This window comes from Melozone crissalis, unplaced genomic scaffold (assembly GCF_028551555.1).
Source record: "Melozone crissalis strain CALT ecotype California unplaced genomic scaffold, PUWL_Pcris_2 ptg000005l_1, whole genome shotgun sequence".
NCBI classification, from domain to species: Eukaryota; Metazoa; Chordata; class Aves; order Passeriformes; family Passerellidae; genus Melozone; species Melozone crissalis.
In genome coordinates, this window is record NW_026535783.1 from 6,037,665 (window position 1) to 6,109,753 (window position 72,089).

The window sequence follows — 72,089 nt, forward strand, 5'->3', positions numbered from 1 at the left end:
CATGGCATTCAGTGGGTGTACCATACCCCCTATCATGCACCAGCTGCAGGAAAGGTAGAGAGGTACAATGGACTACTAAAAACCCAGTTGAAAGCTTTGGGTGGGGGATCTTTCAAAAATTGGGAGCAGCATTTAGCAAAGGCCACTTGTTAGGTAACACCCAAGGTTCCACCAACTGAGCAGGTGCTGCCCAGTCTGAGTCCCTGAATATAATAGAAGGAGACAAAGTCCCAGTGGTACATATCAGAGGTTTGTTAGGGAAGACTGTGTGGACCAATTCTGCCTTGAGTACAGACAAACCGATTTGTGGGGTTGTCTTTGCTCAGGGACCAGGTTGCACATGGTGGATAATGCAAAGAGATGGAACGACACGATGTGTACCTCAGGGAGATCTGATTGTGGGATAGGAATGATATTCAATATCCCTGTTCATTGGATGTTACTGCCATTGTCTGTACATTAAACCACACAGACATGAGACAGAAGGAACTGTGTAAGTGTTGAAGGTCTGGGAAAGTGGAAGATGGAGCTTTAAGTGAGTTAAGTGAAAGGGAGGAATCCTGCAGCTCTGTAGTATAGGGCCAGGATTCAGTGGTCCAGTGTGGGGATGTGATGAGGGCATAATAGGTATCGCTGGTAAATTTTGGGGGAACAGATGGAAATTTTGTATGAATACGGCATGATGGGTGGTAGTATGTTGATGATATGGGGATAAAGGGTAGAATGCCCTGGGGTGACATTATGATGCTTGTGTCCCCATTCATATGTTCTATGCCTTTAAGACTGTCTCTGAAGAGTGAAAAGTTTTGTTTAGGTTTCTCTTATCAGGGACACAGTGACAGGCAGTACTTAGGGCTGTTTTCGCTTTTTGCTTTTGGCTTGCTCCTTTGCTTGCGCCCTCTCTGCTCTCGCTTCTGCTTGCTTTTGCTTCTGCTTATTAGCTGGTTCTACCTAAACAGTCCAAACTCCTTCCTGGACTGTTTCTCCTCTCTTTTTTCTTCGACCATCTCGAACCTGCTCAGGACTGGGACCTGGGAACAGCGAGGGTTTGCACCGTTTGGCCTGCAGCAGCTGCCCCAGCACTGGAGGGACTGAGAACAGAGCAACCACCCCCAAAAGAGACTTTCTGATTTTGTCATCTTTTTCAGAGTGGTGTCATCTGGTATTGTTCATTTTCTGTGCTGGGGGGGGTGCTGTGCCTGTTAAATAAACAGGTTCTTCCCACTTCTCCCTGAGGAATTCTTCCCGAACCGAATGGGGGAAGGGGCTGCGTGGGTTTGCATTCTGGAGGGGCCCTCCTTTGGCGATTCTCTACCAAATTTGCCCGAAACCAGGACACGCTGCATGCAGGAAACTCCTAGCTCCTTGCAGGACTCCAGCACTCAGCATCCTCAGCCAGCAACAGGAAGCGCTGGCTGCTCCAAAACTTGCACCTCTGCCTTGCTCTAAAGACAGCAGCACACAAAACTGGCACTTACGGGCTCACAATATCCAGGCTCTGGTGTGACCACTGATGGAGCCTGGTGCTCATACACCTCAATTTGTTCCTCTTGGGCTTCTTCTCCAGGAGCAGCGGGAGCTAGGGGAGAGATGGCTGTTGGTTCTGTCAGCTGTGGCAGGAGAGAAGCATGAGGGACAGGCTGTCATCTATCATTTAGAACCTCATTTCTTTTCAAATCTACCACCACATCTTCTTAGGAGAAATCAGACCATTTTGTAGCCACACAGGGATTCTAAGTTCCTCCGACCAAATTCATATGGGTCAACTCAACAGAATTCTAGATGGATATGAAGTTGATATTTCTCCCTAGCTGCTATCAGCAAGCAATGTTGTCTCTGTAAAATGCAGCTTTTAGTTCTTGAAAGCTCAGAATTGGAAGAGGAGGAAAGAGACAACAATCCATTGCCGTTGCTGCTGCAGACGTGGAAAACTCAAACTGGATCACAATCTCATTCAAGGCGTCAAAAGGGCAGCAAATGTTGTGCAGAAGCATCTTTGCTTGCTGCAAAAGGAGAAAACAAACAGGGCTTCCTCTTCTAGCAAACCAGCTGTTGCAGATTGAGCCATCTATCAGGGATGAGTCATTTGTCGGTTGCAGGGAAAACTTGGGACGCTCAATATGAGAATCAGCAAGCTTCCTTTATTGAAGAGAGCATCAGACATTTATACAGCAACTAGTAAGCTCTTGAATATTCTGTAATTTACACCGACCATTGGCCACACCACTACATCAGTTCTTCTCCATTCTTTAGATGTTACATCTCTCTTTTCTCATGTCTCTTCAACTCTTTGTTATCATACTACAGCTAGGCCCAAGGACACGCTATCTTGCAGGTGCAGGACTTGGAATTGGCCACGGCCTTGTACTTTTCCAATTCTTAGCTACTCTCCCAACAACCGACTAGCCCGAAAACACAACATGGAAGTATCACCCATTCCGGTGTCTAAAGCACTTGGATTTAGTGAGGGCATGTTTGGTAGGGAAACAGTGACTGTGCTGAGCACTGTCATATAGGGATTGATGGAAGTCTGCCTGAAGGTCCCTCATGAGCCTCCCATTTTCCAGGCTACAGCTCCCTTTAGCACCTCCTCACTGGCCTTGTGCTGCACTCCCTTGCCCAGCTCCCCTGTCCTTCTCTGCTCACACTGCAGCCCCTCCATGACTTTCTGCTTCCCAGGGACCCACAAGTGCACACAGCACTCCAGCTGTGGCCGCAGCGCTGCCCAGCACAGGGCCATGCTCACTGCCCTGCTCCTGCTGCCCCACTGCTGCTGGCACAGCCACCATGCCCTTGGCCTTCTTGGACACCTGGTCCCAGGCTGGCTCTTCTTCAGCTGATCTTCTATGGCACCCCTGGGCTCTTTTAACCCATGCAGTTCCCCAGCCACAGCATGGCCTGCTTGAGTTCAAGTACAGCATCCACCATTTCTACATGTTCCTCTTCTGAGCAAAACAAGACAGCAGTCAAGGACTCCCAGCTTCACCCCCACTCCAGGCTCCAAGGCTCTTGCCAAAGCAGCAGACTTTATCACTAAGTGCATTAACAGAAACATGCCCCTTCTGCTTTTTGCCTCACAAGAAGGCTTCCCAACTGCGTGCATTTCCTTTCTTTGGCCACACAGAACAAGAATGGCTCCCCACAGCTTCATGGACAACGTAATGTGAGTCTGTCCAAATTTTCCCTCATCTGCTTCATGATTTTCATTGAGAGACCACTGAAGAGAAGACCCTTCCCCCCCCGCCCCGTCAATAATCTCTGGTTCTGAAGAAGAAAGTCACACGCCAAAGGCTTGGAGACCTGAAAGCTCAGTGTTAAGCTATTTGTTTTCACAGGTGTAGTTTGCTCTCTGCCAAGAAGGGGGCACTGTGCCCCGTTTGCAACAATGGCTTTGGAAGCTGTCCCATCTCTTGGCCTGGTTGGACTTCTCCTGAGTTTCAGGTGGTCTCCCACAGAAGACCCTCACCTGCTTTAAAACCACCGTGACAGACAGACTGAGATGTAAGGACCCTCTCCATCAAGGACTGGGACTGAAACCCCCGGCCTGAGGGAAGTGTGTGGGGGGAGTCAAGCTGATCAAAGTGAGATGTTTGCCTGCAGGTGTGACCACTGGACCAGGAAAACAATGGCTCTCATTTACTGCTGAGAATATAGAGTACCTGTTACATCTATTCCCTATTGTATCTCTTTCCCACCCCCCCCCCAACTTTCAAAATTAAATACCTCTGAGCTAGCTACAGATTTTGAGATCTCCCGAGCATATCAGGCAGATCCTCGACTGGACTGGACCAAAAGACTTTGTCTCTATGTCGGTAGCTATATCTCCCCCTCTCTCTTCTCTCTCTTTATCTTTTTCTCTCCCTTAATCCCTCAATCGCATTTTGCAGTGGTCATTCAATAAAGGTGCATTTGTTTTGATAATTACTGCAAACCCCCTTGTACTGTGTTAGTTCTTTTGCACCCTGAGATCACCTCCTACGAATCATCACAACATCCATTCACTTGGATGGATTGTGACACATAACCATCTTCTGTAGCTTATCAAAAGACTAAAGACGACTGGTCCAAAAGAATTTGTAGAAACAAAGAATTCCTCAAGAAAACTGTAGACCAATTTCACAAGCAAAACACACCTTTCCAACAAGGGAAAACAAAGAAACAAAGGCCTGTGACATCCAGCACTACCACGTGTGCCCTCGGCCACAGCGCTGCAGAAGCCCAGAGACAGAGCTTCCCTGTGCCAAGGAGCCAGATGCTCTCCCACAGGCACCAGCCCTTTGGGGCCTCAACATCACAGGTCAAAGGCCAAGTTCTGCTGTCGCTGCCTGCAGGAAATCCCTAGCTCCTGGCAGCACTCCAGCACTCAGCATCCTCAGCCAGCAACAGGAAGCGCTGGCTGCTCCAAAACTTGCACCTCTGCCTTGCTCTCAAGACAGCACCACACAAAACTGGCACTTACGGGCTCACGATATCCAGGCTCTGGTGTGAGCACTGATGGAGCCTGGCACTCATACACCTCAATTTGCTCCTCTTGGGCTTCTTCTCCAGGAGCAGCGGGAGCCGGGGGAGAGACGGCTATTGGTTCTGTCAGCTTTGGCAAGAGATTAGCATGAGGGACAGGCTGTCATCTATCATTTAGGACCTCATTTCTTTTCACATTTACCACCACATCTTCTAAGGAGGAATGAGAAACTTTGATTGCAATGGGATTCTAAATCTATAGGAATAGAATTCTCAGTCAGTCTGACTAAATTGAAATGGGCTAATTCTACTCTTTAAGGAATTGGTCTTAGTTCAGTATTCCCCTCTAGCTGCTTGCAGGATGCGACATTCTCTCTGCCAAACTGAGTTTATAGTTCTTCAGGGCTCTGAGATGAAAATTTAAAAATATCCACTTATGCTTTTTTTGTTTTTGTCGAAGGCATGAAAATTGATTTCCTTTCGGCCTCCCTAGCTGGCCCTCTACACTCTACTGTACTGGCCAAGCTGACAGCTGGCTCTACAATTCCTTAACATAAGAAATGAACATGAAATCTCCCTTTCTCACTCACCTCATAATCCCCACCTCTGAATACATGCCTGAGGTGACCTGTAGTGGGCAAGGGAAAATGAACAAATGCTGTGAGAAAACTGCCTGGGCTGCTGAATCCCACAGAACAAGTCAACCCAAACAGATGATTTTCCATTTCACAAAATCCCTCCAGGAGACACATTTCATTCACACGGCCAGCAAGAGATCAGGACAATTTTCTTGCTTGTGCCTACACTTTGGCCGTTTTGCCAGTAAATGAATACAAACATGACCAAGAAAATGCAAATTCATCTGTAACACTCAATGCTCCTGTTTTACCAAACACATCAAGCAGCTTTTTTTATCCTCTCCCTCAGGTACTTTTTTTTAAAAAATCATTTGCATACCCTAATTCTCATTAACTTGCTGGAAACACGTTGCCCAGAAAAGCTTCCCCAAAATCCTCCTGAGCTGTGGCAGTTCTATTGAGAAACAGCGCAGCAGCAGCTTCAGGGTTCTGGAGCAGACATTTACTGTTTTGGAGTTTGCACTTCCTTGCAAAGGGAATCAATATTTTAGCACTCAGTAAAAGATCAAGTTAGACAGTAAAATCCCTTCATGACAAAATTTAGAAAGAAAGAAGCTTTCCCTGAATTCTGGGAACAACTGCAGAGTTTTTAGAAGGCCCTCCAAGAAAGTCTGCCAGTCTACATTTCCAAAGCTGTCTTGCTTGTCCTTCCAAGTTCCCTTGCAAATGCTGCCCCTGTGGAAACAGACACCCCCTTTTTAGCTGAATGACTTGACAGGAGCCTTACCCAACCAATGGCCTCCTAATGTTCCTTTCTTTCTAATTCAATGGAGTCACTAAGAAAGAGCAGGAAGGCATACAAAAGTTATCGGTTAGGTTACATCCAGGGAAAACCTCTACTTACGTGCCAGCTGAGTCAGGTAGTAAGCAGAATAAAAAATGGCAAAAGCAGCAAAAACTGCAGCAGTGAGTTCCTCCCTCATTGTGGCACTGCTCTACAAGTGTGCAGGCTGTGCTTACACAGTTGGTAAAACAAGGCTCTTGTCAGTGCACAGCTGTCCAATGACAAATGTCTTAACCAGGAGGATGCTCCTGCTCTCAGCAAGACCTACAGCTGCTCTGACACTCAGGCCTTCTGTGCACCAAGGCAACCTTCTGATGTCACTATCACGACGTGGAAACCATGCCCTGACATCGCAAAGTAAACCTTCTATGTTGGTCTGTGAATTTATGCCAAGCAATAACCAACCTTCCCTACAGCAAACACAAAATAGCCTGCAAAGTTCTCCTCTGTCAAAAAGCAGCATAAATTCCCCTCATGAGCCAAACCCTGTTGTTCAAGAGATCCAAGAGGAACTCCAAGAGTGCACAAAGCACCTACAGCCTGGACCCCAACTGAGCACTCAGATGGGACCCAAGCAAAGGAAACCAGGCCAAGAAAATGGCCCACAGCATTGCACAGAACCAGGAGAGAAGCCACTGCTGGCATAACAGCTGAAATCATTCCTAAAAAATCTCCCCACATATTTGAACATTTCTTGGACATGCCCAGGGCTCTGGTGCATGTACATCTCTGCCTTTATTCCCCTTTGGAAGCAGTCAAACTGGCAGCATCTGCCTGTATGCAGGAGCTGCTCCAGGCTGGGAATGTCACTGGTGGTGCTGATTTCCAGAGGCTTCTGTGTGCCAGGGGAAGCCAAGGCAGGAGCGGGTTGAACGGCGCTGCTGCTGCTGCTGCTGCTCTGTGCCAGAGAGCCCTGGCTGGGCAGGGCACAGTGCCCACTGCGCTGCGGGCTCTTTCTTCTGCCTGAGCTGGGCACACCTGCAACAAGGCATGACAACTGGTGGGCAAACCAAGGGGTTTCTGGGGCTGCTCTGCTCTGCACACACCCAGGACACCTTGGCTCCCAAAAAGGTCCACCAGAGGAAAACATAAGGTGAAAATGTTTCATTTTGACCTTTCTTTCCTGCTTACAGAAGTTGCCAAAATGAAAGTTTCTAAGCAGGGTCTGATCCCTGCTGCCAGCTCAGGGTTGGAAAGGAGGCATTACTGTATTTTAGTACTTGGTGCACAGGGAATCACTTCTCTTACATATGTACACGCAGAAATCTCACTTACTACTTTGTATCCATGGAATTAAGAAATATTCAATACTTTGCGGAAACTCACAGGCTAAACATTACTCCAATTTTATCCGACATATTTCAATCACTCTCAGAATTTATTGACATCAGAGTAGGAGTGGGTCCCTGGTGGTCACTGTCACAGGCTCAGGAGGAGACCCATGCACAAAAGAACCTAAGCCCCAACCGGGCCTGCAAAGCAAATAATACACAGAATCACTGAATTTCTAGGTTGGAAGAGACCTTTAAGATCATCGAGTCCCACCCATGTTCTAACACCTCAACTAGATCATGGCACCAAGTGCCACATCCAGTCTTTTTTTAAACACATCGAGGGATGGTGACTGCATGCACCACCTCCCTGGGTAGATGACTCCAGTGTTTGACCACTCTTTCTGTGAAAAACTTCCTCCTTAATTCTAGCCTGTATCTCCCTTGAGACAGCTTGAGACTGTGTCCTCTTGTTCTGTCTGTTGTTGCCCGGAGAAAGAGACCGACCCCCAGCTCACTACAGCCACCCTTCAGGAAGTTGAAGAGAGTGATAAGGTCACCTCTGAGTCTCCTTTTCTCCAGGCTGAACAACCCCAGCTCCCTCAGTCATTCTTCATATGGCTTGTGCTCCAAGCCCCTCACCAGTCTCGTTGCTCTCATTTGGACATGCTCAAGCATCTCAACGTCCCTCATAAACTGAGGGGCCCACAACTGGACGCAATACTCAAGGTGTGGCCTCACCAGTGCTGGGTACAGGGGAAGAATGACCTCCCTGCTCCTGCTGGCCACACCATTCCTGATACTAGCCAGGATGCCATTGGCCTTCTTGGCCACCTGGGCACATTGCTGGCTCATGTTCAGCTGACTGTCAACCAACACCCCCAGGTCCCTTTCCACCTGAGCACTGTCCAGCCACACTGTCTCCAGCCTATAACGTTGCAGGGGGTTATTGTGGCCAAAGTGCAGGACTCAGCACTTGGACTTATTGAACTTCATCCCATTAGATTCAGCCCATAAATCCAACCATTCCAAGTCCCTCTGCAAAGCCCTCCGTCCCTCTAACAGATCAACACATGCTCCCACCTTAGTGTCATCTGCAAATTTGCTAATGAAAGATTCTAAACTCTCATCCATGTCATCAATAAAAATATTAAACAGAACTGGCACTGACCCCTGAGGGACACCACTGGTGACTGGCCACCAGCTGGATGCAGCACCATTCACCACCACTCTCTGGGCCCGACCATGCAGCCAGTTCTGAACCCAGAAAAGAGTGCTCCTGTCCAAGCCACAGCCTGCCAGTTTGTCTAGGAGAATGCTGTGGGAGACAGTGTCAAAGGCCTTGCTGAAATCCAAATAAACAACATCTGCAGCCTTCCCTGCATCCACTAGGTGGGTTACCTGGTCATAAAAGGTGACCAGGTTGGTCAAACATGACCGACCCCTCCTAAACCCATGCTGGCTGGGTCTGATACCCTGGCCATCCTGTACATACTGTGTAATGGCACTTAATATAAACTCTTCCATTATTTTGCCAGGTACTGAGGTCAGGCTGACTGGTCTATAATTACCAGGATCCTCCTTTGCACCTTTTTTGTGAATGGGTACCACATTGGCCAGCTTCCAGTCATCCGGAACCTCACCAGTGAGCCGGGACTGTTGGTAAATGATGGAGAGTGGCTTTGCAAGCTCGTTTGCCAGCTCTCTCATTACCCTGGGGTGGATCTCGTCTGGTCCCATAGGTTTATGAACATCCAAGCATTTCAGTAGTTCTATGACTGCCTTCTCTTGGATAATGGGGGGAACCATTCTGCTCCCTGTCACCATCAACCAGCCCAGGCGGGCAGGTGTCTTGAGGGCAAGTCATCTTCCCACTCAAAACTGAGGCAAGGTAGGCATTAAGCGCTTCTGCCTTCTCCTCATCTACAGATATTAAGTTCCCTCCCTTGCCCAATAGAGAACAAAGGCTGGTCCCACCCTTCCTTCTAGCATTAATGTATTTGTAAAAACATTTTTTATTATCCTTTACAGAAGTTGCCATTCAGTGTTCAAAATGAGCTTTGGCCTCCCATATTTTTTTTCTGCATGCTCCAGCAGCCTTCTTGAATACTTCCTTAGAGACCTCCTTCCAATGCTGATACATCCTCTGTTTATTCCGAAGTTCCTCCAAACCATCCTTGCCCAGCCAGCCTGGACATTTACCCTGCTGACTGATCTTTCAGCACACAGGGACAGTCTGTTCCTGTGTCCTCAAGATCTCTATTTTGAGGTATGCCCACCCTTCCTGAACTCCTTTGTTTTTAAGGGCTGTTTCCCAAGGGATGCTCTGAATAAGTCTCCTAAACAGGCCAAAGTCTGCCTTCCGGAAGTCCAATGCAAGAGTCTTACTGGTGCTCCTCCTGACTTCAGCAAATATTGAGAAATCTATTAGTTTGTGATCACTCTGCCCCAAGCGACCTCCAACCACTGCATCTCCCACCAGCCCATCTCTATTTGCAAACAGCAGATCTAACACAGTGCCTCCCCTGGTGGGTTCCCCCAGCAGCTGCAACAAAAAGTTGTCCTCCATGCATTCTAAGAATTTCCTGGACTGCCTCTTTACTGCTGTATTAAGTTCCCAGCAGATTTCTGGTAGGTTGAAGTCACCCACAAGAACAAGGGCTGATGATCTTGAAACATTACCTAGCTGCTTATAAAATAAGTCATCTACCTCTTCTTCCTGGTTGAGTGGATGATAGCAGACTCCCAGTAGGGTGTCAGCCTTGTTGGCCTTCCCCTTAATTCTTACCCATAGACATTCAACTCCATCTGCCTTAGTTTCAATTTCTATGGCATCGAAAGTCTGCTTAATATAAAGGGCCACCCCTCCTCCTCTTCTTCCTTTCCTGTCTCTTCTGAGGTGCTTGTATCCATCCAGTGCAGTACTCCAGTTATGTGAGTCATCCCACCACGTTTCCGTGATGGCAACTACATCATAGCTCTGCAGCTGCACCATGGCCTCCAGCTTTTCTTGTTTGTTGCCCAAGCTGCGTGCATTGGTATACATGCACCTCAGCTGGGCTACTGACTTCACCCTTAACTTAGCCTTGCAACCCTTGGGCCTGTTTCCAGATAGCTCAGCTGGTTCCCCTTCCCCCTTCAAACATAGTTTAAAGCCCTCTCAATGAGGTCTGCCAGTTCATGAGCTAAAAACCTTTTGTCCTTAACAGAGACATGTACCACATCTGGCTCTAGCAGAGCAGATGCTGTAAAAGTTTCCCCATGATCAAAGAATCCAAAATTTTGCCGACGACACCAACACTTAAGCCACTTGTTGATGATGTGGATTCTCCTGTTTCTTTCATCATTTTCCTCCGCCACCTGAGGGACTGAGCAGAAAACTACCTGTGCTCCTGCCCTATCAACTACCTGACCCAGTCCCCTGAAGTCCTTTCTAATTGCCTTGACACTCCTCTTTTCAATCTCATCACTACCAGCCTGGAGTATCAGCAGTGGGTAATAATCAGAGGGCTGAATCAGCCCAGGAAGTCTCTCAGAGATATTTTGTACCTGGGCTCCAGGGAGGCAACAGATTTCCCTGTGGGATGGATCTGGCCAACATATGGGGCCCTCAGTTCCCTTCAGAAGGGAATCACCTACTATGGTTACCCTTTCTTCTTGATCTTAAAGGCAGTGATCCATCTTACAGATGAATCATAATTGGGGGGTTGACTGGGCAGACAATTTTCTCCTAAATCATCTAGTTGCGTCTCCAGATCCAGGACCTCATACCTATTCTGAAGTGGGACATACCAACCCCTGGATTCCCAAAATCTGCTGAGCAGGAAGAGATGGATTGTGGTGATCGGCACCAGGGGCAGGTAGAGAGTGCACTTCCAGGACATCCCCTGGATCAGAACGCTGTGCATGTCTTGTCCTTCTCACCCCTCCACCCCAGAACCAAGGAGCATCCCCAAGGAGCCAGTACACCTCGTGCTCCTATTCCTGCTGTTGATTATAAGTCTGCTTCTGAAAATATTAGAGCCATCTGGATGTGGGTTGAGAGACCACATCCATGGGGAGTGGTTGAGGTGGGTGGGTGTTTGCATTTTGAATTTTTTTCCTTTTATTACGTCTTTTATTTGCATGCTTGCTTGATTTCTCTTTTTATTTCATAGCAAAATTGTTTTTCCTCTATTTCTATTACAAACCATTCATATTCTGTAATAGCCTTTCCTTTCAAACATAACCATTTCCAATCACTGCATTTCTGTGGTTTGTAAATCCTATTTTTCCTCAAGGGATAATACTCAGCCTCATGTTTCACCCCAAGCAGCTCGTACACCTCCTGGTCCTCCTGGTCCTGGTCCTGGTCCTGCTCCTGGTCCTGGCCCTGGGCCTGGTCCTGCTCCTGGTCCTGCTCCTGCTCCAGCTCCTGCTGGTAAGTTTTCTTTTCAGGCAGTTGTAGTGACTGGGATGTCACTACAACTGCCTGCATCTCCCTTCACGCTGTGCAGCTTCTGTAGGCAAATACAGCAACACTTCATTGTAAACATAATGGAGCATTACAACTAGTGCAAACAGAAAGGTCATGATACTTTATAGAGAAGGGAAAGCTGTAGGTGGAAGCAAACATAGGGTTTAAAATTATTACTGGAAATATTTTCCATTCGTCTCTATGTCCTTGTGGGTTTGCTTTGGTTTTTCTTTGGGTTTGGATGCTTGGTTGCTTGGATTCTTTTGGTTTTGGGGAGTGGTTGAGGTGGGTGTGTGGGTGTTTGATTTTTTATTTTCTTATTTAAATGCTTATTTTAATACTCTTTCTTTTAATAATAGATTTGTTTTTCTATTTTTCTGTTACAAACCATTCATATATTTAATCATTGTTCATTTCAATCATAACCATTTCCAATATGTTCATTGCCTTGGTCCTTAAATCTTTTCTAGAAGAGATAATATTAAGCCTTGTGTTTCACCCTAACAGCTCATAGACCTCCAGCTGCTCCTGGTCCTGCTCCAGTTCCTGCTCTCGTTGCTGCTCCTGCTCCTGGTCCTGGTCCGGGTCCTGGTCCGGGTCCTGCTGGTAAGTCTCTTCTTCAAGAGAGCAGCCACTGTAGTCACTGGGATGTGGCTTCCTAGCCAGCATCTCCCTGCACGCTGCACAGCTTCTGTAGGCAAATACAGCAACACTTTAGTATAATGATAATGGAGCAATTCACCTAGTGCAAAGAGAAATGTTCTGAGACATTCTTCACACAAGAAAGAAGTGGTGTAACTAACACAGGGATTAACGTTTTTGTCAGACTGTAGGAGAAGTTGCTTTCCTTGATTAAAAAACACACTTTAGAATTTATAAGGACCAGGGGAAAAATATGTGTGTGAAAATATGTAAAACTTCAAACAATGTCTAATTACAATACTTTGTAGGGCAAGATACTTGTGCTAATGTCGTTTGCCTATTAAGGATAATAAAGAATATTTATATGCCATGTCTTTCAAATAAGCAATTAAGAGGCAGACAGTTGTAAATACTTCAAATACATAGTCTTGTCAAAGCTATTTTACAACAAATGTAGATTCTCTCCTGATATGTTTATGTTCATTTTTTTTTATTCTAGCATTCTGGGGACGTCAAAGATTCAGAACCTACAGTCTGTCTGAAATCGACTCAGGTTACAGTAGTATGACACCCGACAGAACCTACACTCTGTCTGGAAGCGACTCAGTCTTCACTTCATCACCCAGCAGATCCTATAGTCTATCTGGAACCGACTCAGGCCTCCGTAGTCTGACACTCGGCAGAACCTATACTGTGTCTGGAAGCGGCTCAGCCTTCAGTACGTCACCCAGCAGATACTATACTGCGTCTGAAGGCGAATCACCCAGCAGATACTATACTGCGTCTGAAGGCGACTCACCCAGCAGATACTATACTGCGTCTGGAAGCGACATATTTGGAGGTGTGTCATCCTACAGAAACTTTACTGTCTCTGGAACCAACATTGCCTTTCCTTCCAACTACAAGCATTTCCATTCCATACATCTCCTTTCTTTTTAAAATTTACCATCTCTGAAGCAAATTCACTTTCTCTGAACAGACTCCATAGGGCCTCCCCAAGGAGCCAGTACACCTCGTGTTCCTACTCCTGCTATTGATTATAAGTCTGCTTGTGAAAACGTTATAGTGATTTGGATATGGGTTGAGAGCCCACATCCATGGGGAGAGATTGAGGTGATTGGGTGGGTGTGTGCAGTTGATTTTTTTCCTTTTATTACTTCTTTTAATTGCATGCTTGCTTGCTTTTTCCTTTTTTTAATAGCAAAATTGGTTTTCATTTATTTCTATTACAAACCATTCATATCCTGTAATAGGCTTTTTTTTTCAATCATAACCATTTGCAATCAGTGCATTTCCTTGGTTTGTAAATCCCATTTTTCCTCAAGAGATAATATTCAGCCTCGTGTTTCAGCCCTAGGAGCTCGTACACCTCCTGGTCATCCTGCTCCTTCTTTTAAGTCACTTTTTCAAGCAATTGTAGTCACTGGGATGTGGGTTCCTAGCTGCCATCTCCCTTCCTGCTGCACAGCTTCTGTAGGCCTATCCCGTAACACTTAATTATAAACACAATGGAGCTTTAAACCTCATGCAAACAGAAATGTTATAATACTTTTTAAGATGTAGGCTAACACAGGGATTAAAATTAATACTGGAGGATTTTTTTTCCCTATGTGTCCTGTATTTGCTTAGATATTTTTTTTTTTAGTCTGGGTTTAGCTGATTGGTTGTTTGGATTCTTTTTGGTTTTTCAAAGTGGTCCTTGTGGTTGGGTGGTGTTTTAGTTTTGATTTATTTTTTTAGTATTTCTTTTAATTACATTTCTTAAACTAAGTCCCTTCTCCTTTCTTTCTGTTTTAAACCATTAACATTTTTATAATAACTTTTCCTTTCAACCACAAGCATTTCAGGTCTAGTGTTTACTTGTTTGTTAAAACTTACTTTTTTTCAACAGGTAATTTTCAGCCTTCAATTTCATCCCACGCAGCCAGTACACCTGCTACTCCTACTTCTCCTGATGGTAAGTCTGCTTTTCAAGAAATTATAGTCTCTTGGATGCGGGTTTCTAGGCAGCATCTCCCTTCATGCTGAACAGATCTTGTACGTAAATACAACAATACTTTATTTTAAACATAAGGAGCAATAAAACGAGTGCTAACAGAAATGTGAGATTTTTTAAAGAGAGAATGAGGATGGTGAAACCTAACACAGGGATTAAAATTACTTGTGTAATTTTTCTTTTGGTTCTTGACTGCATGAAAAATTTTTGTTTTCAGTTTGGATTTGGTTGGTTGGGTTCTTTGGTTTTGGGGAGTGGTTCCGCTGGGTGGTTTGGTGTTGGGGCTCTAATTTTTTTGTTTTAAAATTATCTCCGCCTTCAACTTTTTTTTTTTTACTGAAGGCATTTCTTTTCTTTATGTGATAAATCATTGTAATAGCCTTCCCTTGCAAACATAACCATTTCAGTTTCATATATTTCCATAGTTTTAAAATTCACCTTCTCTGAAGTACATTTACTTTCTCTACACAGAATCATTTCAGCTTGTCTTCGTACCCCAAGGAACCATTTCACCTCGTACTCCTGATCCTAATGGTAAGTCTGCTTGTCAAGAAATTATAGTCATTTGGATGTAGGTTCCTTGCCAGCATCTTCCTTCATGCTGCACAACTTCTGAAGACAAATACAACAATACTTGATTGTAAACATAATGGAGCAATAACACTATCGCAGATATTTTGAAATAGTAATTTATTGCAACTATAGCCATTTCAAATCTGTGCATTCTTTGCGTTTAAAAATGTACCTCCTCTGAAGTAATTTTATTTTCTCTGAACAGCCTCTTTTCAGTTTCCGGTTTCAGCCCAAGCTGCTCGTACACCTCCTGCACTAGCACAAGCTCATGATGGTAAGTCTGCTTGTCAAATAATTGTAGTCACTGGGATGTCAGTTCCTAGCCAGCATCTGCCTTTATGCTGCACAGCTTCTGCAGTCAAATACAACAATCCTTAATTGTAAACATAATGGAGCATTAAAACTATTGCTAACAGAAATATTCTGAGACATTTATCAGAAGAGAAAGGGGTGGTGAAAGCTAACACAGGCATTAAAATTACTGCCGTGATTCTCTCCATTGGTGCCCAATAGCTTGGCTATTTTTGGTTTGGGGTTCTTTTTTGGTTGGTTGCTTTTTATGATTTTTTTGGTTTTCCAGAGTAGCAGTAGTGTGTGGGTGGCTTTTTGACGTTTTGAATTTTTTTCTTACTTTTTTTTTTTTTTTTGCCATATGCTTCTTCCTTTCATTATGTTACATACCATTAGCGTTTTTTAATCATATTCTCTTGCAAACACAACCATTTCAGTTCTGTGCTTTTCATTGCTTTTAAAAATTTACCTTCTCTGAAGTAAATGTATTATCTCTGAACAGATATATTTCAGGTGAGCTTTGGACCCAGAGCACCCCGTACACCTGCTACTTCTACTCCTGCTGGTAAGTCTTCTTTTTGAATGTTTTCTTTTCTAACTTAGTTTAATTACATTCTTTCTTTCATTCTTTCTTTTGTTCTTTCTTTCTTTTTAAGAGCCAAAGGCTTTTTCCTTTCTTTCTGTTATAAAACATTAACATTCAGAATAAGTTTGTTTCCTTGAATAAAAAACACAGCTTTGGAGTTAATATGATGAGAAATAAAAGATGTCTTTATGTGAATACTTGTAGCACTTCATTTAAAGTGCTATAGCAACTATTTACGGGCTAGGATACTTGTGCTAATGTCCTTTGTCTATTAAATATTTATATATAATAATCAGGTGCCATGTGTTTCAAAGAAGCATTTAAGGAGCAAACATCTAGAAGTACTTCACATACATGCCCTTGTAAGGAGCATTTAAGAGCAAACGTTAATTCTCTCTCGATTTGTTTTTTATCCTTTTGTTTACTCTAGCACAGCGGAGAGTGCCTAGACACAGAGTCCACACTGTGTCTGGAACCAACGTACCCCCCGTTGTGCTACCAGCCAGACCCTACAGTGTGTCTGACACCAACATATCCTCCAGTGTGACCACGGGCAGATTGTACAGTGCGTCTGACACCAACATCCCCTCCAGTGCGATGCCACGTCGAACAGGTTTTGGGTCATCAATGGAACCAGCCATCAACCTGATTCCAACCAGATCCAATATTGGGCCATCCATGGATGCATCGTCCCACACGAGACAAAACAGAGCTTTTACCATGCCCTCAAGCAACACGCCCTCCCACCTGACAGGAAACACAGCTGGTATTGGGTCTTCATCCTTCAGTTTCAGACCACGCAGAACCAGTTCTTTGCCTTCAGTAGCTCCTTTCAGGCGGGATGTGATACCCAGCACTAGAAGAAATAAGGAAATTTAATTATCAGATGTGAGAGAGTTCTTCATAGAAATACTAGCTTCTCTCCCGAAGAAAAACACTCCAGCAACACAAGATCTAAATAAAGTACAGTCTTACCTACTTTTGTGTTGTGGTTCACTGTAGATATTTTTTGTAATTTCATATTGTTATGAAAATGTCATCCATATCTTCACATTTCTGTGTTTCTAATTAAAAAGCACTTCTTTATATAACTCTTTTTATTGCAGTTTTTAATTTTTATGTAGTATATTTTAAAATGTTATAAAACAACACCTTTTGGGTAATTTTCCCCATTACTAAAAAATAATAAATCCACAAGCCATTTTAGTCTCTGTCTCTCAAAGTTGTTTCATATCCGTGTATTCTAAACCAGGATTTCCATACTTTAATAGGATTGAGAGAGGTCCATGATATGTACACCAGTGACTCCTCTTGTGGAAAGTCATGGCCCTGTGTTTGGTTTGAAAAGGCAGGTGTCTGCTAAGAGAGGAAGGAGCCTCCCTTGAAATCAAAAATGCAAACTCCCTCTCTCTGAATTATCATTTTGAAATTAAGGGGCTCTCAGGCAAAGACATGGGAGTAGGAATAGTAGTTGTTTCTTAGGAAAATTAAAACACAAATGCACTAGTACAAAAACAAACTACTGACAGAGTCAGAATATGCCCTGACACTCTGTTGGTCAGGGTGTTGGTAGCAGTCCAAAAATGGACAGCATGGTGGCTGTAGCTTTCTTGGAATGGTGGATGTGGTTCTTTTGAAGCAGTGATCCTGTAGAAGGGTGTAGTCTTCCTCTGAAGGTTCAGCGGTCGTGTAGATGCGCTTGGTCTTCTTCTGGAAATCTAGTGAAAAAAAAGCTGCTCTTCTGGGAATCTAGTGGGAAAAGTGCCTCTTTCCTGTGAGTCAGCTCCCCCCACCCTTCTTGCTGCTTCTCCTACCCCGACCACGGCTTCCCCTGCCCCCACTGCGCCCGCCCCCACTGCAGCCACCTCTGCTGCGGCTCCCCCTACCCCTCCTCCCGTTCTCCCCCCGCTCCCGCCGCAGTCCTTCCCATCCCCGCCACCAGTCCCTCAATCCCAGCCCCCACCCCTGCTGCTGCCACCTGCACCCGGGCGTGTATCCCCATCCCATCCCTGCCTGCTGCACTGGCAGGTCTCCCTGCATGCCGGCACACCCCAGCCGCAGCACACCACGCTGTACCCGCGGCAGCCCAGACCAATCCCACCGGCCCCTCTCCCCCGCTTCTCCTTTACCCCCACCCCAGGCTTTCCAGCCGCCCACCCACCCTCAATGTCACCCGAACGGAACCTCAGAGACCCCCCACGGTACCACCCCACTTCCTCAAGCCTGTGCATGTCATTCTGCTGCCCTTCCAGCTCCACTGCTGGCTCCCTCTGGCCAAGCTCTTTTGTGCCTTCTCTCAGCCATAAAAACCCCTGCAAAATCTCACTCCAACGCGCCATAAAAAGCATAGGCCACGGCCTGCTCGCTCTCATTCCTCCTCTAAGGACAGCAGTGGCAGTGACTCTGATTCTCATACAGAGGACATTGACCCATGGGCTCTCATTAAGATAGAAGCGACCAAGGCAGGAGACTGGCAGATGGCACAAAAAATTAACACCTTCTCCGTAGATTATAAAAAGGGAAAAAGAGAAGGAGCCACTAATAGAAAAACATGGGAACCTAACTCAAAGAAGGAACTCACACAATTAAGAAATATAGCCAAAGTACATGGCAGAAGTTCACATATTTTTAGACATTTCCTAGAAGCTATGTTCTCAACACATATTTTAGTACCCCATGACATTAAAAATATTGCCCACTGACTCCTTGCCCCAGCAGAATATATGTTTTGGAAAAGGCATTGGAAAAGACAATTAAAAACATTATTAGATTCATATTCTACAAATGCTGGTAAGTCTGATTTCACTGTTGAACAGCTGGCTGAGGAAGGGGATTTACAGAAACCCTCTGACCAAGCTGACCCCTTACCTAAGGAAGCATTACACGATGTGGCACTTGCAGCAAAAACTTCCTTGCTTCTTACCCCAGATAACTCTATCCCTACCCAACACTTTTCTAATGTTAAACAAGGAGTAGATGAAAGCTTTATCAAATTTGTGGACAGAATTAAAGATGCTCTGAAAAAACAGCACAGAGGCAAGAAAGGGGCTGTTATGCAAGCTTGCCATGAGTAACCCAAATGAACAATGCAAAACAATTCTGAGGTCTCGACCCTTGGATACAGAACCTACCTATTACATGCCCTGTTCTAAAAGACTTTTACACTGCTTTCCCTCTCTCTGTGTTTTCACACTTGTTCAACAAGGTTTTCTTTCTAAGAATATTAATCACAATATCCCAAAAAATGGTTGTGTATTTGCTCCCTAAGTATTTACAAAGGAACAATTAAAAACCAAAAAATCTGTATACATGCTGGATGTAAAATGCAAATAAAAATGAACTTGAGAATTCTCCCAAAAAACCTTAAGAAAAAAACCCCATGTATCCTGTAAAACCCAGAGTATCCATCTACAGAATACAAAAATGGGCACGTTCTAGAAGACAAAATTTGTAAAATGATTCTGCACAGAATTCTATGCTTTCAAGCTTTTTGCCCTTCAGGGGCAGTGCCATTCTCTGAACTGGAATGCTCTGAGCATGTTCTGCTCACCACGGCAACTTTCTGCTCTCCCCTGGTACAGATCATCCTCCCAGCAAAGGGGGAGTGCAGCCACCACAACTCGCAGCACTTTCCCACACAGCAAGAACCTGAAGTACAGAGATGGCTTTCACCAGCTCCTGCGGGTTCTAATAGTGCCACCTCTCGGCTGCTGAAACCCTGAATTTCTGTGTCGCGATGTCTTAGTTTATTGACTTAAATCTTCTGTTATCTTGTGGTGCGTTCAAGTGTTCCCCGAGTAATTACACTTCGGTCTCCCCTGTGTTATGATCTCCTACCCAAATGGCCGTCAAGGAATCTCCTCCCTCCTCCCTAGATTTTTCCCTGTCTGTCAAGACAACCCGGCCCCTTGGGCCCATCCATCAGCCCAAACCCTACCCTTTGTTCCAGAAAGTTCCCTGTCCCTCACCCCAAGATCCAATCCCCACCCCAACCCTGTCTCCTCCCCTTGTTCTGATTTGTTGTAGCCTTCAAAACCACACCATGAGAGTCGCTTATTGGTTACTATATGGTGTCCACCCCCTGTTTTGAAAGATTTTAAAAACCCGTGCACAGCAGGGATGGGAGTTGTTTTTAGTTTTGCTTGTTGTTTGCAATTCATTTCTATGTGCTTTTCTCCCGCCTTTTCTGATAAATCTGCTGTATTTTACACTGCAGAAGAGCTTCCTTTGTCTCCTTCACTTGGTCCTTGTTGGTGCTCTACAGGTCTCTACTGGTAGGCAATTAGCTTAGAGGTTCTGGCTCAGGCAAAACCCTAAGCTAGCCAGTTCCCCATTCTTGCCACTGTCCTTGGAACATCACAAAGCTAGCCAGGGCTCTGGAGGGACAGTGACCCATGCCCTGGCATGTCACAGCCCCCAGAGCCACACCTGCCAGGCCACAAGCCCCAGCCCTGGTCCCCACTGCCAACCGCAGCAGCTCCTGGGCATCTTCACCCTGAGTGCAAAGTGCAAAGGCAGCCACAGGTGCCCCCCAGAGCGCTCTGGATCCAGGCTGCAGACACCCTAAAGCCAGCACTGAGAGGGACATGGATGGGGACTGCAGCTGCATCTCCCAGTGCTCACCAGCTCTGACTGCTTGCTCAGTGCACCCAAACCTCACCTGCAGCACCTTGAGCACATTTACTCTTCTCGTCTATTCTGGAACGTGATGTTCCCCCATCCTCTACCAGCGCTTTGCAGGGAGTGATCAGCTCCCAGCTGCTCTGCTACCCTGGCCTTACTTTCTGTTTCCTAGCAATGAATTTAATGGATACACTCATGAGTATCCCCACACAGCATTTGTTTCTCAGGACCTCTTAGGCAAAAAAATTCCACTGATGACTAGTTTTTGCACAGAGGAGGAGGTGCTGACAAACATAAGGCACAAGCAGGGCTCGGGCATGAGAATTCCTGATCCACAGGATTCCACCCATTGGTGTTGCCAACTGCTTTGCTCGTATGTTACACCCAGTTTGGGACAGAAGTTGCTGTTGCCAGGGTAGGAAAATTTGGAGAAATAAAGACGCAGAAGACAACCAAGAAATCCCAAGAGGAAAAATATTTAGAAACACAGAGCACAAAAGTTCTCGGAGATGGTTCAATAGAAAATGCCACCAGCAGTGAGCAGAGCCCAAGGCTGGTCACTGCCACCAGAGGGGCTCCTCAGTCCCTTGCTGGTTTATATCTCATCCCTACTTGGCTCTCTCTGCCCCTTCAGCAGACACAGCCCTGCCTGGAAAGGGCTCCATGCTCTGGTGTTCCCAGCTTGCTCCAGGCTACATTTTTAGCAGCACTGAAAGAAGAGGTGAAACAATGCCATTTTTTGTCCTGCTTGCAAACTCTTCTCCTTCAGTGTTATTGCCAGAGATCATCCTTCTGTCAGCTTGGCGCTGTGTCTGCTGCTGCAACCTTGTCCATGTCCCTTCCATCAGCTGCTGCATATCGGCGCTTGTTGTCCCACATGAACTGAGAAGAGCAAAGATTGAATTTTCTTGGTTTTTCCAACAGACACAACAAATCTAAGTCCAATAACTTGGTTGTTTGTTTCAGCCCTCCTCGTAGATAACTCTTTCCTGCTTTAATGCAAAAGGTTCTTTTCCTACATGGATGGAATGTTCTGTAATTGGCAGTTGTTTCAGGCTGTTAGGCACTATGGGACTTTTCTGTTGTCTCTGATGGGGATTTGGTGAATTTTCCATTGGTCACTTGGTGGAGGCCCCATGGGCTGAACTCAGCGGCCGACTCTGCTGTCCCCAGGGGATGCATTGGGACGCCAAGCCTCTCAGGGCTGGAATTCGGGGTTGGGCGGGCTCGGAGCGCGCGGGGCCTGGGCCCGTGAGGAGCTGCTGCTGGCGGTGGCTGTGCTCAGCCCGCTGTGCCAAGCAGCCGCGGCCATGGAGACACGGGCGGGAGCTGTGGCCGATGCCGGCAGGCGGCCCGGGCCGGCTCGCAGCTGCGAGGACGCCGGCAGCCTGTGCCCTGAGGCCGAGGCTGTGGCGGGCGCTTTGCGGGCAGGGTTTTTCCGAGGCGGCCGCAATGTGCTGCCTCCCGTGTGGGCCCGGCTGCGTCAGAGGCAGGCGGGAGCGCGGCGGGGCCGGCAGCGGCGGGCAGAGGCCGCAGAGAGCAGCAGCCCGGCCGGGCCCGCTGCGGAGCGGCACGGAGCTGCCGGACAGCCCTCGGCCATGGCTGTGGGCACAGGGCAGGAGCAGAGGCAGGAGCCGCGGCAGGAGCCGGCCATAGCGGCAGCTCGCCGTGCCCGGGGCCGCAGCCGCAGCTCTCCCCTGCCGGCCACAGCAGCAGCCGGTCGCCTCCGAGGCTCCGGCGCTTCCCCAAGACCAAGGGCTCGGCCCCCAGCACGGCCTGGAGCCCCGCAGCTAGAGGAGCAGCCGGCACCGCAAAGGGCAGCGCAGAGGGCGCAGGTTGAGGAGGAGGACATGAGGCTCGCTGTGGGCCGCGCTGGGGCAGCTCTGCCCTCTCGGCCTTCGCCTTGAGCCTTTTGCTTCTTTTCCAGGAGCCCTGATGCCCGTCCTTGGCAAAGGGCCCCCGCAGCCCTTTCCAGGCGTTCAAGAAAAGCTCTCTCAGTGACAGAATCACAGAGTCAGTGGCTTGGAAGACAGACACCTTCAAGATGATCGACTCCAACCCATGTCCTAACAGCTCAACTAAAGCACGGCACTGAGTGACACATCCAGTCTTCTTTTAAAGGCTTGCAGGGATGGTGAGTCCACCAGCTCCCTGGAAAGGTCTGTCCCAGGAAGAACCAAGATAACACTGGGGCCTTCTACCCCCCAGCATTTGGAGCTCTGGAAGTTTGTCTTTCTGCTTAGGCAGAGGCCATAGAGAAGGGCTGGGAAAAGTAGTCACAACTAGAGTGCCCTATAGAGCTCTAAATAGATATGCAAAGAATACAGAAAACAGTAAAGAAAAAGGCATAACCCAAATGGCATCAGCAAAGTCTTGGGCATAAACACATAGATGCAGATGGTCTTCTCAGCCCTCTTTGTATTTCTGGGAACCAGAGGAATCCTGCTTTGAGCCTCTGGGGAGATGGGTTTGGGAGGTAAAAGTTCATTGCTTTTTTTTTCCTTGGGGCAGCTCCTGTTCGTAGCATCAGCTGAGCCTCTCTCCAGCCTGATGCCTGTTCTGATTGTTGCAGCAAAACAATTGATGGCAGACAGAAGACACTGACACTTGCAAAGATGTGACTTTTTCCAATGCCAGCTGTGAGTGGGAGTCAGAAGACTCCAGAAAGCCCAACTCCATTGGAAGATTGCCTTCCTTTTCATTCTGTAAAGAAGCTCTAGATCCACTTGCGAATTGTCAGTTATTTGTTAAGGATGGGAAGTTGTCTTTCATGATTTTTTTCCATGTGGTTTGGAAGTGGATAAGGCTCTCCTTCATTCACAAACTCCAGACCCAAGTGCCTTTGGAATATGGCCCACTGGGCAGTTTTTGCCCAGCCATGGTACTTGTGGATAGAAGAAAGCAAGGGCAATGGTATTTGCAGCCAAAACCCAGCAAAGCTTGGCTCAGCCAAAACATCCTGGGGAGAGAGAGGCCTCCAGCTTTTCCTAGAAATCAGCAGAGTTCCAGCCAAATGGTTTTAAGTGCACTCTCTTTGCCTGGATCAGAGCCTTGCTCAGCTGAAAAAGCAGAAAGATCAGCAAGGAGTTCCCAAAGGCCCATCACATTGTTTTGATTTTGCTCATCTTGTGTAAGTTTGGAACTAAACATGTGTTTGCCGTTGAGCTGATGAGAGGAAAAAAAACCCAAAAACCAAAAAACTAACAAAAAAAGCGCCAAACCCAAGAGGCTTATGACAGGGCCATGACATTCCACAAGAGGAATCACTGGTGTGCATTTCATGGACCTCTCTCAATCCTAGAAAAGTATTGTAGCCCTGATTTAAAATAGACCAGTATGAACCAACTTGGAGAGACAGAGACTGAAATGGCTTATAGGGTTTGTTTTAAAAGTGAGGAAAACTACCCAAAGGGTGTTGTTTTGGGACATTTTAAAATAATACTACTTCAGAATTACCAACTGCAATAAATCAAGAGGTAAAAAAGAAATGATTTGGTATAGGAATAATTAGAAACACAAAAAATGTGAAGATATGAATGCATGTTTTCATAAAAATCATGAAATTAAAGACAAATAGATGCCCTGAATTACAATAGAAAGGCAGGTAGAACTATACTTGAATTAGCTCTTTTTACATTGCTGGAATTTTTTTCCTTCTGAAGTGGAGCTAGTAGGGTATTGCTGAAGAAAAGTGACCCAGGCAGGATGGGGCAGCGTGCTATGCTCCCTGCAGAGGCTGCCAGGGGCTGCCCGAAGAGCGCCCTGCTGCAGCCAGAGCCCTCCTGGCCTGCGGCCTGGGAGCAAAGGGCCAGGGCAGCCACCTCCTCCTCGTCCTGACCCTGCCACTGCTCCTTGCTGCTGCTGCTGCTGCTGCTGCTGCTGAGGGAAGGAGAACCAAAGGCTGTCGGTGGAGAACACCAGGCCATTGCTGCTGCAGTCTGTCCTGCCCTAACCCTGCCTTCAGCGCTGTGCAGAACCTGGACATCCTGGACAAGGAACAACAGCTGGCGTGTGCTTGTGGCTCCGAGGCTCCTGAGAGCTGATGTGTAACTGGGAAAAGCTGCCCCAGCCCTGACTCTGCCCCTGCAAGTTGTGGCAGCAGTGCAGACTGTCTCTGCACAACCATCTGCCGTGTCCTCGGTCCACTTGGTTTCCTTGCCTGCCCGGGGATGCCCACCCTCAGGGTGCCACATCTGCATGGCTACACTTCTGGGAACAAGTGAGCACAGCTTGGCCAGAAGAAGAGGTCAACTTCCCACAGTCACGTGGTGAGAGGTCAAGTACTTGTCTGTCACTGGACAGCACCAGGGCAGGCTCTTGCTTGGTATCAGTGGCTCTCTTGACTGTTTGTTCCTTGTCATACCTCTGTACACGTTGCAACCATGTCACCAGCTCACAGCGGGTGTCCCTGCACTGCCACCAGCATGATTTTTGGCGACCTGGCTACGACTCAAAGCAGCCCTACACCGCAAATCCCTGGAATGCTGCCCCTGACCAAGAATATACTGACCCAGCTTGACAGAGCCATCAGTTCTGAGAAGGATGTTGCCGCTCTTCACATCTTGGTGGCTCACGTAGTTTGAGGGCAGAAAATGCAGTCCTTGCAGGCACAAGAAGAGAAAACAGGAAGAGGAGGGCAAAAAAATGTGAGTTCATCACAACAGAAAGAAAACAAACTCTCTCAAAGATTCCCTCTCCAGGGGAATGGGGAGTATTGGCAGAACACAGTGCCATTGAGAGGAAGAGCTGGCTCACCCACTGCCAGTATCTTCCAGTTCAGTGAATTTCATGATGGGATTTTCCTGCTCTACTATTTTCTCAGAGGGAAACAAAATGCAAGATGCTGACTTTAAAGAAGAGATCCCAGCTTGCAGGACATATAAAAGGCAGCCCCACTATCTGGGGCTCTCCGCCGTTTGTGCTCAGCTGGGTAACAACCACCACAATAGCAACAGGACAGGCAGCCCTGCAGTGTAGATGGCTGGCACAGAGGCTAACAACTGATTTTATACAGTTGTTTGAAGAGTTCTCTTGACAGGAAACAAAGCACAGGTAGAAGCATCCCACGCTTGAGAGACAAGGAGATCTTCCTGGTCCTGTTCTTGATGCAGGCAAGACGTCGGCAGCATGGACATGTCTCTTGACAGTGCCTTCTGAGCATATTCACAAATTCTGAGCAGCACTGAGAGATGGGACCATCTATCCCCAGTGTGGGAACATGTTTGCAGCTGGCCTAACTTCACACTGGATAGACATTCCACCAGAAAAACACCTGGCCCATGACTGTGCAGGGGTATCTGCGGTTGGACTCCTTTGCTGCCAGTATGTTCTAGTTCGGTGTATATCGTCATGGGATTTTCCTGGTTCACCATTCTCCCTGAGGGAAACAAAATGCAAGATGCTGACTTTAAAGCAGAGATGCCAGCTTCCAGGAGATACAAAACGCAGCCCCACTCTTGGGGGCTCTCAGCCCTTTGTGCTCAGCTGGGTAACAACCACCACAACAGCAACAGGACGGGCAGCCCTGCAGTGCAGATGGCTGGCACAGAGACTGATTTTGTACAGTCCTTTGAGAAGTTCTCTTAACAGGAAACAAGAGCTGTTGTGGTGCTGTGCCCACACCTTTGTGGGCTGTTCTTCTGGTCCAAAAACTGTTCCAGAAAGAAGTAATTCTTCAAAGAAAGCTGTCATCTGCATTTCAACTACTATCTAATATGTGATAATTTTCATCTAACAGTCCAAAACCACTAAGGGCATAAAACCTGTTAAGAGCAAAACTGAAGATGATTAGATATTTTTGAGCTTAAAAAAATTCCATTTTACTAGCTAAGAACAGGAAGGACAATGGGCGCGACATCATCTAGCAGATACTCTTTGCTTGGTAGAACCCCCTGACAGGTTCTACCAACTAGGCTTCAGGTTGGGGAACCCACAGTGTCTCAGTAAGTCAATCACCAACAGCAAAAGGCTCAGGGGAATTTTGTGCTACTGAGAATATAGACAAAAGCTTTTTTCCCCCTGCCATAAAGTTACTTCTTCAGGGAAACAGACCTGTTAAACTTTGCATTGTATTTATTATAACATTCACCAACATCCATACAGAGTTTAAACTGCTATGTTTATATTTCATTAAAATTTTTATTGAATACCCTCATTCCCACTGACTTTATTCTATTAAGTGAAATCTTCTTTGAGGATATATAAATCAGATCAACATTTTCAGCAAATGGGAGAACCTGGATTGCTGATGAAGCCATTCATTACAATGAACAGTAGTTTCCGAGGAATAAAAGAATTAAAAGATCTGAGGAATAAAAGAATTAAAAGACACTCTATCAAGGGAAACACAGAAGTTAATAAATAACCTAAAATACATTGTTTGGGAAAACTTTGATTAGATAAGTTAATAAATAATCTAAAATACACTCACAAAAGAAACTTTGGAATTAGAATATTTGAAGAAGCGAAAGTAGAAGCCAAAAAGTTAAGGTGACCTGCCAAGCCGTCAGAATCAAGCCAAGTGCAACAGTGATTTCTGCCAAGTCATGGAAAAACACGCCAAGGATGACAGGAAGATGCCCAAATTAGGAGAAGCTTAAAATTTAACTAAGGAAGACCAAGAGTTCCCGGAAGACTCCGCCTATATTCCTACCTGCCTATGAATATGCATGTAATAAATGATGTAATTCTTGTTCAAAAATTGTATAAAAACCTGCTTTTGCTGTACCTAATTTAGAAATCCACTTGGTGATTTCTCCAACGCGTTGTCAATAAATACCTCCTGCCTATAGACCTCAAATCTAGTCTCTGGGCAGCTTATTATCGCCTTTTGGGGCAAAATTCGGCATCATTTTTGGCGACCGCGGCAGGACAGAAAGGGTCCTCCCGAGCCTTGGCTCGGGGGACCGGGATCTCTTCAGGGCCCTTGACGGAATTCTGTCAGAGGGGATCCCCATCCCCCAGCCAACGCGCAACGGTGGACAAGAACTTTCTGCATCTCCTGCTCCAAATTAAGAGGTATTTATCTTTGTTTAAGGGTTTTATGGTAAAGCGCTTTTATCGGGAAACGAGGGTCAGACGTGACCGCTCGAAGGGAAGCCGGGGGACGCCCTGGTAAAGAATCCCAGTTGTGTTAGAGGTACGGTAATAGTAACGCAGGTTAGAGTCCTGCTGTGAGGAATATTTGTTTTTCGTAACGCAGGTTAGAGTCCTGCTAAAAGGAGTATTTGTTTTTCGTTTATCTTGGTATCTTTGGAAAGAATATTTGTTTTTCGTTTATCTTGGTATCTTTGGTTTGTTCTTATTATGTGGGAAACCGTTTTAACATTGTGTTTAATGTTATAATACTGTGAATTAAGGGTCAAGAACTGAAATTGTTCTCTTAGACCGGAAGAGAGGTCGGTCAGTTTGTGGTATTTTTGTGTCTGCTCTATGTGTCTGTTGCAAAATCTTACAGGAGGCGTCTTGTCACTCTTCATGTAATAGACACACGTCTCAATCCCGGGAAGAAATTTGTCACCCCCTGCAATTGTTACGGTGCTTTGCGATTGCATGAATCTGGCAAACCGGTATCTCACGGTCTGTAGGCGACCTCTCGTTACCCTACCTGGTAAACAATCCGTTCTGATATAGACCATAAGGTAGGAACTATTTCATAAAGGTGTGTGGGTGAGAGTGAATGAGACGCAGCATCGCTGCGAAGCGAGAGGGAGTCCCACTTCGCATTTCCTGTTCTTCGTGAGAAGCCAGGTCGGAAACGGACAAAGCGATTGGAAATTGTGTGTGTGAAGTGTTAAAATCAATTGGCATACAGTATTTGCGAAAAAGAGGCTGTTCCGGTTAAACAGAAAACGCAGACACAGGAAATAGCAATGGGAGGTCAACAGAGTAAGGACGTAAATATGAAAACCCCCTTAGGATGTATCCTAAAACACTGGAAGGACTTGGGAGGGATTCCGGGGGGAAACATAAGTAAAAAGACACTCCTTAAATATTGCACACAGTGGTGGCCATTGTATAAGTTAGATGATGATGAGAAATGGCCACTGGAGGGAACAACTAATTATAACACTATTTTACAACTGATGCTTTTCCTCCGTCGACTTAATAAATGGGATGAAGTGATGTATGCTGACATGTTCTTTACCCTAAGAAATAAACCAGAGTGGCAAAAAGAATGTGGGGTAAATGTAGCACCTCAGGACCCCCTAGTACTAGCTCTAGAAAAAGATAAGAAAGGTTCAAAGCCTAAAGAACGTTGCTGTGATGCATGTAGCATTGGGGAACAATGCCTTAAGCTAACGAGAAGGGATAGTGGAAAGGAGAGCGAGATAAGCCTGTGGGAATATCATCCATTCGCCCCAGGACGGGAAGGGCCTCTACCCAGGCCAAAAGAGGAACAAGGGGATCTTAGCCCATTAAAGGAGCTGGAACGATGGTGGAAATCTAAGTTTGGGCGCAGCCCTCAGAAGCTAGACAACAGTTGGCAAGAAGGTAGCCCATCAAAATCGGGGGTTGAAAAGAGGGAAAGCAGCCCGCAAGGACCAGATAGTCCACAGGGGTCGGGGAACTACAGGGATGCTGACAGCCCACCTAGACTAGAAGTTGAGAGGGAAGAAGCCAGTCCACATGGAGCTGAGAGCCGAGGGGAGACACGCAGCCTGCCCGAACTAAGTCCATGTAGGGCTAGTAGCACACCTAAGAATGGAAGTTTAAGGAAATCAGGTACCTGTAGAATGGAAACTAGCACACCGAGGACTAGAGACAAAAGTAGCTCACTGGGAGGCGATGTCTCTGAGTTGAAATATAGTGAGAAGAATGACTATGAGGCATGCGAAAGAGAGACAGAGAACAACTCACAGAAGCTGAATATAGTAATCAAGATAGAGGATAAGAGAGACGGAAGGGGAATGGAAGATGAGGAGGACAGTAACCCGGAACAGGACAGGCGTCGGCAGATGCGGGAAGAAAGGCGACAGATGCAGAGCGAGAGGCGGTTGGACTGTGTAAACCATGCTAGGGGAGTAGTAGGAAAAGAGTTGACAGAAATTGAAAGTGAAGATGAAGAACAGGGAAAGGGAAAGAGAAAAGAGAAGAGAAAGAATAGGGAAGACACTGAGGCACAGGAAGAAGATCCCGGGGAGGCAATCAGTCACTCGTATTATACCAGATCTGTGGCACGGAGGGAAGCAAAGCAAAGAGAGGAAGGTAACCATACGATAGCTCCTCTCCGACAAATTATGCCAATGGTAGGGGAAAGGACTAGGGTAAAGGTGCCGTTCTCCACGAGTGACTTGAACAATTGGAGGGATGAGGCAAGGAACTTCAGGAGGAATCCAGAGGGAGTAGCGAAGAGGTTTGAGTTAATGGCAAAGAATTTAGATATTGATTGGGAAGATATAGAGGTGATGCTGTCAGAATTGACAGATACAGAAAGGGAACTCGTATTGGAAACAGGAAAACTACATGCTCAAGTATTATCAGGGAGACTAGAAGATAATTTCCCCAGCAGTAAACCAGAATGGGACCCGGGCAACGAAGAGCATTATCGGCGGCTGGTGCAGTATAGAAAACTGATAGCGATGGGCTTGCGTAATGCGATCCCTAAAGCTATCAATTGGTCGATGCTATATGACATCAGGCAGGGAAAGGATGAGACCCCATCAGAGTTTTTGGATAGACTTAGGGCAGCCATGAGACAGTATACACCCCTGGACCCAGCAACGGAAGAAGGGAAACAACACCTGTTAGGATTAATGATGGGGCAGAGCAATCCAGACATCAGGAAGAAATTACAAAAGCTTGAGCATCCAGCAAATAAAAACCTGGAGGCATTGCTGAATGAGGCATGGAAGGTGTATAATAATAGGGAAATAGAGGAAAAGAAAAAGGAAGATAAGAGGCTAGCTCGAATAGTGGCTGTAGCAATAGGAGCTCAAAATACAAACCATTTGGGGCCTAACACCAGGGGTAGGGGTAGAGGCTACCCAGTGAGAGGGGGAGGGAGGTTCCAACCCCACCCAGTTAGAATAGGGCCAAACCAGTGTGCTTATTGCTTCCAAACGGGACACTGGAAACATGAGTGCCCTCAATTAAGAGAAAGATCAATGGACACTACTACTATCGCACATCAGGGCAGTGAATGAGGGGGACCGGTGGGCCGTACCCTAGCAGACCCACTGGTTAAAATGGAGCTAGGGGAAGGTAAAAAGGAATTGGATTTTTTGATTGATACAGGAGCAACATTTTCGGTTTTAAATCAGGAATTGGTACCTAAGAGTGATGAATTTGTACAAGTTGTGGGAGCAACAGGCCAACCAGAAAAAGCTTACTTTTTGAAACCCATTAAATACAAAATTGGGAAACAAATGGGAATTCACCAGTTTTTGTATTTGCCAAATTCACCAAAGCCTCTACTAGGAAGAGACTTACTGGAGAACTTGGGAGCCATAATAAAATTCAACAAAGACAAATTGGAATTTCAAGTAAGTGAAGAGCAACTGATTACAGCCTTAAGCCTAACAATCAGTTGTATAGAACCGAAGCCTGAAGGCCACAATATTGAGCGTATCCTGAGTAAAACATATCCATTAGTATGGGCTACCGATATACCTGGGAGATCGAAACAAGCAACACCTATCATTATTGAACTTATACCTGGAGCGAGGCCGGTAGTTAGGAAACAATACCCACTGAGGTTAGAAGATAGAAAGGGAATTGAACCCATAATCAAAAGGTTTTTAGAATTAGGTTTATTGATAGAATGTGAATCAGATTTTAACACCCCAATTCTGCCAGTAAAGAAACCTAATGGAGCTTATAGATTAGTCCAGGACCTGAGGGCAGTAAATGAGATAACCAAGACGCTACATCCGGTAGTTGCTAACCCTTACACACTCTTAACTAAATTAAAAGATAATTTGACATGGTTCACAGTGTTAGATTTAAAAGACGCATTCTTCTGCCTTCCTTTAGCTCCGGAGAGCCAAAAGATCTTTGCGTTTGAATGGGAATCTGTAGATAGGGGAAGAAAAGCCCAACTCACCTGGACGGTGTTGCCACAAGGATACAAAAACAGCCCTACAATTTTTGGGAATCAGTTAGCCAAAGAATTAGAACAGTGGGAAAGGCCGCTGGGAGATGGTACTCTTTTGCAATACGTAGACGACCTCCTAATAGCAACAGAAACAGAAGAAGAATGCATTGAATGGACTATTTCCCTGTTAAACTTTCTGGGTTTAAGTGGATATCGAGTTTCTCAACAGAAAGCACAGCTGGTGCAAGAAGAAGTGGTGTATCTGGGATATGAAGTTTCCAGAGGACAGCGATCCCTGGGAGCAGCCAGGAAAGAAGCCATCTGCCAAATGCCTAGACCAGAGACGGTGAGAGATTTGCGCGCTTTCCTGGGGATGACCGGTTGGTGTCGGCTATGGATCTATCAATACGGAATACTCGCCAAACCACTCTATGATTTACTGAAGGAAAGTAAGGGTATTCTAGTTTGGACCCCCGAGGCAAAGGGAGCCTATAAGAGACTGAAACAGGAACTCATGAGAGCACCAGCCTTGGGTCTCCCAGACGTGACAAAACCATTCTGGCTGTTTTGTCATGAGCGACAAGGAATGGCCCTAGGAGTCCTAGCACAACAGTTAGGACCACATAAAAGGGCTGTGGCCTACTTCTCCAAACAGTTGGATGAAGTGAGTAAAGGATGGCCTGGCTGCCTGAGAGCAGTGGCCGCAGTGATAATCAACATTGAAGAGGCCAGAAAGCTCACGCTGGGCCAGAAAATGACTGTGTTAGTGGCTCACACTGTGTCTGCTGTGTTAGAGCAGAAAGGGAATCACTGGCTGTCACCTTCCAGATTCCTAAAGTATCAAGCTATCTTGGCTGAGTCAGATGATGTTACTATTCAGGTAACTAACGTTGTAAACCCAGCTTCATTCCTAGAAGGAAAGACCTCAGCAGAACCCATCGAGCACGATTGCCTGGAAACAATCGAAGCCGTTTATTCCAGTCGCCCGGATCTCCAGGAAGAGCCATTCGAAGATGCAGATGATTGGTTCTCGGATGGTAGCAGCTTCGTAAAACAAGGAATAAGAATGGCTGGTTATGCAGTAACTACCACAGAAAAGGTAATCGAGTCAAACCCTTTGCCTGCAGGGACCTCAGCCCAGAAGGCAGAATTGATAGCTCTGACTCGAGCCCTGGAATTGGCAGAGAACATGCGAATAAATATTTGGACAGACTCTAAGTATGCCTTCTCCGTTGTTCACGCTCATGGAGCCATCTGGAAAGAAAGAGGACTGTTGACTACTCAAGGGAAAACAGTCAAACATGCAGAGGAGATTCTACGATTGCTAGAAGCAGTCCAACTCCCAGCACAAGTGGCCATAATGCATTGTAAAGGACATCTAAAAGGTAACACTATTCCAGAAGTTGGGAATAGAAAGGCAGATGCAGAAGCTAAATTAGCTGCTGCAAGGACCAGAAAGGCAAATATAACAGCTCTGATACCAGGGGAGCTGGATGTAAACCTCCAACCAAACTATCAGGAATCAAGATCATAGATGGATTCAAAGAAATAAAGGTAAACTGTTAGACAGTGGATGGGGACGATTAGAGACAGGACAGTTGGTAATACCAGGGAACCTAATGTGGCAGGTTGTAAAGACGGAGCATGAAAAGGCCCATTGGGGTCTAGATCCGCTTTACCAATATTTGCAAGCCAGGATAGCAGGACCGAAATTATTTACCACTATAAAGCACGTCACATCCCAGTGCGAGCGGTGTCTGAAAAACAACCCGAATACGGGAACCAAGGTACACCAAGGAGCCATAAATCGAGGTAAATTCCCAGGTGAAGTATGGCAAATTGATTTTTCTGAACTCCCAAGAAAAGGGGGGTTTCGGTATTTGTTGGTATTAACTGATACATTTTCTGGGTGGCCTGAAGCATTCCCTTGCAGGACAAATAAGGAAAGAGAAGTGACTAAAGTGCTGTTGAATGAAATTATTCCACGGTTTGGGGTACCGAAAAGCATTTCTTCGGATAGGGGTACACATTTCTGCGCAAAAGTGGTAAGAGCAATAAGCAAAGCATTACAAATCAAATGGCAATTACACACGCCTTACCGCCCACAGGCCAGTGGGCAAGTGGAAAAGATGAATCATCTCATCAAACAGCAAATTGCCAAAATATGCCAGGAGACTAATTTGCAGTGGTTTCAAGCTTTGCCTATTGCTCTGCTTAGGCTGAGAGTCAAACCAAGATCAAAAGAAAAGTTAAGCCCATTTGAAATTTTGTATGGTAGACCTTATGCTATGCAAGCAGTAAATGGAGACGCTATAGACCAAATCGGTAATCAGTACATTTATGATTATGTAATTATGGTGGGGAAACAGTTCGATAAGAATGCTACTGTGGTGATAGAGCACCAGCCTAAACAACCTGACTGCAAATTGCATCCATTTAATCCCGGTGATTGGGTGTATGTTAAGAATCTTTTAGGAAAACCCCTACAAGAAAAGTGGGAGGGACCTTTCCAAGTGCTGCTGACTACCTTCACCGCGGTTCGGATCAAGGAGCGACCTACGTGGATCCATTACTCACGGGTCAAGAAAGCTCCGGGGAATAAACAAGAGGAGCAGACACCATGATCCTGACTTCACCTCAGACCCTCCTGATCATTGGACTGATAAGTATTCTTCCCCGAGACTCCGCCTCAATGGACCCATGGTCTAATGCACACCAGTGTATCCACCCGGAATTGGAAACGGAATCGAAGGGACCCTATTTTGAGGTATATGCCTTACATAACCAACAGCCATATGCGAGTGAAGTATGGAATCAGCCTTCCATGGTAGCATATAAGGGAGACCAAATCCAAATTGGGTGTCGAGAACTTGACCCAGTAGAAGGAAAAACAAGGCGGCTAGTATTAACAATTCAACCCTTGATAGCAGCCTCTGAAAATAACCTAATTACCTATAGTCCAGTGAAAATGGGCAAGCCCACTGTCTGGATCCAACAAAAGGGCCCAATTTCATGTCAGTGGAGTGATCTTAGGGAAGATCCACTCGGAACACAAACACAACCCCAAAACTCGGTAATCTATACAGAAGATTCGCTTGGGGAACTACATCCTCGAAACATAACCCTCGACCCCCACCCTCTTCTCTCCCCTGCAGGAAAGATCGTAGTATCTAGTGGTCCTGAGGAAGGGAGAGCGCAGTGTGAGATGGCCTTTAGATTGGACCAGTCGGTGACGTTCACATGCGAAAGGGAGTTGAAAATGCCAGAGCGGGGTTTTGGCTTCCCTAGGCGTGCTGTCCAATATAAGGTGGCATTACCGGGAGACATGATCCTATTGTATCCAGACCTAGACCTGCCCCAAGAAATCACTCCACCGGTGGAATGTAAAGCAGTACATAACCTAACCTTCATAGGGCCTCAGGTGATTAGAAGATCTAATGAACAAAAATTATTGTTAGACCCCACTTATTCTCTGAAAAAGGTGCAGATGAACGTTCACACCGATATTACGTATTTACAGAAGGACTGCCAACCATTTATACAGCAAAGCCTAAAGGGATGGAATGCATGGCTAGCAGCAAGGTCTCATCACAGAAGAGCACAACGAGATCTAAGTGGGTGGATTGGTACAGGATTTGGTATATTAAATACGATAGACCAAGAGGTTTTAGTGAACAAATTAAGTACCGTCACGTCAAACTTAGGAAAGCTTAAAGTGCCCCTCAGTTCATCCATACTTACCTTAGCAGAAACACAATCGTTAGTAGTAAAATTGCTAACCATGGTAGCAAACCACACTGCAGAGGACTTTGTGAAATTCGCTGACTATACAGGAGAACTTAGCAAGGAAATAGCACTAGCTATCCAATGCCCTCAGACGCAACAATGGGTACAATCAGTAGCGGCAGGAATAATGAGAGAAGGAACGGCAGGTATATTACCTCAAGAAATCAGAGAAACAATATTAAAAGACAATCATACTACACAATTTGAAAAAGACCACCAAGCCTGGTGGCAATTAGTAAATTTCACTTATGACTCTCAACAAGAACACATTGAAGCCTATGTCCTCACCATTAGCGCGGCAGAGGAAAGAGCTATCTTTCCTATCCTCACTCTAGGGACAATACATCAAGATATCATTGTTAAGCCAATAGACCATAATGTCTGGGCCAGTTATGATAATTCCAAAAATAGATGGCAATCGGTTAGTATAGATGCATGCATTCCTAGAGGACAATTAGGCTATATCTGCGAAAACGCTGTAGTAGAAGCAGAAGATTTATGCTTAGATGCCGAGAATAGTATATGTACTTTTGAAATGCTTCCGCATAATAGAACACAATCACAAGTATACTATATAGGGAATGGGTGCGCTTGCGTGAGGACAGCTTGTGACAACATCACTATAGATAATTGCCAAGAAGAGACTAATAACACTAACTTCTGTGTATGCAACTTCACCAAGATAGTAGGTTGTGACTTTCATTATACTGTCCCAATAACGACTCAACAGCTAATTAACGCAGATTTCAACCTATATCAAGAGATACCGAAATTACAAATAGGGATGGACGTCAAAGTTCTTAAAGCAATACTTGCACATCCTAAAATAGAGAAATTGGTGCGAAAGGTGAATCAAACAACTAAACGAATGGTATGGCAGGTAGAACATAATTCAGAAAAAATAAAGGATGTCCTGACCGAAGTAGAACAAGTAGGCCAGCATCATTGGTGGGATATCTTCACAGGATACTCCCCAACAGCTACACAGGTCTTTAACTACCTGGTGCACCCAATGCTAATAGTAGTTGTAGTTCTGTTACTATTAACTCTCACAAATATTTGTATGTGGTGGAGACTAAGAATCATAATGAAAAGGACCCAAATGATTTGGGCTATGGTACGAGCGTACCAGCGCCCTATAGGATTAGAATTTGACGAAAGAATTCGTAAGTTATAAGAAAAGGGGGGAATGAAGCCATTCATTACAATGAACAGTAGTTTCCGAGGAATAAAAGAATTAAAAGATCTGAGGAATAAAAGAATTAAAAGACACTCTATCAAGGGAAACACAGAAGTTAATAAATAACCTAAAATACATTGTTTGGGAAAACTTTGATTAGATAAGTTAATAAATAATCTAAAATACACTCACAAAAGAAACTTTGGAATTAGAATATTTGAAGAAGCGAAAGTAGAAGCCAAAAAGTTAAGGTGACCTGCCAAGCCGTCAGAATCAAGCCAAGTGCAACAGTGATTTCTGCCAAGTCATGGAAAAACACGCCAAGGATGACAGGAAGATGCCCAAATTAGGAGAAGCTTAAAATTTAACTAAGGAAGACCAAGAGTTCCCGGAAGACTCCGCCTATATTCCTACCTGCCTATGAATATGCATGTAATAAATGATGTAATTCTTGTTCAAAAATTGTATAAAAACCTGCTTTTGCTGTACCTAATTTAGAAATCCACTTGGTGATTTCTCCAACGCGTTGTCAATAAATACCTCCTGCCTATAGACCTCAAATCTAGTCTCTGGGCAGCTTATTATCACCTTTTGGGGCAAAATTCGGCATCACTGAAGACCAAACTCTAATTTATACAGGATACCTCCTTCTACAAATCAAAAGATAGCTCCAGTGGAAAAGAGATATTTCTAAATAAATCTGTCTTCTGGTTTAGTGACATTTACAAGGCAAGGTTTCTGGAAAATTCTGTTGAAAGTAAATCAATTTGATGCTTGTTTTCCAAAAGAACACAAATCAAAACATGTGTAGAAAGGAGAGTCTCTTTTAAGCAAGAGAGCCTCCAAGTCAAATGCACTTACTTGCTGAACTTCACTTAATTGGGTCTGCAGTCTGTGGGTTTTTTCAGCATCCTTTTGCATCTTGTTGAAAGCCCATCTGCATTCTTGAAGCTGCAGGTACAGTGAGCGGGACTCTACTTCTGCTGCATGAAGCCTTCGTGAAAATTCAAATATTTCTTGCTGCAAAGTTGCTATGTTTCTCTGTCAGCAAACAAAAACAGGTTGATGGGCTATAAAATCTGCTGTTTTAGCAATAAAATAAATAATATTTAAGACTCAAGAAAAAGAAGACAAAACATAATTTTTTCCTCCATCTCTAAAAGACATACACAAGGACAAAAGTTTGAACCTGTCACCTACCAAGGGTAACTGCAAATTCTGTTTACAAGGAAGTACTATTTTCACCTAAGGTTTACTAGAAAAGATTATTAGGGAAAGAGTTTATCCTTTTATTTTGGTTAAAGGGAAGAAGGTTATCTTTACTGAAAGAAAGGATGGTAAACATGAGAAAGTAGAAAACAAGAATAAAAAGCAACCTTAACATTTACATCAAGCCAAAAGCAAATTTGTGCTTATAAGCTAATGCAGATCTGATAGAACTTAAAAAAAATCTTTTACTTGGATACACTAAACCTCCTCCAAAAATTCTTTCTCAATAAAAGAAAAGACCTATTCACACCCTAATGTGTGACAAATCAACTTCTGAGTGTCCATATAGTAGCACTTCACTCTCATGGACTCATCAGCAGTCTGAAACAAAAGAAATGCTGCTATCAAGGGAGCTTCAATGTTGCTGTAAACCTTCTGTTTCCATGAAGGAGGACTGCAAGTCTGCTTACTGTGCTGGGCAGTCTGTCATGCAATCCAGCTTCCAGGGCCTGGGCATTTAGTCTGCGGAGCCCACGAGCCAGCCTGTCTATCAGGGAGTCCCTCTCCAGGAAGGCTCTGCACCCACGAGTGTTCCCTTGAACTGTCTCCATCAGAACGCTCAGGTTGTCCATCAGTTTTGCAAAGCAGTTCCTGGCTGTGCCGATCAGCGAGTTACTAGAAAGCCACAGCTCTGAATCTTTAAGAAAAAAACAACAAAAAGGAAACATCAAGCAGGTTATTAGTTCCCATTTCTTATAATATCATGTTCGTTTTCACTTCTACAGGATGGAACCTGTAAATATTCTGAAACACAGAATGCTGAATCTGAAACACTGTTCAAACTTTGCTTTTAAAGGATATGAATTCAATTTATTGAAAAGAGCATGATCAAAGAAGAAAGTGCCTGAAACTGAATCTAAACACACTTGATTCAATGTCAACTTTTATACCAATGTAGTGTTTAGGCTTCTGGAAAATGCATCACCTTGTCTTTCTCCTGCTATTTCCCTTTATTCACATAAATTATCCCTTTTCTACTATCCTTTTTACTGTGACAAAAATGTGGGGACTCTAAAACTATAGGTTAATAAAGAACCAGGGGTGGCGGAAATGCAGATGAATCAAGGGAACCTGTATCAGTTCTCACTGTAAATAAACTCCAGAAACAGCCCTCTGCTTCCATGGCCTCTATATACCGAAAGGATAAAATATCCTATCAGCTGTTTAAGAAAATTAATCTGTTCCAACAGTACAGAAATGTGATCATTCAGAGAATGTAGAAAAGGGTTATTATTTTAGCCTGCAGTAAAATTACTCTTTCAGGGAAACAGCCCCACTTAAATTTGTATTGACTAGCTCAGGACATAACTTCTAGCCAAAGGTGTCTATCATAAATATTCAGAAATATCTCTTCAGAGCTATCTAAACAGAATAGTTTAGATAAAATCATAAAAATGGAAATTATATGACCACCCTGACTTATTTATTTTTTAAATGTATTTCTGCTACAACAATATGCAGTTAAAATTACCTTGGTTGTTGAGAACACCCTCCAGATCTGAGATAGAATTGATCATTGCAGTATAGAGGTTAGAGCTACACAACCAGTTAATTGCTTCAATACAGTCAACTCCTTCCTCTCCAAAACCTGTAAAACAGAAGTGCAGCTAGCAGGATAAATAAATCACAAAAATATGGCACACTGCTGCCTCCAGCTCTTTAAGAAATTGACCAAAAATAAGCATATAAACAAGAAATTAGTCAGGACAATTTAGACTGTTTGAAGCATGCTTCCTGAATGACATTAAAAAAAAAAAAAAAAGTAGATGAATCTTCTAATTTGGAAAACATTTTTAATACCATTTATCCTTGTAGAGAGAAATATAAACTGGTCTGGCAACAGAAAGGGGCAAATAGACATAATCTCTAAAGAAAATTTTGAAATCCTATGCTAATGTTTTACCTGAATCAGAAAGCAATTTTTGTGGGTTTTTAGGAAATAAATATTAAAAATTATTTTTAAAAAAAGAGGAAATACCTTTTCCAAAAAAAAGAAAAATCGTTTAGGAACATTGCAAGATAATTACCACAGGGAAGATGCTGTAGCACCTAGTTCTGAAATCCATAACACAAATATCAAAAATATCAGATAATGTTGAGTTCATGAGCATAACTGAACTTTTACCTGCAATTCTTAACCTAAGACTAGGCATTTCCTCTTATAGTGAAATACATTCATCAAGCTATATAAAAAACATAAATCCATAAATAACATTTGTCAAAATGTCATTAAATATGTTTTTATGCCCCAACACTAAAAATAATATTCCTCTTTGTTATTCCCCAAATGTGCAATTTGATGTAACTCTTTAAAAACATTTCACTTACGTGTCACAGGATGCCTGCCTCTGGATTCTCCCAGACAAACTTGAATTCCAGGGCTTCCTCTGCATCCGTCTGACCAGACAAAAAAGGTACAAGAATATCGGGCCAGACCCCTCAGCCTGTTGGCAGCCAGAGCTACAATCACAGCTCTTCGGAAAACATAAGTCAGGTTCTTGGCTCTTCTTTGCCTTGTCCTGACTTCGTCCTGGTTTCTTTCCATGACAGCAGGGAGAGCATAAAGGAGGCTGACGATCTTGTGGTTCAATAGTTGTTGCTGGTTCACCTGTTCCTGGAGAATGTCTCTTTGGCAAGACATGGCGCACAGTCGGCCGTAGAGAGAGCACAGGGCCCCTGATAGCAGTGCAGAGGCTGCCAGCAGGAATGAGCGTGACTTGAAAGCATCTAATAATGAATTTTTCAAGGTATTGTTTTCCTGGGCCAGTTTGTCAGAGAGTTGTTCAAGGCCATAGAGTTTTTGCCTGTTTTTCTGCACCGTTTCTTCACATTCCTGTGACAGAAACAAACCAAACTATAATGGACGAAACATTAACTACATGGTTTTTACCTAGACAAGAATGAAAAGAAAATTTAGCTTTGCCATTCAAATGATGCATTAAAGGAGCAAAAGTCGTTAGTAATAATCGTGATGAAAGTGTCTCTTCTAGTAAGCAATTACAGAATAAGATGAATGAAACAAAAACAGTGGTAGGAGGGAAATTTACATGATAATCAATTGCAAATGGACTCTTGATTTCTGAAAACAATCCACCAACACCGTGACAGCTCACAGAAGGTCCAACACCACCTGTCTGCCCACAATTCAGTTTTATTAATTGCCTTAACAATACTAATAACATCCTCCAATTTCAGAGAAAACACTGCTGTACCGAGCAGAAAGCCAGTGTAAGTGAGAGGAAAAACATCAGGAAGTCTGGAACATGAAAGCTGACAGATTGAATTTTTCAGCATGCAGAGACTTCCAGTCCTGAAATCTGCATCAAATACAGCATTATTCTGTAAAGTAAGTTGCAGTAACTCACAAATAACAAGGGACATCTATTTCCTTTATTCACTATGCTTTTAATTGAAACAGGCGTGAAGGAGTGTGATGATAAAGACAGTAAATGGTGGTTGTGGAATAACAGGGAACATTTTGGATTGCAAATAACTCATCTAACAAGGAGTGACAGTTTCACACTTTTAGGCCACTCCTCACTGTAGTATCAGAAAAACAGAATTGCTTGACACCATTGAAATCTACCACTGCTCTTAGGGTCAGTACATACGTAACTAAATTTATCCCCAGGTGATACCACATTATTGTTATTCTATACAATCTCTGCAAATGATGATGCTGAAAAAGTAGCTGCTGCCATCAGTAATTCTTAAAACAAGCAAAGTTGATCTTACAGCTTTAACATTCTCAGAAAAAGAATACTGCTATCTGCAGATGAAATCAGGCTTCTCAGCTGGGCCTGAAGACTAAATTCTCTTCAACAAATGCTTCATCCAAGTAATTTATTTCTTTTTTTAAGTGATGTTAATATTAGCACAGGGATGGGTTGGTTTGTTGTTTGGTTTTGGATTTTTTTAAACTTTAAACGTATACTAAAATTCCCAAATGACCTTTGACTGCTAACAGGCTTTAACTATTGAAATAATCAATTCAATTTTTAAAGAAAAAAAAAATTAGAAGTTCACAGCACCATACCTGTGATCTTGCATGAATTTCTGCAAGGGCGTTTGAGTACTGCTGTTCAAGATATTGCTTTTCTTTCTGCGACCAGTGTTCCTGTGCTTTTAACTGTTCAGACGTTTTCTCCAAAGCATCCTCCTGGTTCTGCTGAAGGTTGTTCATAGTTTCAGTCTTGTGCTTGCACATATATTCTAGGTGAGATATCTGTGTGACAAGCATTTAAGAAGAAATTATTATTTACCTTTTCACTTTAAGTTAAGCACAGACAATTCCAGCATAAAATCTAAACTGCAGTTTTTTCAATATTTTATTAAAACTAAGTAAAACCCTTTCATGGCAGATAAATTACTTGGTTCTCAAAACAAAACTGAAATATATTTTTTGGTTTCGGTTTTGCCTTCTACCACCTTGTCACCCTCTTTGCAGGAAACCTGAGCCAGAGACTTCATAACTTTTTTATTTTAAATGATTGTATTCAGTTTTAGTAAATTAGTAATTCAAGTATATCCTTTAGAAATTTGTGATGATTGCAAACAATAATTAAAACACAGCCTTTAATTTTTTGTTTGTTTGTGTGTGGTTTTTGATTTTTTTCTTTTGTTGAAAAGTCAAGACATTCCAGGTTATGATTAAGTTTTAAAACAATTTCAGGGAATTCTAGCACAGAGAATTTTTTCCTTACAAATAGCTCATAAGTTTATGCTGTATTTTCAACAAACATGAAGGGATTCACTCTTGTGCTTTAACACTGCACTTCTCATGCAAGCTAAATGGAGGAATGAACCAAGCCAACAATGATCCCCAAATGCACACACCTCAACTTTCTGTTCCTAGAAAATATCAAGATACTTCCAGATAGATCACACTGAATTGTGTGGAAAAAAAGGTTTTTCAGCACAGTCTAAAATCCCAGAAAAGCTGCTAAGTACATGAGAAGAGCCCTAGAGACCTCACAATCAGTCTTAATAACAATCCTTAATTAAATAGCAAGCAACAATAAGACACAAGCCCTACAAACACTGCCAACAGTGTTCACCTTCCCTTCCCTTTCCTCATCTACTTCAAAAGAGAAATAAACCAGAACACAAAGTGATACCCTAAAGAGCTCTTTAGGCATAGCTTAGCCTCTGGAGCCAGCTGAGTTATTTTAGAAAGGGCTTTTTCCTTCCTAAAACCACAAGGTTTTCTGGGGAGAAAAGCCATGTAAGCTCATTTGCTTCAAAACCTTTCAGAAAAGTACAGCTCCTCCTTCATACAGATCCTGACATGTTTTAGAATAGGTATTTCTGTTTGTTTCTGAATAAAAATGTCATAATCCAAAATTACAATTAAACAAAAAAACCCCACACTGGCATTCTTTCAAATAGTACATCTGAATCATAAACACATAATTACAAGGTGATATTCCTTGAGAAAGTGTATTTTGCCTCTGGATTACAGTAAAATAAAGATTTGATTTATGACTGTAAATGACTATGTTCAGTGAATTTCTTCCTCAGTAAGATGAATTTATTGTCTTTTAATTAGGTCCCTGTGGCTACTATCAGATTGTCCTTTCAGAATATCCTGCACAGAAGGTGGAGCTGGGAGACTTGATGCACACTCCACTCACATCTAAATGCCCCTGGCAACAAACTGAGCAGTGGACAAGCCATCATTAATGGTGCTCATTTGTTAGTGTCCAAATCCTTTTTTGGGGGCATGAATATCAGTCCTTTTTAACGAGACTGCAGTGTGAATAAAAGTCACTGAGCTCAGCAGAGGCAGCTGATGCCTGGGGACGCTCACCCTCTGCTTAGCATTGTTGAAGTTCGAGACCAGGGCTTCAACATTCTCATGCAAGAGCGCACAAAGCTCTGTCCAAGGTAATTCTTCCAGGGGGACGTTTGTCTGTCTGGAAAGCACCTGGGCGTTTGCCAGGGTCTGGTATAAGTTCAGGAGGATGGACATCTCCCTCTGGAACACAAAGAAAAAAATTAATTGCTGTAGCTGGGCAATGTTAAAATCAAAAGAGATGCATCATATGTGCAGTAGCAGCGCTGAGCACAGCTGAAAACGAGCCCTTAAGGTTCATTCTCACAGCTTTACAAAATTCCTCAGTTCATTTCTAATAATTGCAGCCATAATATTACAGCAGAGTAAGAAAACAGATTTCACAAAATTTATCTAGTTAGACACAGTATGTAAATAAAGTATGTGAGTAAATCCCAGTCCTGTGGGAGCCACAACCATGACCTGGCAGCTAAAAATTTCCATGCTCTTAGTGGATGCAATTCATTCACCCATGTTAATACCTTGAGGTGCCTCCAAATTGTCCCCCAACACTTGCACAGCACACAGAAAACTGTCCATTTGGCTTGGCAGCACAATACACTCTAAATTCCTTTAAAAATTTGCTTTGTGTGGATTATATATGATTAATCAGCTGGCCAAAATGGGCCTACAGCTCCATCAGTCAAACTCCACAAGCCATGCCTCATTTCTTTACAGTGATTTTAATCAGTAGTATATTAAATTGATTAAAAATAAATTTTAGCAACAACAGCATGCAGTAGAAATTCAATTGTTCATACTTTCAGTTCATACAAGTGCCTTAAGATAATAGAAAGCTGTTTCTCAAATGCTGTATCAGTACAGTCAGAGATCACTATAAGATTATCAGACTAGAGTGGAAAGAACATATTCAGGAAGCATAAAAATGGTATAAAACATGGAAAAATACTGTACAGATCAAGAAAGCAGGAGGGGAAACTGAATGGAAGAGAACACACTGGCATTTTCACACAATTTAAGCATAGGTATAGCAGAGACTAACAGCAATATATTAAATGTTATCTATACTTAGTTTCTGCTACAGTCTTCGGCTTTTTCATTTTGGGAAGCAAAAGCAGAGCTGTCTCAATGGAGTAAACAGGACCACCTACAGGCACTTCTGCTTCCCAAACAAATACAAACAGCTTTGGGAAAATGCAAAGCCATCCAAGGCAATAAATACCTGATCTCATAAGACAACTACTAATACAACTCTTCCAAAAATGAACATTTTTATCACCTGCTCAGGACAGTCTTGTGGTTTGAAATCCTTTGAGTAAAACAATTAAAACAACCAGTTCTATGAATATGACAGTGAGACAACCCTTTATTTTTTAACCTTGCGATAATATAACATTAATTTTGAGTCTACCATTAAATACTGTTTCCATTAAAAGAAATCTTGATCATGAATGGAATCTTGTCCATAATTATTGCCATGTCATATATTTTACTAAGGAATACAAATTAAAAGGAAAACTTCTGCCACAGCAACAGCTAGCAAGCACTTTAGGTTAAGCAAGAATTTTAGTAGAATATTTTCAGCTTGCAATTGTGTTTTGTAGTTATAAATAGCAATCATTAATGCCTGTAGTTAGGACAGACAGTTGCTTTTCTCTGGATGTATTCCTTTTGTGCCTGATGAAATTACTTTCTCAGCCTAACTAGGCCAGCAAATGTCTTTTAATACATGAATGCTTGCAGGGAAGAAGCTGTTATTCTCCCAGAAAGAAAAAAGAAGATCCTGATTTCATTTGTCTCCAGCTTATGAATCACAGATCTGCCTGGGCAGTGGACAGCACTGAGACAAAATGTGGAATCACTCCATCAACTGAACAAAAGACACCCACAAATCTGAAGACTCTCTGATGCAGGTCTCTGCTCCTGTCCACAGGAAACAGACCTCATGTACCTTCCATGCTCAGAGCTCTGAGAGAGAAAGAGAAGTTTCCAAGCCACCAGCAAAAAAATATTTATATTGCTAAGAGTAGAAAGAGAGCAGATGTTACCACACTATCAAAGGAGAGATTTTCTAAACATGCTGACAACTTTCCTTTGTCCCTGCTGCTATGCAAAACGATGACAAAATTGTTATTCAAGGTGTAGCTGGGTAAAGACAGTAGAAAAGCCCAAAGTGGTCCCATAAGAGGAGAAAGTTTTCAGAAAATAATCCAGCGAAATACATCCAATGTGCCAAAGCCACAGCAAACCAAGTAAAAAACAAAACAACAAGAAAAAAATCCCCTCTGCTTTTCCACCTGAAAGCTTGAAACAATTTTCAAGCAATTTTTACAGTTAAATACTTGCACTAAAACTAAAAAGGTGTATGAAATAGAAATAAGCATTTCTACAATGGTAGCTAATGAAACTTGACAAAAAAGTTAGGTAGAAAGAACATTCTTCACATGATATGATAATCAATATCTACAAAATGCCTTAATTAGGAATGCCAGTACATCCTACCCATACTTTAAAAATATTTTCAAATTAGCTTCTCCAAGTCATTGGTTACATTTATTCATGTAGTAAATTTTTTTAAAGGTAACATAATAACAAAAAGGGTGAGACAATGGCAGAGTTCTTCCGCAGCTCAGCACAGCAAATGCAGCAAATCCTCACCACAGTAAATATTTTGACAGTATGTTTTAAAACACCTCAACAATGTGTGTCACATATTTTTCCTTACTATTGAGCACTTTTTATTTGTATTTGCAATTTACTATTGAGGATTTTTTTCCTTACTATTGAGCCTTCATGCAGGCTGAAGCTGTCTGGAGGAACCGCTATTGTGGCATTGGGATCTTGAGCTCTCCTCATGGCCTCAACCTTGTCTTTCCATTCCATACCGTAGGTTATATGCTGTCTTGGTGAACTGGAAAGTTTCCACAAAAAAGATACTTTAACCAAAATTACTTTTGTCGCATGCTCTATGTTCTTTTAAATGATAATCAATGGATATGGCAGATACCACTTTAGCACATCACATGGATCCTGAAGCTGCTTGCCTTTCTTAATTGAATGAAGAAATTGATATTCCTTCTAAGAAAGATTTTTCAAGAGGTTATATTTTCAGTTACCAAGCCTGCTGTCATGCAATTCATAAGATTTTTTGGATGTGGCCTCAAAGTTACATATAACAAACAGAATTCTTCATATTTTAATTAGCACAACAACTGTCTTCAGAGAGACCATGTCACATGTTGCATCATCAGTCCTCATTTCAAGTACAGTTCTTGCTCTTAAGATTTCCACATGCCTGACCCTACTCTGGTCTGACTTTGAAAGCAAGCTACCCAGAATTTTAATCTGTTCTTGTACTGTGTCAGTCAGGAAAACAGATATACCAAGAGCCTGGCATGACTAAACAGGCAGCTGATGAGGAAACTACAAGGCAAAACAACAGCATAAACGACACAGAAGCACAGAGAGGGAATGCAAGGAAGAATTTTAAAAGATTGCCTAAGTATTTAGGCATGGTATCAGGAAAGCCAAAAGCTTGCTTAAAAATGATGGTTGCAAAGGATGACAAAGGTTTTTCCAGCTCAAGTTTGAAGTATCTTACTAAAAACATGTCCATAATCATGAATCTTGAACGAGTTGCTCGGGCCACAAACTTCCTTTCTTGTGGGAAAACTGATTTTTTTCCTTCTCCACTACTCCTTGTGTGAGTAAGTCAAAAGAAACACCTGTGTATACAGACCCAAATAGTTCTAGGCTGAAAGAGAGGTCACCCAAGTTCTGCTACCACAGGCACAGCAGACTGTGCTGTGGAAACATCCCAAGAGATTTCCTGTGCTCTCACACTTTTCAATGTTTTTTAACCATGTCAAGCTTTCTACAGTCATTCAAAAGTTGAAAACAAAGATTACCCACTATAAATGATACCCAACTTCTTGACAGGAGTCTTAGAGATCCAACTGACTCATTGAAGTGGAAAACAATGTTTTCATAATAATATAAGAATTGGACATCTTTTGGATATCTGCTGGATATCTTTTCCTACACTCACCCCAAACACTACTGGAGGCTGGACCCTACCATAAATTCGATTTTCAAAATTTTTGGTTTGGCAAATAATCTGTAGCAGGCCAGTTATTATCTGTACCATTCACAATAGCTTTGGTTACTGATATGGGCCTGTTATTAATGGACTGCCAGATTCTGAACCTTTAGCTTGGTTTGTCCCATTGCCCTAGAATTTTCTGCTGACTGAAAATTGCAGGGAATTTTCTATTTTGTACTCAAGCTGTCTACTGCCATTTTGGAATGGCTTTAAAAGGAAACTTACGCTTTTTTTCCTGTCTCAAGAGCATTTACTGGCTCTCTGAAATCGTCCCTTGCTACCCCTTCTGGCAAAGCTTGTCTTCTGCCGAGCTGATCTTCATTCAAAATGTCTTCGAGTTCTTGAATTCTCAACTAGCAAATGTTAAGAAAGCAGTTAAGGGAAGTTAGGAAAGATTACCACGGTCTTTAATGCTGTTCACTGCTCTGTTCTGCTTTTTACAGGTGAATATATTCTATTAATTCTGTATGGAATCAGAAAGCATTGAACACACACAGAAATGTATTAATACATAGAGTTCAAAACAGAGAGAAATAGATATGCCAACCAAAAGCACATTTTGTTGTCCTTGCGTGGTGTTTGGATTTTCCTGATTTCAATTATTTATATTACTGAAGTTTTCCAGGGGAATTCTATTCATTAAGTAGGCTCATGAAAGTGTAGGATAAACAGTAAAAGCTACACTTGCACTCAGAGCAAAGCTCATGTGGAGCTTGTTCATGTACATAAACAAGAAAGAAAACCTGCTGTGTTCTTCACCCAAAGAAGAGAAATCTCTAACTTCCAGGAATGTTACCTTTCCCTTTGTATGTTGTAAAAGTAGAGAAGGAATAAAAAAACCTGCATCATCATTACTTATTTAATCATCACTTCAGAAATCCAAGTGCCTGTACTTAGAAAAAGTAATAAAAAAATAACTGACTGAAGAAGTGGAAATGCTTTTTTGAGTTCCTCAGAAAATAAGAAAAAATTAATGAAATTCCCTTTTGTTTTCTCATTTAGTGTTTCTAAATTCCACTGCTAGTCAGATCACTCAGCAGATCAAAAGATCACTCAGCAATCATCTTTCAGGTTTTTCACTTTTTTTTTTTTAATAAATCCTAATTGCTTTAATGGATCAAACCCTATGTGACACAGTTTAGTGATACAAAAATTTAATATTCAAGTATACATATAGCATTTTTTCATATATTCAAACTTTTCTGGTAACAGCAGATGTAATAGCAGAAATGAACTCTGAATATTTACATTTGGAACTGCAGCCTCAGGATGCATTAATATCTCACACCTAGAGAAGTTGGGTGAGTACACTCTATCTCTGAAATTATATAAGTGCCCATTCCAGAGATATAGGACAGAATATTTTAGCAGTTTAACTATTGTGAAACATTTCCTTTCCCCTCACTGTTTCAATGCTACTTTGAATTCTAAAACATAAGAATGTGACATTTTATTTTAATATTGATTCTATTAACTTGACAGTTCCCTAGAAATAAAGGAGATGTTTTTCTATTACCTTTTACAGTCTTGACAATCATTGCAAAAATATCTACTCAGTGTTTTCACTGGAGCAAGGAAATCTTAACATTTTTGGAAGATTGCACCTTTACAAGTCCATCTTCTATTTTACTGCAAACTTCCACCAAATATTTAATCAAAAGTTTACCTGCATGACATCTGTTGTGTATTTACATTCTACATGTGCTAGTCTTGCTGCTGCAGCATCATCCTCCAGTTCCTTTATTTTCACTGCAGCTGCCTAAAAGTACATTTTAAAAATATTTAAGTCCAGAAAGATGATAACATCATGCAAAGACAACTTTATTTGTTCAGTTTATTAGGACTCCATAAACCAACCTGTGATATCTGAACTACTTGCACTTTGGAACTGTGAAAACTCATGCCAATAAACAAATGAAACGAAATCATTACATATCCAGAATATCAAAGTAATACTTTCTATTTAGTTAAAGAAATTGATGTAGGATTATGCTCTTGCTACAGTTTTTATAGTCACAGATACGTGTCTCTACATAAAGGCCTGGACATGATATTTCAATTGAAAAAATGTTTTTAGCAAAAGCAGTAACTACAGAGCTGCTGTAATAGAAATTCACATGAAATTTTAATTACATTCTTTCCTATCAAAAACATCCTCTCACTTTGACTGATGATTGATTTGAAAAGAACAATACACCCCAAAATGACTCCTGCCTTCAAGTGATGCCACAAAGATGAAGAAAAGGACATTAATATTAAAAGTAATTTAAGACACTCAAGGTTACACAGATACAAGTAAAGCCATTGATTTTGGACAGGAAAAGCAAAGTAGCAAGTATGTGAGACTGAATCCTAACTCTAAGAACTTCAGTTAGGGAAATGTTAACTTAAAAATAAATAAATAAATAAAATTTACATACTAGCTGTTGGCAATAAATTTAAACTCTGTATAAGCCCGCACATTCACAAAAGGAAATAATTGAGAAACAGAGATCTGTGGAAGGCCTATTAAAGAAAAAGCCACAGCACAGAGATCACCAAACCCCCTCCACAAAAGCATCAGCCAAAAGGCTTAAGCTTTGCCTCCTCCCACAAGACCTATCTGCTTAACATGCTTAAATAAAAACTTTTAAAAAACTCACAAATCCTGCACAAATTCTTCTTCTATACATCTGTATTGCTAAGATTGCTTTCCCAGTGACATAAACCCCTTTCCATCTGCAGTTCAAACACCACTCTCAGGTCGGGCTCACAGCATTCACCTGTGAATCCACATTTCCTGCGAAGTGACACTCCACATTTTGTTAACCAAACACAGGGCACTCATAACCTGACTCAGAGGTTTCACTCCTCAGAAATGACACTGCTCAGTTGTGCCAGTGCTTGCTGAGGCTCCCAGCAGCAGGCAGAAAGCTTTACCTCCAGTTCTTTGAGGAGCCTCTCCTGCCGTTTGTTCTTGATTTCCAGAGAGTTGGCCTGGAGCCTCAGCACCTTGGCGCAGCCATTGTGCTCTGCCTCCATGTCCTTCAGCTTCTTGGCAATGCTTTGCAGAGCAGCATTAGTTTCCTAAAGGTAAGCAGGTAAAGGAATAAATAAATAAATATGCCAAGAGGCACTTTTTCTATGATAAAGTATTGCAGTTGAGAGTTCAACAGAGAAATGGAGACTGCATCAGAAGATGATGTTAGAATTTTAAAATCTACGACGCCAGCACATGTCAACAGAAGTGCTTACCCAACAGCAGAGATGCTTTTGATTCACCATCAAGAAATCTATGTTGGGCTAAAAAATCACTGTGAACATGATCTTCTGTGGTAACACTAAAATCAATACCAGATCTCCACAGGACATCTTTCCCTAAAAGACTACAGCCCTTCCAATCTCTTCTGTCTCCCAGCTCCGTGGCAATGAAACGGAGTGCATTGGGTGAACTTTTGTCCCCAAACAGGGGACATTTTTGTTATGATTTTGATTGCTCAAACTTCAAATCAGATGTTTTTTAGAAACAGCTAGTCCCACAGACTAAATAATTTTGATTTCTGGTATTCTGAAAAGGATTTGCTACTATCTAGAAACTGAATTACTTTAAAAACTTGTGAAATATGAAGTCCTCAGTAGAATAAAATAATCTGGTCCCCACTCAATTTCTGCATACAGAAATTGAACTAAGCTGCAGGCTGGAAGCATTACTTCAATTACTGGACACTGCAGCTCCACGAAATCACTGCTACAGAATCCCCATTGTCCATATGAATTTCATTTAAATTTAAGGTAATCCTCTAGGTTTGAATGTCCAGCAAGACAGTTTTCTTCCCTTTAGAATGCAAGATAAATAAATAAATAAATAAACAAAAATTAACTGTTTTCTACATTTCCTAACATTTCTACTCTATACCTAGAAAGATAGAGAAATATCAGGTTTATCTTCCTAATATTAACAAATTTGAACTGGGGAATGTGAAATAAGTAGCAGGTAGTTTGCTGTGAAATACTACAAAAAATTTAAAAACATTTTCTACTGGAGATATAATTCGCATTAGCAAACTAAAATTGTCGTGAGTATATCAAGCTCATTAAACAAGTCAGAATGAGCTGCAGGATTTCAGAGTTCTGAAGAATTTCTGAACTTTTCGGCGGCAATATGACTGTTGAATACTATCCCCATAATATTTGCTCATGAAAAACACAGCTGTTTGGGTTTTTTTGGTTTTGTTTTTTGGGTTTTTTTTTTTTTTTTTGATTGTTTGTTTGTTTTGGGGTTTTTTTCTTTTTTCTTTTTTTGTTTTTTGGGGTTTTTTTTTTGTTTTTTTTTTTAAACGACACAATCTCCAAGGTTTTTGAAGGAAAAAACCGTGAAGGGCTATGGACTCCTGCCTAACCACGAGACGATGCTATTGCCCTTCCTATCGCATCCGAGCCCTCCTGTCCCGGGCCAGGATCCGCCCAACAGATCCTGTCACAAAGCAGAGAAGGTGATTTTTCCTGCGTGCTCGTTCCAGAGGCGCATTTCAATACTCCATGACTCCACTCCCATGCCTACCTCAGCATTTTCACAGCCATTTATAAGTTCAGAATTACGGCTTGTGACCTGCAGTTTTTCCGGGAAGGATTTGCCTACATGCTCAGAATCCCACTTCTCTGCACTTATTAAGACCACAATTAAATCTCCTTAGCTTTCATTTTGTAACTCAGAATAACTAAAGGAGATTTAAACCAGGCCTGTAAATACACAACACAAAAGACTGCAGTGTATGCAAAGTCATAATTTATAAACCCAAACATTTCTGATGTTCATCTGACAAGTTTAAATGAATTCAGCTTTCAATGCAGTCAAGCCCAGATGTAAGAATTTTTATTTCCTGTAATTTTATAACTATCCATAACATAACTCTAGGGTGATGGGCAGGCGAACAGCTACAAAAGCAAAGTGGAAAAATTTAACATTTTTATTACCGAGGCAGGTTAGGGTTTGGCACCTACCAGTGAATCAGATTTTCATTTCAGTGAGTTTTGAAAGTCCTGAAAGACTTTTGAGTTCAGTGACATCAAGACTGAAACCCTACAGCTCACTCTGGCCTGTTTAACTAGATGTATTCATGGCAATCTTAGTCTACTCATGCTAATTACATTTCCTACAATTTTGTATCTTTAATGCATTTACCAACAAAACCCCTTCCTCTACAACCACTGTCAGAGAACACTGCCAGGGGACTGACAGACAACACAATGTCCTGAGCCATACACTGCTCCTTTTGTCCTGTTTCAAGGACAAACATCACTCGACAGAGCATGGCATACTTTTTCAATGCTGATTTTTGATGCAGCATTAAACTCTCTGAAGGTAGCTCCTATAAAACACTGTACACAACAGAAGGCAATACCCTTCCAGAGCCTCCTCAAATTAACTCAGCCACTTCTGTTGGCCAGAACTCAGAGCTTACCCTGCTGCCCCTGGCAACTTAAAAAGGAAAACTCTACAAGTGGGCTTCTTCACCTCCGATATCCTGCCCAGCTTTACAAGGATCAGCATTGAATAAAAACTGGTTTGTGTTTCTGTTGCAGTGTGTTATAATATCCTGTTTTAAACTTCCGGGTCCCTTCCCCAGGTGTGCCAATACCTCTCTCCCTTCCCCCTCGCCCCCTTGCTGAGTGAGTTCTGTCAATCAGGCTTAACATTCCAGCATGGCCGCCTATGGTTGGTCACTTTCAAAGGATGCCCTTCAAGCCTGGGGATCATTGGCCTGTCTAGGTGTCCCTCATCCCTTGAGATCCTCCCCCTCCCACCTGGTTGGTGGCACACCTGTCCTTTCCCTTCCCCTCCCCCGGAGCTTAAAAGGGCAATCGGACCATGTGCTCAGGATTCTGTTGGAGCTGTTGCCAAGATTCAGACCTCTGTGACCATGGAATAAAGCTCTGGATATCAACCCTCCACCAGAATCCGTCTCCTTTCTCTTCACCATAGCCTGAAGCCTTCTCTCCTGAGGTAAACGGAGTTCCTAACAAGCCTGGACTTGTTCAGCTGCCCAGCTGCAACCACCAGCAAGCTAAAGGTGTCTCTGGGGTGACACACCACAGTAGCCGCCTTTGGCCCAGCAGCAAGGGTCAGACTGGCCCAGGCACAATCTACCTGGTGATATTGGGATTCATATTCAAATATTTTGGCGCCCAAAGTGAGGCTTCATGTTTCTGCTTGTTTTGAGAAGGACATCAGGTCCTGTCCACAAGCTCCTCTGTTTTTCACTACCACTGTGTACTGATAATTTGGGTTAGGTGTTTACCATGACAAACAGGCACAACACCTTCCATCAAAGCCCCAAACCAGCATTACACACTGAGTGTAATAACTTCATAATTCTGTAACTTCATTACTTCTGTAATCTTCAGTATTATTCTGCAGTATTTAGCTATTTGGGGTTTTTTTTCCCCCTTAAACCAGAAAACCTCCAACCCACCCCACACTTTGTACCAAAAACCTTTCAGCCAGCATCTCATGGAACTTTCCATCTATTAATACATCATACCTGAAAAGCCATTTCTGCTTCAGCTTTTTCTCTAATGAGGAATTCTAGCTCAGCAAGGTGTACTCTGTGAATGTTATCCTTCTCCACTGCACATCTTTGTTGCTCTGCTTGAAGCTGCCACTGATCACTTTGAACTAATTTCTCAATCTCTGATGCTTTTTGCTGATGTTTGTCATTGATTACTGTTGTTTACAAAAAAAAAAAAAGAGGAAAAGAAAAAGAAAAATAGCACTGAAAATTAGCATGTTCAGAAAAAAAGTAGAATGAACATAAGTTCCTCTGTATATTGTGATATCCTGTGAAACACTGGAACAGTAACACTTCCAGTTTCACTACAGAGAAACAATCACATTTTGTGTTCCTGCAGCAACTTTCACAAAGGACATAGAAATGCTTTGGAGATTTCTACAAGTTTCAGCTCTTCTCCCTTTGGAAAGGAATAAAAATTCAACTCTTTCAAGTGAGGCCTCTATAGCATAGGGAACTTAATAACTTAATTACATTTTTCTGCAACACTTGGCTAGCTTATTTCCAAATATTTATGAGATACTTCAGTCTGTAGCAATTAATTTCAAGCTCATTTTAAGTATCAATAAAGACAAACACCAGCCACATGAAAATGATTCTAGGAAAACCTTAGGCAGGTTGGGCTAATGAGCAAAGGCTTAGCTTTTCTGGGGAAATTTACTGCTGCTCAAGAGAGTTAAATCTTCAGCCCAATGGTTGCCCCAAGATAGGGAAATACTGGATCTACTTCTCTGTTAAAGCGTAAATCCCAAGGAAGAGCTCTTTTCCTAAAAGCAGTTTTACTAGGAACTTTGCTTCATTTCACAAACTCCGTCAAAATATGTTGATTTTTTTTTTATGTTGCTGAGTACAACTAGCTATGTTGGCATTTATGTGATCACCACTTTCTAATAGATTTTTACTTCAAATTCATCCCATTCTTCTGAAATTTCTTCCTAGATGGAGAAGGCTGAGAAAACCAGAAGAGACATGTTGGGAAAACACAGAGAATTTGTGGACACAATGATGGAAAAGACCTGTCAGATGTCAGGAATCGAACCTCAAGAAGAACAGCAGAAAAACAGTTTGGAGAGGATACTAAAGAAAGGGCACAAGTGAGGTGCTCTGTCCAAGAAGTTAAGCTGAGATGGTGTCAAAAACACCACACGAGGTGAGCAAGGCTCCAAGAGACAAGGAAGAAGAAGCAGTAAGTTAAAAACTGAAAAAGAAATGAGAAGCAACACTGCAACTATTTGGCTTTGACATTTATCACAATGAAAACAAAACCGGGGGAAAAAAACCAACAAAGAACAGAACAAAACAAAACTAAACTAACAAAAAAACCCCCTACCAAACAAAAAACAGCTTGAGAATTTTAAACCAACCGAGATTTTTTTAATTTGTGTGTTCTCCAAATGAATGAAAGTGCAGAATTCTTATTATCTTTTAAAAAATATGGCAGTGTAAATGCACTTTCAAGTTTCAGAGTCTCCTTCCATCCTTGTAAGGTTACAAAGTTCAGGAGTGCTCCAGTCTTTTCAGTGAACACCAAAGATTCCCAAATACATCTCCTGTACTGAATTTAAACAGCATTTTATTTACTTAGGTAACAAAAAAAACCAAGCAAACAAACAAAAAAAAATCTCCCCAGCTTTTAAGAGTGAGAAATCTCTTTCTGCTTGAGAATAATTAATAACTTAAGTTTCTGAATGCAAAACTAGTAGGGGAAAAATGTGCAGGTAAAACCATTCTTTTCCACAAACTAAACAAAACCAAAGATGAGATGAAGAGGCCAGATATGAGCAACAAAAAGCTAGAAATATCTGAAAAGGTGAAAGAAAAAAGCAGCACGATGAGAACTCCTGGGGAGAAAGACAAAGCTTTTTGGAAAGAGTGTAAACAAATAAACAGGGTTTGATTTTATTATATTTTTCCCCCTGAAAATAAAAAGGAAGAACTGCTGGACATAGTGATAAGCAGGATGGGGAGAGGGACTCCTTAATTACAATTCTGTACACACTGAAGGAAGGAATAACAGAAGGTAAGGAGCAAGAGAAAACAAAGGTATTGATAGGCATAGCAGGTTATATTTAATTCATACGAGACAGCAAGGGTTTTGCAAACTCTTATGAGCTTATAGAAGCAGATGAGTAAGACATGGGAAAATAAGAAAATAAGAGACTTTCAAAGAATGCTGTAACTGTAAAACCTTGTGCAATCTCTGCTTTTTTAATGACTTGGGACTGGTGTATCCTCTGGCCATGATTTTTTTTTTTTTTTTGAAAATTACCTTGAAGTTCCATAACTTTGGTTTTTGCATCACACAGTTCATCCTCTGCAGAATACAGCTGTAAATTAGCTTCTTTTCTAGCAAATTTCATTTCACTCTTCAGATTTTGACGAAGAAGTTCTCCTTTCTCAAGTTCCAACCTTAATTGCAGTATTTCTTTTTCATAGCGAGACATCTAGAAAATAAATATTTCAGAGATTGCATTCACAGCTGCCATCTTATCCCATCTGATTTTTAAATACAGTCTTGAAACCACACATTTTAGATACTTTTATTTTTTTTATGCAAACTGATCCTGTTCCTAGATCATTTTCATGTACCTTAAATGTACCTCTCTGTTTTTCCAAACATGCTCTGCCTTAAGAAAAGAAAAGCTACAATTATATTCCACAGGCAATTTTATGGTAACTGTATTTAGCAACTAGAAAAGCAGTTGTGTTGGGATATTAGATTATCAGACACCTAGGAACTCACTATGTAAACACAAACTTCAGTCCAATGATGTTCGGCAGTCAAGCAGAATGCTATTAAACACAACAAACAAAACAAAGAAAAGGCTTCAAAAAGGACTCTTATCTGGTGTAAGAAAGATAGTCTAGTCAGTGCTGCCAAAACTAGACCCAGGAAACCACATTCAAGCCATTAGAACTCAAGAAGGTGGAAAGTAAAACATGAATTTCTTCAGAACATCTACAAAGCAGCAGCATCCTTCATGCATGCCCCATTCATAGGAAATAATTTAGCCCCCTTACAAAGGTTTTCCCTGATGCTCTTGTGGCAAACTGGTACCTAAATGAAGTAGCAGTGAGAAAATGCTTCATTAAAATTTTCTTTCGTTTGAATTTTATTACTGATATAAGTAACAATTCTGCTCTTATCAGTTTTTTAGGGGCATCTGGTGTGGATGCTCATTCATCTCTTTCCTATTAAATACAGCCAATAAACCAAGTTTGTTGCTCCCTATCCATTTGTTTAAGGATTGCTGCTTCTTACACAGGGATTTGCCCTTGTCCTGACCCCATTGCTCCATCAATGGTGGGGTGATTCTGTAAAATGGACCCCTGGAATTACTGGGATTAAAATACTCAGACAAACAGACAAACAAACCACATCTTATGCTGAGAATTCCAAAGCTGGGGGTGCAAAATATTCTCCTGCATGGTTGTACTGTTGTGTACTGCTCAGGTTTCTTGCACACACCTTCAGCTCTTAGCAATGACACTAAAAGTGATATCAGTTCCTAGGGACAGGCATGAGATATCTGTACAGTGCTACTTTGTTCTTTTCCAACTTCTGAATGTGATTTTTACTCACCTGATGAGAGGATTATTTCAAGGAAGCAAATTGCATTTAAGGAAATTAATTTTATTTTTACCCGTAGAATAAATTACATTTATTCTAAGGGTAAAATAAAGCAAACAAACAAAAAATCTCCTTACCTCTTTAAAGCGTTGATTGTTTAATTCCAAATTTGTTTTCTCTAGACTTTCGAGTTTTCTTCTCAGATCTTCAACAGTGTCCATTTCCATTTTATTGAAATCCTGATGCAATGGTACCTCTTGTAACTGATTATCTGAGCTGAAAAATGTGTTTTGAAAAAACATGAGCATTCCTTTGAAGTTTTAATGCTTCTTTATTTCCATTCCACAATCATGGGTCCAGAGTTTTAAACCTTCACGTAAGTAAAATTATTTTGTGCAGTTTTCATCTTGATATTGCTCTTTGAAGAAAGGATTATATAGAATTGCTTATTGTGCAAGATATGAGAGATGTGGCAGCAGGAACTTAAAAGAGAGATTCACTTTGGATTAATAAAGTTGATTTAAGCATAACATATTCATTATTATTTTTCAGTATCTTTGTTTCCAATAATGAACTTCCATAATTTTTGATAATTAACTTCCAGGAGGCTTAGAAATGTAATTCCAATTATGTGAGTTAAAACAACTGCAAGCTTTTTGTCTCCACAAAAAGTCTCATTTTTTAACATTAGTTACCATCTCAAAACCATCTCTGTCACAAAACAAATGCACAGATGTGGGAAAACCCTTTCTTTTTAAACTTTGTCTTCTGAGATACATACATTCAAACCACAGACATGCACCTGATCACAGACACGACACAAATTGAAGGCTTAGTCCTCCAAACTACTCTGTTTCATCATAATTTCCACTACTATTTTACTTAAAACAAAATCTACTTGGCAATTAGCAGAATCAGCCCTCAAGCACCACAAGCAATAACAAAAGAGTCAACACCAAGTTTCTATATAGAAAGTGAAAAATTTATACATATGATATATAAATTTATACATATACATACACACATAAATATATAGAGATACATATGTATATGTATGCATATACATATAAATAGTTACATAAAAAACCTATTTATTAACCAGTTAAATAATTTAAAGTGAAATTATTATAACTTCAAACTGGAAAACTTTTCAGTTCTTTCAGTTCTTGAATATCAGTGTTCACATTCTTTTAAATACGTAAGACCGCAACAATTATTTTATCCAGACAAAAGTGCAAGACTTTATGGGCAATAAATGTGAAATACACTGATAAAAGAAACATGATTAAATTAAGCACTAAACTAGCATCATATAATGCAGAAATGTAAATACTAAAATACCTTTGTCTGCATGAAGTATTTTTTACAGAAGTAATACTGTACTGGCATTTAAATATTAGATCTTTCTAAATAAAAAGTCACCACTTTACCCCTAGATTTGTGTACAGTTAACATTTTTCATGACCAAAAATTTACCTAATGACATATTTTTCTGTATTTTTTTTTGTCTGGCCAAAGAGACACAAATACTATCAATAAGGGGATCTGTAACTTAGATTAAATCTTGCCTTTAAAGACATTACTATTCTTAAAGAAGGAAATTTCAATTTTAACTGCAGACCATAAATATTTTATAATTGAATAAATAGTAACTATTTTCCCATTTAAAAACAAGACAGACATTATCTGTCAGATCAGAACAGCTAGATGTCATCAGAAATTGTTCCATAGGGTGCCGTGTTCTTAACACATTTTATATATTTAATAAATGTAGAGACAATAATCATCAAAACCTGCATGCACTGCATTATTAGTGTTCAGTACTTACTACCAAAGCCATACCCAAAGCAAGCAACATGAATCAAAGAGCAAGAGATCAACAACAATTAAAATCACTATTTTTAGTGCAACTCAGCTCCTGTAGTAAGAAGATTTGGAAATAAGTAGAACCCAAGCAGCTAGAGCATCTGTAAGCTGAATAAAATCTTGTTTGTGGACATCATGTAATAGGTTTGAGTGGCCCTTTTTTCTCTCTTTCTGGGGAAAACACAGAAGAAATAAAGGCAAGTAATATCATTCAGAGATGATGAATAAAGTACCAGTCTCAGCTGAAAATAACTAAAAGCCAGACAGCACCAAGGGGGAAAAATGAAACCCAAACTGAAAACTGGGCAAGACTTGGTCCAAGAAAAAGGGTTATGGAAAGGGTAACCATTTATGTGGTGTGTAGGCAGCAGGGGAGTAATTTACCTTATTTAAACCTGGTGAGATGTAATATTATTTTCATGGAGACCACACAGAATGGAAGCAAGAGGAAAATGACTTTTTGTAAAAACCTTTAACGCTTTCATTAAATTACATTGGTTTGTGTGGCAGTCAGAGCTAAAGAAATCTGTTTCTTTCAGCTCTCCTATGAAATATCCACCAAGAAAAAAATCATAATGGATAGGCAAATTAAAACTTAGAGGAGAAACTAACTATCCAATAAACTATTCTGCTTAACTGAATCTGTGGGGGGGCTGTAGGGGAGAATTAAAAAAAACCCAAAACCATGCCATGCACAAATTATGTGATACCACAAGGATTAACAAATTAAGGATGCCATGGAAATCAAAAATATGTATTGGAGCATTAAAACAGAGAACATAATATTAAGTACTGGCAAAAAAAGCATTAGACTCTTTTTGAAATAGCATTTTATGCACAGCTTCTGTGCATAAAAATCGCAATGCAATTGGTGGAAACTTAAAGATATATATCAGAAAACCCTCATTTTTTTTCTTAGTATAGAACAGCAACAACAACAAAAAACCAAAAAACACTCCCAAGAAACCAAAACCAGCAACCAAAAAAAACCCCCAAACCAATGAAAACAAACAAATGAACAAAAAATCCCCCAGCCAACCAGTGTCAGAACTGTTGAACTATTGCTTATGTTGCCCCCTTCATTTTGGTTGTCTGCTTATACATTTTCAAATAAAATGGAAACTAGCCTTAAGGATTTTTGTTTCTGTGATACTTTCTTTAATTGTCACAGCATGACCAGCAAGTGCAGTACTTTATGAAAACTTTCTACTACCACTTCTAGGAAATTTTTCCTCCCATCTTCATTTAACAGCTACAAGTGTTACAACCACAAAGCTGTCAGAAGATTCAGCCAAAGGCAAACCACACAAAGTCCCTAGAAGGTTTCAAAATATGCACAATTTGCAGCCTAACAAAATTCAGAGAATGTTTTCTACTTCCATTTTCATATCTTAGTAGTTCATCAACTCTTGATTTTGAGCTGAAATACATTTTTTACCAACTACAGCTTTTAATAAGATACCATTTTTATTAAGACATCATTTTTAACAGGAATTTAAGAGCTTTCAATAAAGCATATGAGCAGGTGAAATAGCTCCTGAGTTCTACATCGCAGAAGGTATTTTGTAGCTCAAAACCTAAATTCTCAGTTTTCACTTCACAAGCCCACTGCTTACAGTGAGCATTGACCATTGCAGAAAAGCAACTTTTCAATAGGTTCAATTCCACAGCTGGCAGAAAATGCAGAGTACTTTTGCAATTGAGAGGAATGTTCTTTCATTTACTACCTAGGAGTGTAATTTTGCTAAACTTCTGCAGCTAAGGGAGCAGACTGCAGTCTGATTTTCTAACCAACTCTGTATTTGTGAAATTTTGCAGTTCCCATAGAACTGGCAGTTTTGTACAGACTAAAGAGAGACAAATTGCTTGTGCCAAAGATCAAACTCTTATCAGGTTATAAAACACAGGGGTCATGATAAGATTTAAAGCCAACCTCTACCACCCCAATTAATTTGGAAAATCCTCCTGTGCCTCCTGGGCAGTGTTCCTGCTTGCTGGCAGAAACTGTCTCTACCTCCTGATGACTCTATGACAGTTTGCATCTATCACACCATATCTGGTTCTTACTCAACCTGAATTGTATCATTTCAGGCATTCAGAAAATAAATAAGCCAAAAAAGCAGGAATTAAACTGCTAGGCTTAAAAAATCCAGAACTGGACCTTACTTAATAGGTTGACTGGAAGCGACATTGTCTGAAGGGGCTGAACTCATGGTTTCCAAACTGTGGTTTTTTAAAGTCTATAAACTGTGGAGGATTAAGAACACAGTTAACCATGTAGACTTTTACTCGATGAGCTTCAAAGATTAGCTTCTTCTATCTCATTAAACTATCAAGGCATCTAGCAGAGACATGCTTTGCTTTATTTGTCAGCCTACTAAAATATTGATTTTTTAAACCACTCATACTACCATGTCACATGAACAATTACCACAACTGCAATTTGACATCAGCTTTAGGAAATGGAATTGTACTGCTATTCTTCTAAGCCTGACTATTGTAGAGAAATAAATATGTATATATAGCACGATATCCACTGTCAGAGTTTTCAGAACACCAATACAAAAATATTATCTTTGCATAGATTGAGCTACATTCCTCCTAAGCAGATTACAAACTCTCTGCTTCTCTTCAAAACAATTCTACACAATTCTAAGGGAGATAAATGAAGGTACTGTGATTTTTCAAGTAGATCAGATATCCAAGGTTGCCTGCCTAATAGAACACTTGCTATGTTAAAGGCTGCTAAGTCTTTCACAATTTGTGCAGAATTTTTGCTTTAAGACGTAGCCCTGAAAACTAACAAATTAGTTTTTCATAACATTGTTCTTTTTATTATTGCAACTTACACCAAAATCTCATAATGAATGGGAAAAAAAATTGTAGTCTCATAACAGAATCAAAATGTTTTCTGTCACATCCACGTTATTCTGAAGTTTTAAAACTTCTTTAAATTACTCGGAAGTCACATAGTGGAAAAGAAAAAACCAAATCTGAAGAGTGTCACCTGAGAATGCTAAAGATTTTGAATATGCAACATTCCTCTGTTAAAATATGTATCGATAGCTTACTAGCATACAAACGATAAATTAAAAAAATGTGCTATTTCACTTAGGAAAAAAAAAATTCCAGTGCCATGGAGCAGCTTGTGGGAGCTCCAAAATTAACCAAAACAGCAGAGGAAGTTTTTGCTTGGGGAATTACGTTTGATGTGTCACTAAAAACTTGTGTCAGTTTATTCTTGCAAACTTCCGAAGAGATGCTGAATACTTCCCAACAGGCCCCTGATTTAGATGTGAGGAATAAATTCTCCTCAGTGAGGGTGCTGAGACCCTGGCACGGCGTGCCCAGAGCAGCCGTGGCTGCCCCGTCCCTGGGGGTGTCCCAGGTCAGGCTGGACAGGGCTTGGAGCAGCAGCCTGGGACAGCGGAATGGATCCTTGCCCATGGCAGAGGGTGGAACAGGACGGCATTGGAAGGTCCCGCGACGTTTGAAGGTGATGAAGAACACTCGAGGATAAACCCAACCGTGATCTTAAGGGGCGCCAACTTAAACCCGGCAAAAGCCCCGACCTATAACAAACCCGCAGTGAGCCCACAGAAACTCACCGGAGTTCTGCAGCTGTCCCGATGGTGCTCGCCCTCCAGCGTGCCAAGCTGGGACTGCCGCAGGAAGTCCAGGGGCCAGGCGGAGCCCCGGACGGGAATTCCGCGGCCGCCTGGATACGCGGGGTGATGTCACAGCGCCCCGAACCCAGCGCGGGGCTCCCGCCGCTCTCTGCCGCCTCCAGAAATGTCTAAAGGCTTCAAAAGGGCTCCCGACGGTAAAACGTAACTGCGGAGAGCCAAAAGGACCGACTGACACCACAGCCGGGCTGATGTGCGTGTCCCCGGGGCAGCGGCCAGGTTATGGGGAGGAACAAACAGGCAGAAAGTTCTGAATGTCTGTGGACAGAATTCAGAGCAGGGGCTCTCTGGATCACGGAAGCACATCTCCCTCCATGAGGAGGGACTTAGGGTTAGGGAAAGGCTCTTGTGAAACCTCTCAAGCTGAGAGATTTCGAGCCCCAGGTGTGTCAAACACCAACTGAATAAAACCCACTCTACAGTATCCTGGGAAAGCGCTTCCTCCTTCTCTGAGCACTGATGTGTTTTCTGCAGCTCCGTTTTTGAAGCTGCTGTTAAATTGTCTCTGTCTGCACACTCAGAGTGCAGATGATTTAACTATTTGCTGGCACCAGCTATGGTATCCTGAGCTTTTTTTAGGTTTTGTCTTACGGCACACATCCATCAGGATACCCAGGATATATGCTTCAAGACTGAAGGTTTTAATTGCAAGAGATAAAAACTCCACAACATTCCACACTCTCTGGGATAACTCTCAAAACTTCATTTCTTGCTTGTGACCTGATCTCTGCAAATGGCTTTCAGCCATAATTTTGTTAATTCTATGTCATGCAGTTTTAAAGATACCGTGCCAAATGAAGTAAGGGGGGGATGGAGGGTGTCTTGTGTGTTGTTTCATTTTTTCATAGTTATTTCCAAGAGATTTTAGTGCACAAGGTTGTGATTTCAAAACTAGTTTAAGTAAAACTAATTTGTGATTTCAAACTAATAATAAAAGTAGAGAGCAAGACAACAAACTAACTCCATGGACAAATCACACACAAGTAAGATTTAAGCTTGGATATGTGAAATAAAGATTGAGTTATAAAATGCAGACTTTCTCACAGTTGTCTTCTATTTCCTTTGGTGAAGAGAAGTCGTCAGGTCCAGTCCATGGCCATGCTCTCTGTGTCATCATTTAAAGTTTCATACAAGGCTTGGCTTTTATCTGCTTCTTCACTGGAGTGCAATTCTAGTTTTTTGTTTGACTCCTGTGGCTGTTACTCCTGTTCATTCAAAAGTGATTGTACCTGATGCTTCCAGTGTAATGCATTATTTAATTCTCCTACACTGTCAAACCTCTCATGTGTGATGAATCTTTGCTGAAGAATATTTAATTGCTCTCACAGGCTCTGGGCTTTGTCAACTTCTTTTTTTCATCTTACTGAAATTCCATTTGAATTCTGCAAGTTGTAGGTGTAGGGAGTGGTGTTCTATCTGTGCAGCATGAAGCCTTCTTGCAAATTCAAATATTGCCTTCTGCAAGTATGATTTTCATACTGGACAGTCTATCACACAATCCACACTCCAGACAAGGACTTTTTCTCCAGATCAGTGGTGCACTTGTTGTGGGCTTGTGGAACTGACTAATGGAACATTTTTACATTCAGCTTGTCCATCATTTCTGAAAAGGAGTTTCTGGCTGCACCTATTTTTAAATATCCACAAAGCCAGGACTTTGGTTTGTTAACAGCATTCTGCTGTTCAGTCATGGAACTGATTATTGCAGCAGGGAAATTAACTGAAGTTAATTTAATTAACTGAGTGCTTCAAAGCTGTCAATTTCTTCATTTTCACAAACCGGCAGATTATGCCTGTGTTTGGATTCTCCTACACACACTTGAAGTCCAGTGCCTCCTCTTAAGCCCTTTTGTCCAGGTGAAAAGGGAGCAAGAAAACTGGGCTAAAACTTTAACTCTTTGAGCTGCCAAAACTGCAATCACAGCTCCTAGGAACACATCAACCAGGCCTTTGGTTCTTCTTTTCCTCAGCCTTGTTTCATCTTGTTTGTTTTCCTCATCAGCATTAATAGGGAGAGCATTAATTAGGCTCCTGATTTTCTGTTCCACTGATTTGTGGATGTTGACCTGGTCCTGGAGAGAGTCTCTTTGGGAAGACATAAGCACAGAGTAGAGAGGACACAGCCATACCGTGCTCCTTTTTGCCCACTCCTACTTGCTGCAGTCTCTAAATCCCTTTTTTAATTGCCTGCTAACGTCCTGGAGATTGCCTGAAGTTCATAAGTAAGAAGAATTAGAAGCTTATCGAAGTTTTCTATGCATGGAGAGAAATAAAAAATGCCACCATTAAGCAAAGGTGCAAATAAGGAAGAATAAAATAAAGAGCAACTTCCCAGCCACTCTTGCATACAAAATAGATGAGATTTTGTTTCCACAGCAAGACCCAGCTACTGAGGATGTGGAAGGCAGCAGATCTGTTTGTGGCAGCTCACCATTACTCTGGAGCCCAGCAATCACATGCCTTGACTATCATGGATATCCTGTAGAAAGAAAACATGCCAGAGAAAATAATTTTCTTCCAGAGGCCACTCTGAATTCTGCAGGAATAATGATGGTTTGTTTTGTTCTGAGCCAGTGTCCTGGTTTAGGACAAATTAGGGGAAATCTCCAAAAGGGAGTCCCCCCCAAAAAAAAAACAAACCTCCAACCACCCCTCCCCCCCCAATACCGGGTTCGGGAAGGAATTCCTTGGAGGAGCAAAGTGGAAAACAAAACCTATTTATTGGAAATAACAAAAGAACACTCCCCAACACAAGAAAAGAAAAGAAAACCAGTCAGTGTTGTGGAGGGTGCTGAGTGTCTCTCGCAGGCTCCGGAGGTCCTGCCGGACATCCCAGGTCAGGTCCGGAGCCGGTCCAGTATCTTCAGGGGAGGGTAAGAAAGAGAGGACGAAAGAAAAGGGAAAAAAAACAGCGCGGAAAGCAGCAAAGGGAAAAAAAGGCAGCTATCAGCTAGGGCTAAGGCAGTAGCAAGCAAGCGAAGTAGCAAGCAGAAGCAAGCAGGCCAGCCAGCCAAGCAGCCAAAAGCCAAAAGCAAAAAGCCCAAGTACACCCAGTCCCCCTCCCTCCTCCCTCCCCGCCCCGCCGCGGCAAGACGGCCGGGGGGGAGGGGGGGGGGGTGAAAAGAGAGAGAGAGAGAGAGAAAAAAACACAGCTGCCAGACATAATACACGATATTGGGATAAAAGCGGTCATCCCATGACACTCCACCCCTTATCCCATATCGTGAACATACAGTAAAAACTTTCATTTCAGTTACTCACACCTTTGACACTTATGCATTCCTCTCATCTTACTTGCTCAGACCTTTGACACTTACAGTTTCCTTCTGTCTCACATTCAGCAAACAATGACATTCATATATGAGCCTTATCCCACAATCAGGTCTCCCTGAGGTACACACCGTGTTGTTCCATCTTTCTGCATTACCCACCATGTATAACCTGGTCCTTGAGCAAAGACAATCCCACGGATGGGTTTGTCTGCACTCGAGGCAGGGTTGATCCATACTGTCTTTCCCAACAAACCTCTGACATGGGCCACTGGGGCTTTATCCCCATCTACTATATTAAGGAGCTCAGACTGAGCAGGACCCGCTCGGTTGGTGGAACCTCGAGTGTTAACTAACCAGGTAGCCTTCGCCAAATGCTGCTCCCAGTTTTTTAAAGACCCCCCACCCAACGCTTTTAAGGTGGTTTTTAACAATCCGTTATACCTTTCCACTTTCCCTGCAGCTGGTGCATGATAGGGGATATGGTACACCCACTCGATGCCATGTTCCCTAGCCCAAGTATTAATAAGATTGTTTTTAAAATGAGTTCCATTATCCGACTCAATTCTCTCAGGAGTACCGTGCCTCCAAAGGACCTGCTTTTCAAGGCCCAAGATAGTGTTACGAGCTGTGGCATGAGACACAGGGTAGGTTTCCAACCATCCCGTGGTGGCTTCTACCATGGTCAGTACATAGCGCTTGCCTTGGCGGGTTTGAGGCAGCGTGATGTAATCAATCTGCCAGGCCTCCCCATATTTGTACTTAGACCACCGCCCACCGTACCAGAGGGGCTTCACCCATTTGGCCTGCTTAATGGCAGCACACGTCTCACAGTCACGAATAACCTGAGAGATACTGTCCATGGTTAGATCCACCCCTCGGTCTCGTGCCCATTTATAGGTGGCATCTCTACCCTGGTGGCCTGAGGCATCATGGGCCCATCGTGCCAAGAATAACTCTCCCTTATGCTCCCAGTCGAGATCTATCTTCAACTCCCCTATCTTTGCAGCCTGATGTACTTGCTGGTTGTTTCGCTGCTCTTCATTAGCTCTACTTCTGGGGACATGGGCATCTACATGCCGAACCTTCACAGGTAACTTCTCTAACCGAGTAGCGATATCTTTCCACTCTTCCGCAGCCCAAATTGGTTTTCCTCTGCGCTGCCAGTTCGCCTCTTTCCATCTCTTCAGCCATCCCCATAGAGCGTTGGCTACCATCCAAGAATCGGTATACAAATAGAGCCTTGGCCACTTCTCTCTCTCTGCAATACCTAGGGCCAGTTGAATAGCTTTGATTTCAGCAAATTGACTGGATTCACCTTCTCCTTCAGTAGCCTCCGCAACCCGTCGAGTGGGACTCCATACAGCTGCTTTCCACCTCCGTTTCATCCCTATGACGCGACAAGAACCATCGGTGAATAAAGCGTAACGTGTTTCTTCTGCTGGCAACTGATTGTATGGCGGAGCTTCCTCGACCCGAGTCACTGGCTCTTGTTCCTCATCCGCGACACTGAAGCTCTCACCTTCGGGCCAATTTGTAATTATTTCCAGGATCCCAGGGCGATTTAACTTCCCAATTCGAGCGCGCTGCGTAATGAGGGCAATCCACTTACTCCAAGTAGCATTGGTGGCATGGTGGGTAGAGGGAACCTTTCCTCTGAACATCCATCCCAGCACCGGTAGTCGGGGTGCCAGAAGAAGTTGTGCCTCTGTACCAATCACCTCCGAGGCGGCTTGGACTCCTTCATAGGCGGCCAAGATTTCTTTTTCTGTTGGGGTATAGTTATCTTCAGACCCCCTGTAGCTCCGACTCCAAAATCCCAATGGTCGGCCTCGGGTCTCGCCAGGCACCTTCTGCCAAAGGCTCCAGGACAGACCATGGCTCCCGGCCGCAGAGTAGAGCACGTTCTTCACATCTGGTCCTGTCCTAACTGGACCAAGGGCTACAGCATGAGCGATCTCCTGCTTGATTTGGACAAATGCTTGCTGCTGCTCAGGGCCCCAATGGAAGTCGTTCTTCTTGCGGGTAACCAGATAAAGGGGTCTCACAATCTGACTATACTCAGGGATGTGCATCCTCCAGAAACCTATAGCACCTAAGAAGGCTTGTGTTTCCTTCTTATCAGTTGGTGGGGACATAGCAGTGATTTTGTTAATAACATCCGCAGGAATCTGACGCCGTCCGTCTTGCCACTTCACCCCCAAGAACTGAATTTCTCGGGCAGGTCCCTTGACTTTGCTCTTCTTAATGGCAAATCCAGCTTTCAGGAGAATATGAATGATCTTCTCTCCTTTCTCGAACACTTCCATTGCCGTGTTCCCCCAAACAATGATATCATCAATATATTGCAAATGCTCTGGAGCCTCACCCTCTTCTAGTGCAGTCTGGATCAGTCCATGACAGATGGTAGGACTGTGTTTCCACCCCTGGGGCAGTCGGTTCCAGGTATACTGCACTCCCCTCCATGTAAAAGCAAACTGAGGCCTGCATTCTGTTGCCAGAGGGATGGAGAAAAACGCGTTAGCAATATCGATGGTCGCGTACCACTTTGCTGCCTTGGACTCCAGCTCGTACTGCAGTTCCAGTATGTCTGGTACAGCCGCACTCAGTGGTGGGGTCACTTCATTCAAGGCATGATAGTCCACAGTCAATCTCCATTCTCCGTCAGATTTTCGCATGGGCCAGATAGGACTGTTAAAGGGTGAGTGGGTTTTACTGACCACCCCTTGGCTCTCCAGCTCTCGAATCATCTTGTGGATGGGGATCACGGCATCTCGATTTGTCCGGTACTGCCTGCGGTGCACTGTCGAAGTGGCAATTGGTACTCGTTGCTCCTCTACCTTCAAGAGTCCTACTGCAGATGGGCTCTCTGATAGTCCAGACAAGGTATTCAATTGTTTAATACCCTCTATCCCCACTGCAGCTATTCCAAAAGCCCACCTGAATCCCTTAGGATCTTTGTAATAGCCATTCCGGAGGAAGTCTATGCCCAAAATACACGGAGCCTCTGGACCAGTCACAATCGGATGTTCCTGCCACTCCTTCCCAGTCAAGCTCACCTCAGCTTCCAACAAAGTCAACTGTTGTGATCCCCCCGTCACTCCAGCAATGGAAACAGGTTCTGTCCCCACATGTTCTGATGGCATTAAGGTACACTGTGATCCAGTGTCAACCAATGCTTCATAGTTTTGTGGCTCTGATGTGCCAGGCCATCTGATCCACACCTTCCAAAAAACCCGATTTTCCCGTGCCTCTTCCTGGCTAGAGGCAGGGCCCCTCTAAGCCAGATTGTCCTTCTTTCCTTGGGCGTATGCCTTAGAAGTTCCTTCAAGTGGATCGGACAGGTCATCGTCATACTCAACATCTCGGCTGCGAGCAACCGGAGCTGCCCTCTTTTTGGTGATACTTCCTCTTTTCTTCAAATCACGCACCCGTTGTGCCAAAACAGTGGTGGGTTCTCCATCCCATCTCCTCATGTCTTCTCCAGACTCACGCAGAAAGGCCCATAACTCAGCCCGTGGGGTGTACCTTCTCTCCCCATCAAAGGAGCGCCAGCGTTGGATACCAGGGCCTCTAATTTGCACAGCCGAGATTTGAATAAGGTCCTCCTTAATCTCTTCCCGGAGTTTCTTATGATTCTCCTCTATTTTGTCCTCTAGTTTTCGCAGTTGGGTTTCCACTGCTGCAATTCTGGCATGAGTTGGTCCATGCACAGCATCTGCATACGCTCGAAGCTTCTTCGCCATATCAAGCACAGTCTCATATGTATCATCCCGCTTCATTATTGCCAGGGCAGAAGCGTATTCAGGTGGCCCAAGTCGCACAAGTTTCCTCCACATTACAGGTGTGCATGGTACCAGGTCCGGATTCCTAGTTGTTATATCATCTGAGAAAATGAGCTCTGCCACTGCCATCTCTCTCAGGCATTGGATCCCCTGTTCTATGGTCTTCCACCGTGTCTGCTGCATATAGAGATCATCGGCACATAAGTATCTTTGTGCTACACTCTCCAGGACCCGTTCCCAGAGGCTGTGAGGGCTAGCCCTGCTCATCATACCTTGATCGATGACAGTATCATGCGACAGGGATCCCAAATGCCTCGCTTCAGTACCATCCAAAATCGTAACCTCCCCTGCAGCATCCCAGAGGCGGACTAACCAACTAATTATAGATTCGTCAGGTTGTCGTCTGTAATCCTTTCTTAGGCCTCTGAGGTCCTTCAGAGAAAAGGAGTCAGTATTAGCTCCAGAATCTGTGCCCCTTGATGTGGCCTCTGATTTTGGTGAGGGTCCTTCTCCTGCATCATCATCATCATCTTCCACCTTTCGATCGGTCTTGTCTTTACACTTTCCACCTCTTGTATTAGCTGCGACAGCCATGGGTTGGGGCCTATTGTCTGATCCAGCTGCTAGCCTGGAGCCTGGGATGTTAGCTGCAGCCTGGGTCACTGGGATAGTAACTAACTTATCTCCCTGTTCCCTTTCTGCTATCTGCTGCTCCACAGTATCTAGCAGAGTACGGTAAACAAACGCCAAGGCCCAGCTCACTGCAGTAATCCTTTCCTCCTTAGTATTACCATGGCACTTCTCCCTCAAATACTTTGCCACCTCGACTGGGTTCTGAATTTGATCGGATGGAAAGTCCCAGTCTATAGGATCAGAGAATTCCTTTAAAGTCTGGCCCATATCCTCCCATTTCCCACTCCAGTCAAGATTTTTCCTGCTTTGTTTTACTCCTGAATCAGGAGTCTCTCTAACCCCTCTAGAAATCTCGGCTTTCATTTTATATACACTCCAGACAGTATAGAAAAGGCTTAATAAATTAAATGCCAGAAAGATGGTTTCTTTTAAACTCAGGGGAAATTCAACATTTCCTAATAGAGACGTCAACAATTTGGAGGAGAAGGAAGACAAAAGCTGAGAAGCCCCTTCGCCTTCTTCTCCCCAAACAAACTGAGTACACAGCCATGACAACAATCCATACATTCCTGAAACAAAGTCCAGCATTTTTATCCGACAAATCCACACACATAAGACCAGCCCAATGACTATTCTGGTTAGTGCCCCCCGCTTACAAAAGCTACTTATTAGGGACAACACAAGAGCTATTTTTGGGTAAGGAAATAACCCTAGGGACCACAAAGATATTAAAGCTTCAAAAACCCCTAGGGACCAGAAATACCGGCAAGCTTCCACCCCAAATGACATTCTGAATTACCAATATGCCCACCAAACAACCAAAACCAAAATATTATTGTTATAGGTTTGTTTTCCACTGTCTTTGGCCTCCTTTTCCCGGCCAATGCACCAAGAAGGATGTCCTGGTTTAGGACAAATTAGGGGAAATCTCCAAAAGGGAGTCCCCCCCAAAAAAAAAACAAACCTCCAACCACCCCTCCCCCCCCAATACCGGGTTCGGGAAGGAATTCCTTGGAGGAGCAAAGTGGAAAACAAAACCTATTTATTGGCAAATAACAAAAGAACACTCCCCAACACAAGAAAAGAAAAGAAAACCAGTCAGTGTTGTGGAGGGTGCCGAGCGTCTCTCGCAGGCTCCGGAGGTCCCGCCGGACGTCCCAGGTCAGGTCCGGAGCCGGTCCAGTATCTTCAGGGGAGGGTAAGAAAGAGAGGACGAAAGAAAAGGGAAAAAAAACAGCGCGGAA

At 42.7% G+C, this 72,089-nt stretch overlaps 1 protein-coding gene across 1 annotated transcript; it reads right to left on the bottom strand.

The window, feature by feature from the left end:
• Positions 1-18,020: 18,020 nt before the first annotated feature.
• LOC128942718 (coiled-coil domain-containing protein 171-like) lies at positions 18,021-50,838 on the bottom strand. The gene is made up of 12 exons (XM_054285345.1): positions 50,821-50,838; positions 50,407-50,553; positions 49,154-49,246; positions 47,713-47,840; positions 46,167-46,296; positions 43,401-43,568; positions 41,628-41,816; positions 39,920-40,424; positions 39,063-39,179; positions 38,002-38,228; positions 37,184-37,363; positions 18,021-18,077 (listed from the first exon to the last, which is right to left on the bottom strand). Exons 1-12 carry the CDS (start codon positions 50,836-50,838, stop codon positions 18,021-18,023), a joined length of 1,959 nt encoding a protein of 652 aa, XP_054141320.1.
• Positions 50,839-72,089: the final 21,251 nt, after the last annotated feature.

What these genes read in the sequence shown, in the direction of transcription:
- LOC128942718 (XM_054285345.1), bottom strand. An exon ending in ACACAACAGATGTCATGCAG is followed by an intron (nt 47,841 to 49,153) that starts GTAAACTTTTGA and finishes AACATTTGCTAG; the next exon opens with TTGAGAATTCAAGAACTCGA. An exon ending in ATGACAGACTGCCCAGCACA is followed by an intron (nt 37,364 to 38,001) that starts GTAAGCAGACTT and finishes GTTTGCTGACAG; the next exon opens with AGAAACATAGCAACTTTGCA.